The 72,089-nt window shown below is 41.6% G+C and overlaps 1 protein-coding gene across 2 annotated transcripts; it reads left to right on the forward strand.

Moving 5' to 3' along the window:
• The first annotated feature begins 11,401 nt into the window (after window positions 1–11,401).
• Window positions 11,402–36,213, forward strand: LOC307004310 (uncharacterized protein). 2 transcript variants are annotated; one of them, XM_079623434.1, is made up of 3 exons: window positions 11,402–11,466; window positions 12,113–12,347; window positions 33,565–36,213. In XM_079623434.1, exons 2-3 carry the CDS (start codon window positions 12,176–12,178, stop codon window positions 34,911–34,913), a joined length of 1,521 nt encoding a protein of 506 aa, XP_079479560.1. In that variant the 5' UTR covers window positions 11,402–11,466; window positions 12,113–12,175; the 3' UTR covers window positions 34,914–36,213. The 2 variants fall into 2 exon arrangements, with proteins under 2 accessions (XP_079479560.1, XP_079479561.1); XM_079623435.1 differs by lacking the exons at window positions 11,402–11,466; window positions 12,113–12,347 and adding an exon at window positions 26,604–26,643 and having other exon boundaries at window positions 33,565–36,207.
• Window positions 36,214–72,089: the final 35,876 nt, after the last annotated feature.

Here is a 72,089-nt window from a genome sequence, read left to right on the forward strand (position 1 = left end):
ACATTTTCACCCTGACTGTGAGGAACACTGTTGATGTGATTAGCTCCCTTAGGATGCTACTTATTGGGGAATGATGCTTCCAGCCTCTCTTCTCAGACTCTCTGTGAGTCCCTGGTGATTATGCACTATATGAGCCCTTTGGGACTTTGGTGTTGGATCCCAGTACGCACAGCGTTTTACACTATGTTCCCCGTAGCATAGGATATTACGCAGTATGAGAGAACCTCTCGTAAGAGAACGTACTCGGTTACTAACGTAACCTCGGTTCTCTCTAGAAGAGGGAATGAGTACTGCGTATCTTTGCCGTGCCTGCAACACGCTCTGGTTCGCTTCGGCGATGAAAAACCAGATTATATCAGCCCATCGAGCTGTATTTATAGGCCTAGGCCACGCCCATTTCGGCAGGACGATGGGCCTCTCTCGATAGGCTGCTGCAGTTGCCGCAGGACAGCCAATAGGCACGCGAGCCGTCTTGCCTATGTCTGCATGCTGCCGCAACGCGTTTTACATTAATTCAAAATTAAGGATAATTTTTGGCTTTAATATCTTGTGGAACAGAGGTTTTCCCCTGTTGTACTGTTTACTGTTGTAAATACACTGTTGTACACCACCAACAGTGTATTTACACAACAGTAATGTGTAATAACATAACATTATTTAATATTTGAATCACAGCTTAGGCTATAGGCTAGTGTTTTGACATCGACAGCCCAAGTGCATTTTACCTCAAACTTGCGACTAGTTAACTTTCTAAAAGTTAATCGCTTCTCGGGTCGATATTAACACACTGACAAAATTATATTCAGAATTTAAAAGATTATACCACTTTTTAATGCGTGATTGTCTAAAGGTGTTCACGAGATACCAACCTTTTGCGAACTTGCTTTCAACGTTGATCACTCATTCTCATGGAGACGCGGCGTGCACGGAGGGGGAGGGGTGTGTGTATTTGTGTGTGTGGGCCTGCGCATGCGTGCATGTGAGTGACAGAGAGACTATTCACCTGGGTTTTTCCCGTCTTAGAATTTAGAGAACAAATGCTTAATTGCATAAAAAAATTAAATCTCAGACAACTTGCAATGGTGTTTTTCTTAGTTATTATGTAATATGGAATACATCACATATCATATATACACTGGGAACATTTAAGAGTGATATTGATTGAATATTTATGTCGGCCTTAAAAAATGACACAAATAATGCTTAATTTCACCTTAAAAGTTGGTATTTTGCATATATATATACATAAAAAAAGGTGGTGAGCCTCCATTATATCTTTGCTCTGACCCTTGACTATCGATCTAGAAACTTAATTTCCTCATCTTGATTGCCTACTTACAAAAAAACTAGGGGAAAATGGTCCAACGACTGAGCAAGATAGGCAATTTGGCGGCCATTTTGATATGCAAATTAGAAGGTAAAAAACTTGAAATATGTAAGGTAGGCCGGTTCCCAACTTGTACCCATAAATGCTCCTCACTTCTTATAGAAGGCCATTTTTCTGAAATCCGTCTAGTCTACCAGGGGTGCACAACTTTTTTTTTGGTCTGGTTCTCAAAGTAGCATCTGGAGATGCTGCTTGATACTAACATTTTACGCAGCACACGTATCCTACAAGCTGTCGTCAAGATCTTTCCCTGATCTGCCAACTGACATCGAACTGCAATTCCTAAATGAGTTAAACATGGGAAGAACTTTACACTCTGACATGTCGCAAAAACTAGTCAGCACATTGCTTCTGAAATGATAAAGACAACGGTGGCAAGGGTCCTTGAGAGTGAAACAAAGTTTTCCAATCTGATGAATCCACAATTTTCAGCACAAAATCTGTGCTGATCATCTATATTAGAGCAAGCTTTAGCCCAATTTATACTTCTGCGTCGAGTGCGCACAGTAGGTTAGAATTTGACGCGCACCTCCTCAAAATCACAAAAACTACACGTCACAACGACGCGGACCGCAAGATCTGTGATTGGTCGGTTTGGTAGCATCGCAATTCCTCTAACGCATTTCCGGCGTTTTCTTCTGCGCCGCCGGCCATTTTTAAATTCAGAAGTTCAGTGAAAAACATGGCGAACATGGACCAAGTGACCGAGCGATTGATTGAAGAGGTGCGGAAATACAGGCATCTGTATGACTCCTCTTTAGCCATACAATACAATACAATACAATACAATACAAAGACCCCCAGATGCCAGCGAATTCGTGGAGAGAGATTTCCTCAAACGTTGGTATGGAGGTAGAGGAATGTATGAAGAGATGGAAGAACTCCAAGGAAAAATACGTTCGCCTCAAGGAGCGAGGATCCAGGCGGGAAAAAAGTCCCGGTGTTTTATTTCTTTCTGTCTTGGCTGCAGAGGAAATTTATCAAGTATGGAAAACTGTTCTGAAGAACGTTTTGTTTGTTTTGCTTCAGATGTGCCTCTGTCATGATTGGAAGTAAAAGTATTGTTGCAGCAAAAATTGTTCATCTGTTCTTGAAAGAGAAAAAAGAGAAGCAAGAGAAAGAGAAGAGAGATGGCGCCGGGAACCAAGTGAGAAAGAGGAAAGGAGAGAGAGGGAGACAACAGAAAGGGAGGAAAGATTAATTTCCCTCCTTGAAATTCTAGCAAAAAAAATATTATAAGACAAAAGCATCTTATGATCATTTGCACAATTGGGTTTATGTAAAGAACAAACATTTTAAAATATAATTTAAATATATATATAGTTTGTTACAACAATACATTTGAATAAAGCTTTGTTTCAAGTGTTGTTGACTTGTATGTATTTATTGTGATGGTTAGTTTTATTCATTTGATTGCTCATTTATGTTCATGTTTCCTATTGTTGTCAGTAAAATATAATTATTTCATTAATTAATTGCTTGACAGAAAATTTATATATTCACATCGGCTGCATTTGTCTAGTGTGTATTCATGAATAGCTATGTCATATGACAATACACTTAAATTTTAAAAGTTTGCTTGTTTAACGACAATAGATAATTTTCGTTAAGAAAATATGTAATTAAGTATTGGTCAGCATTTATCAGTGCATAAGTGTTGGGGCGAGTTAGCAATGCAAGTCATTCTGGGGTAATGTTCATTTTTAAGAATTAGTATATACATATTTAGAGAATGAAATGAATAGTCTTCTCCTAAGGCAAGATATTGGAGAAGCTGCCCGTCTCCTTTGTGCAGACTGTTCAGACATTGCAAACATTTTGATGATGTTGAAGAAAACTGTATGGTTGTCGAGTTACTGATGAAATCAGGGGTTAGTGCACCTGCCGCTCAAAACTAGTTTTTTGCCCTTTTGATAACGTTGTAGGTCACATGATAACGTCAACATGGCGGATGATGTCCAGATCGCATGTATACTTAAAAAGATACTTCACCAATTAGCATTAAGCTTTGTAGAAACCGGTAGTATTTTCGAATGACCGTGTAGTATTTTCAAAAATCGTCATTTTGCGTCATCGGAGGCTTTCCTGGCCAGAGGCTAAAAACTACAGCTTGTAGTAGGAACTAGTTCCTCATGTTTTCAACCCGCTCATAGTGGGTGGGATCTCACTCACAGAATGTAAAAATAGTGTCAGCCATCTTTTTTTTTAAGCTAAGCTAACAGGCTCTTGCTCTGTGGAAAACACACCTTCCAGTCCCCCTTCTTAAAAAGAGGTACCACCACCCCCGTGGTCCCGCCATCCCAGAGGTACTGTCCCCGACCGCCACGCGATGCTGCAGAAACGTATCCTCTTTGACCATACGTCCTCTTTTTCCCGGACATGTCCGGCCAGGATTGCCGGACATGTCTTCCTCCCAAACGCCAAGCAGGTCTCACTCCTCCGCTGCAGCAGCTGCTCCGGCCGCCTCCCGCTCCCCCACCATCAGCAACTGCGGCCCGCACAGGCAGCCATGAGCTTTGGACCCACACACCAGACCTTGAGATCATTCCTGCTTTCCACAGTCGCCATTCACTACGCATACATTATTAAATTTTTTGACACTGACACATACGTACCAGCTTTGAAGGTCATGCATTCTGCTTCACACGGAGATGAAAACACAGGAATTTTCTTAGCAATGGTAAAAAGCACATCAACCGATCACTTGTATAACGTTCATGTAAACACTACATTCAGATTGAAACAAAAGGTGTGCATGTAAACATAATGAATGGCGACTGCAGAAACCAAAAGCCGAACCCCGGACATCCCGAAATCCGGCGCGCGAATCTGATGCTCGTGGCCACCCGCACGAGCCGCAATACAGCGAGGAACAGCTGCGGACGATGGAGGAGCAAGATGCGGCTGGAGCAGCCGCTGCAGCAGAGGAGCGAGACCCGCCCGGCGGTCAGGAGGAAGAGCCCGGGCACACTCGTAACGAATTTAGGATAAAACAGCATATTTTCAGTTTCGAGTCAACTAGTAGCCTATTCAATTCTTCCGATACTGGCCTCTTTAACCGGTAGGCGTGGCCTCGTAGGGCAGCGAGCCAGTGCATTCTGGGAGTTGTTGTCTTTCATCCACATGAGCCAAAAATTAATTTTCTGGCTTTTCTCAGTCTAGAAGGCACCAACTTCTAAAATAATTTCAAATTTCTACTACATACATTACCCAATTTAAATACACATTCATCTTTCCAGCGGTGAAGTATCCCTTTAACATGATCAGGTTATATAGTACCAATATATTGCTTTTAGCGCTCGTTAAGTAAGTACTCATTGAAATTAAGTTCAATAACAGATAATACAGACTTCACAAGCGGTTTCGGACGCAGCCAGTGTCTGAACATAGGGAGAATTCTTGGCAATAAATAATAGCCGGCGTGCTGGAAGCTGTTTCGTGCGAGGGGGGCTGGGGGGGGGGGGGGGGGGCATAGGGTTAGAAGGCTTGGAAAATATGTTATGTCATTATGTTTTTTAAGACATGATTTTGACCTTTTAATTGAGCTTTGTTTTGTAGAAAGTCTCTTTTTAAAAGATTTTTGTTTTGTATAAATAGCAAGGCTATCTTAAAGGTTGGGTAGGTCAGAATTGTCTAAAAAAACTTTTATTCAAATTTGTTTAAACTGTCTTTATATACCTATACATAATTAAATTGCAAGTACTCTGAAATAGAGAGTATAAAAAACTGAGTGACTCTAGTGTATTTAATCTTCAATAAACAAAGCTCATTAATTCCATTCACTCCCACCTAAAAACGGGTGCGCGACTGCTAAACTCTTGTCTTTCGTTTTTTTTTTGGGAATAAAAAATAAAAAGGACATGTTTTCTAATTTTTCTACTTTCAAAATAGACCTATATTTAGGTCTATCGTTTTAAACGATTAAACGAATGATATAGCTACACGGATGGATTGTCTAAATCCATGTAGGGCCTATCATTTGTTCAGTCGTTTTTTTTTATTTAATATTGAAAGGAGAAAAAGGGTTGCTTTATAAAAAATTTTCTTCCAAAAATACGAAAAACAAGAATCCAGCTTGATTTTTATAGTATAAAAATAACCTTATAAGGTAATTTTTCGACCTCAGAACGAAAAATCAAGCTAAATTCGTTTATTATTTTGTCTACCTCAGAACGAAAAATCAAACTGAATTCTTGTTTTAAAGGAACCCCTTTTCTATTTTTTCTGCTTTCAATATAAATAAAAAACGACTGAACGAATGATACACGGATTATGCTAAAGAAAGATAGCCCATAGCTTCATATAAAACGCTAAATAGGCATTAAACTATTTTAAACTGCGACCGGAATATTATACAAATACTCGATTGTGTTTTAAAGTGAGCTTAAAGTAAAAGTGTAGTATTAATCAATAAAACATTTTTAATGTAGCTTAAAGCTAATGTTACCTGTTGCTATAATGCACCTGCTGCAGAAGCTATTCTACAATACTTTTTTAAAAAATAATTCGCATTTAAAGAAGACATATTTAGTTTCATATTTACGTTTAAATATTATAGGCTAGTGTTATTTTTTTTTTAACCAATGTTGATTATGAAAGTAAGATTGCAGCATGAAAAAGATATGATACATCATGAGATGCAATATTTCTGACTCTGGAGACATGTTGACCTACCCACATGATTTTGAGTGCTTCCTTGAGTTTCGTTTTATAAATTGTCTCTTAATATTGATCAATGTTTTACATCTATATTTGACATAAGAACATTAGTTAACATTGAACCCCACTTCATCAATCACGTAAAAGAGGCCAAGTCACGTCAAATAAAATGTTTTATTTATAATAATATTGATTTTGAGATGAGATTGAACTAATTTCATATTTAATCACTAAATAAAAAATACATGCATATTATTTAGTGATGACCTGCGTTATGTTAGCCTATATCTTCAGCCATGGTACTACGAATATGCAACAACAGCATACAGAACAGAAATAAATACCATAACGCTAAAATGCTCGGTGGCAGTAATCATTTCTAACCTTAATTTAAAAGGACTGTACACCAAACATGGCCTTGCGTTCAGGTGTGTTGCTGATAAAGCTCCGAATAAGAGATAGTATATCCAGCCTGTCCAAAATGTCAGTATGTATGTGCATTAGTGCCAGATGCGTCAACCTCTTCTGGCTTGTGGTACTTCGAGTCCAGGTTTTCAGTCGTCTGAGTGCTGAGAATGATCTTTCTGATGGAGCAGCTGACACAGGTAGACATAAACAAAGCTCAACAAATGCCTCAACTTCTTTAAATAGCTCTCTAGTTTGAGGGAGCAATGATGAAATGAATTCAGCAAATTCTTTCACTGCAGTGAACCGTCTCTCCTTCGTTAGGCCACCCAGTAGAGTTAGTTGCATTTGTAGGCGTGATCGATCAAACTTGTCCGGGAGTTGCATTTCATTTAGTCCAGACAGGTTTTGGTTTGCCGCTTCGATGAGAGTAGTTTCTCTTTGTGCAGCCACTTTCATTCCATTTTGATCAAATCGTCTTTTAAGCTCAGTTTGGATTAAGTCTACTGCTTCAAAGAACTGACGGCGCCACTGTGCTTCTCCAGATTCGCACACCAGAGCCTCTGGTTCTGAAGTGCTGCGGATGCGAGCTGGGGTTTGGCTCAATCTGGAGGGATTTGGCATTTGGCAGCTGTGTTAACCTTCTCTATCAGCTCTTTGAAAGAGTCATCCCTCCGAAGTCTCTGCATATGTTGCTGGAGGACTGTGACACACTCAAGGGCTGCGCGTGCAGTAGATGTTTCACTCTGCAGACTTCGTGCCACTGCCTCAGAAGGCTCAAAAAGCGCCTGGCTGCACACTAATCCAAAATATGTCCTTGCTTGTTTAGCTTGTGTGCACAATCCGGATATCTTAGACCGAATCTCAGCCCTAACTGACTTGTCTCGCTCCAGAGTCTGTAGGGTCTCAAGTAGTGTAGAATATGCAGAGATGACTCTTGAAATCGCAGTGCTGCGGATGCACCATCGGGTTGGGCAAAGTCCCAGAAGATTGCACACCACATCTTCAGAGCCAAAAAGAGACCTGAACAACTGCTTACGTTTAGCTGATTCTGAAATGACAACAGACATTCCCTGAACAAAATTCAAGGTGTCTGCAATGATTCTCACTTCCCTCGCTACCTCTTGCAGAACGAGGTCTAAAGCATGGTTACTGCAATGCACATATAGTGACCCTGGACACTCTGCTTTTAGTTTTGCTTGAACACCATTTATACGGCCAGACATGTTGGACCCTCCATCAAAACAATATCCTGCCAAACGTTCCAGGGGTATGTTTAAACGGATAAATATGTCTTTGATGCATGAAAACAGTGTTTCTGCAGATGAGTCACTCGCATTATAAAATCCAAGAAAGACGTTTTGTGCTCTTAAATTTGAATCCACAAACTGCAAACAACATGACAATTGCTCGTTCGCGCTGATAGCTGTTGTTCCGTCTGCTGTTAGTCCAAAGAAAGAACAGTGGCTAGTTTGAGACATGATTTCACGTTGGATAGCATGTGCAAAGATCTCGAGAATTTCATTTTGAATTGTATCGGACATCCAATTGTCTCTGCGTAACATCCATTCTCTTTCTTTCGGGAGTGCGTGTGTCCTCTCTAACATGAACTGCCAGAGGACTCCATCTCGGTGAGCGTGCCCTCTGAGTGGCAACCCTTCGCGGCCTAGAAGCTTGATTGAGCGTAAAAAAAGCTCAAGCACAGCCCTACCTGTTGCCTGGTCTCGAGCGTTGAATGGTGTCAATTTTAAGGTTTCCAAAGCACGCACTGAATCAGAGTGCAATTCGGATAACTCATGTTGAGAAAATTTGTCAGATGCTTTCTTCCAGTTACTATATCCAACCTTTACAAAGGAGCTTTGATTGTCGTTGCGGAGGCGCAGTAATCCTTTATCCGTGGCTTAAGCACAAATAAAACAAATCACTGAGTCAGATTCTCTAATGTAATGCAGCCATTTCCATTTGTCAAACCATCGACATCGAAATGATCGCTCAAACGTTTCCCCACCAAATCTCCTGCCTGGAAATTTCATTCTGGGTTGGTAGGGCTTGTCATCTGCCCTGGCAACCATCCAATCATGTGTCCCTTCCTCGGCAGAGTGAGAGTCCATGCTAACGTTAACGTCCATCACACAAACCTCGCTGCTCACGGATGTCTGAACAGAATTTGTGTCGGTGTCAGCATTTGGCGCGGATTCATCGCGGTTTCATCGTCGGTGTTGTTTAACGTTACATCCTTTATTTGAGAAGAATTCCCAATTTTACTTTTCTTTGTGTTAGTAACAACGTTACTTGAAAAAAAATCAGAAATTCGTTTCTGCTGCTGCTTATTGCTAGCCATGACCAAACGAGTGTGAGCGAGGTGACGGTGACGAAAGCACGTCACGAGGAGTAACCGTTTTTATCCACTCACTAATATTAAAATAATTAATCATTAGTTTATATCTTATCCACTGCCCATTATTTTAATCCGATATAAAACACAGTATGTTATGTCAGTCTATTTTAATTTATTTATTTTGTGTCACGTTTTTAAAAAAAAAATTCCACAGCTCCCCATCAGGGGGGCTGATGCTATAACGAGGGGGGCTGCAGCACCCCTCTTCCCGCGCTACTGAATAATAGCACTTTAATTTAATTCGAAAATATCATTCATTTCTGTAGAGCTGGGCATTTTAATAAGGATCAAATGACTGAGTTTAGCTTTGAGAATGAAACCAACCTATTTGTTCCTCAGTATCTTCTTGTTTTACTCTGAATGTTTCTTCAATCTTCAAGTCTTCATTCTCTTCTTTAATAAATGCCATCTTCATGTCACGTGGATCTCAGCTGCTTCAACCAGGAGTTTTTCTGCGAGTTTGGACATGGTCATGTTTAAAATTAGAATAATTAACAGAAAGAAAAATAAATCCAAACTAAATCTCTGTGTGCGTCTCAATCAGCAGTGCACTGGTAAGAGTCAGTCAGAGTAAAAGTTAATGGAGTTACCTGGATGACCTGATCAGCTAAAAAAAACTCAACTAGCAGTACAAATTATTAAAATAACAGAAATTATACACTGTTTAGTTACGAGTTTATAATTATTTAATGATATTACATTTAATAGATTCCACTTTAATAAAAAAAATATTTGCAGTTGGTTTGTAAAAAAAAAAAGCCATTTCACACGTTAGTGTTTTTGTTGCATTAACACTGTTTTGAACAGCATCTCTCGTCAGCGTGTGGTGAATCGAGCTCTTCGAATCACTGAATCATTTGCGAAATTTGATTCAATTGACTCGGAGTAATTAAAAGCTCCGTTTCTGCCATCATAATTTTTTTCCAATAAACCGAATTCGTGTTGACAATAAACTGATTCACTATATTGGAGCGAAATGAGACGCACCTCTTCTGTTACTCATGTGTGGATGCACTTTATACAAAAATAACGTTAATTAATGTTAGATAAACTCAAAGCAATGACTACATTTGTTCATTCAGTGCTGAATATTTTTTTTTTTTTAGATCGACTCTAAAAACTATCATTGACTGAAAGATATGTATTGATTTAAATGCTTAAAATAACAAACCTTCTTAAGCCGAATCACAACAAACAGGGGGTCGCGGCGCATACTTATGACGTCACATCGTCTCACCTAAATACAAGTCCCATTCACAATCCTATACACAGAATTTACCCTGTCAAGGAGTTACTTCTTGAGTTTCCATTTGAATTGAAAACTTATGTGAACATTGTGGTAATGCCAAATAATCTGTGACTATATAGCGCTTTTCAAAAATGTTTTGATTGGATGTTTCAATTTTTATTTCTAGGTTGTTTGAAACATGTTTACAAATTGAGCTGTATGATGTAGTTTTTTTAAATTTTTTTTGTGCAGGACAATGTTGATTCCAAAAAAATCTAAGCTAAGCCAAGTTTTGAACACTTTATAAAAGAGATTAAACAATATGGTAATACATTAGATTAAGAACAAAAAAGCAAGAAAGTAAAGGACCTATGAAGCTTTTTGTTACTTTAAATTATTGTAATTTTACTTGATTTCACTTAATTTTATTGTAATTTTTACTTATTCTATGTTATTTTCTACTTGTTGTGAGGTGTATTTTCATGTACAAATCTTTGTATATTTTTTGTTGCAATAAAAATAAATAAACAAAAAGTCCCATTCACACGCTGTAATAATCACAAACGGGCATAGAAGTTTACATGCAAAAACACACAAACAGTAAAATAATACGAAATAAATAAGGTATTCATATTTGAATCCTTGGAGAAATGCATATTTAAATATATGTCTATAATGTCTATAATGCTGTTCTGAAAGAGTTTGTACATCTGAGATGTATCATACCCTACCATGCCCTCATATACCGCCAATTTTATTAAAGATAATGAAATATAAACCAGATTTCATTGCCATTTAGAAGAAATAATTTTAACCAATTGAATTAAAGTTTTCCACCCAGACAGTCAAAAGCAATTGTTTTAAACCCACCATCAGTGTAATCCTTTACAGTCATGGCCCTTTAATAAAATACATTTAACAAAAAAAAAAAGTTGAAATTTAGTGATTGCCCTTATATTCTGTGGAGAAACTGAGATGGAATAAAATAGATATAAGTATTCAGTTTTAGTTCATAAATTAAAGAAGTAGATCTCTCTGCAATTAATTTTTTATATTAGTTTTAATATTTTTGAAATAAAATAAGTTAAATATTAAAACGTTCGTTCCAATCATTTGTAATATGAATATTCATGACTGAGAATGTCACAAATGCATTTGTATTTTTTGCGATCACCTCACACTTTCTTACATTTAGATATAATCCAGAAGCTTTTGAAATAAATCAGTGGTATTGATAGCTTTAGGGATCTGTGATTATCGTTTGAATATGTTTTCTGTATGTGAATATCTATTATTTGTATCTTGTGAACGGGACTTTTATTTTGGTGTGGCAACATGATGTCATAAGACTGCCCCACGGTCCTGCATCTGTGATTCGGCTGAAGAAAGGTTTGTGTTTAGAATCATTTGAAGTGTATAAATACAACCAATTTGTACATTTTTATAGAGACCTTTGAAATTAAATAATGAACAGTTTGTATCCATCCACACACGAGTAATTGATAAAGTGCGTCTCATTGTGCTCCATATTGTGAAGCAGGTCATCGTAAAAACCCTGTTTGGTCACTGGCAAGTAATGATAGATACACTGAGGTTTTCTAAACAAATCAGATTCAGTTGAATCAAACGCTTCTCAAAATGATTCACAGTTTGTAAGCGCTCGAATCACAGCAGACAGTACAATAGTGAAAATGCAATAAGAACAACAACAAAAACACAAACGTATGAAATAACTTCTACAAATCAACTGTCTGTTTTCATGAAAGTGTTATCTACAAATCAACACATACAATCGTAAATCATAAATGCCCAAGTAAATTTTAATTATCTGTATAATCTGTGTTTTGTTTTTTTGTAAATTAAAGTGCTAGTTTTGAGGGTTTTTTGGCTAATCCAAGCATTTAAATTCATTGACTCTGACAGACTCTTACCAGTGCGCTAAACTACTGAACTAGAGCTGATTGAGACGCACAGTTTTAGTGTGGATTTATTTTTCTTTCTGTTTGGCTAAACATTCTCATTTTATTCATGACAGATTGCCTAACACAGAGAAAAACTCCTGGTGAAGTAACAGATCCATGTGACACACTATTATAAGATGGCGTTTATTAAAGAGGAGAGTGAAGAAATGAGGATTCAAGAAGTATTCAGTGTAAAACAAGAAGATACTGTGGAACAAACAAAAATGGCGTTTATTAAAGACGAGAGTGAGGAAATGAAGATGGAAGAAACATTCAGTGTGAAACAAGAAGATACTGAGGAACAAACAGGTTGGTTTCATTCTCGAAGTCTTTCTTCAGTCATTCTGCATCATGCATCTCATTATCTGTATTTACTACACGCAACTTGTGACAAAATGCATGACGTCACCAATTAAATTCGGAAAAATAATATCCAAAATAATCCAAAATATCCAAAATAAAAGAAAAATTAAACCCAATATACTTCTGAATTAAAACCAATGAAAATCATTCATTTATATCATTAAATTATGCAACACTATCTAATAAATACATTTATTTAGCAAAAAGCAAACCGTGAAATGTGAGTGATCAACTTTACATTTGTTGTCTATAATTGTCATCCTCAAAATCACTTTATAAAATCAGGATTTGTAAACATTACTTTCTTTTCAGGCATACTGATTAAATATTTACTCATTGAAATGCTAACTTTTAAAAGGAATTAATAGCCTACTGAAAAACACTTTCTCCTTTTATGTTTGTCACCTTTTTGTGTGATGGACATGAAAGCTAACAATATAAAAAATGTAAATAACTGTTCTGCATAGCAGATGGCATATCTGAGATCTGTTCTGCTGGGTCAGGCTGTGGGTTATAGTCCTGCATGGGACCGTTTTCTAAATCCCGCTAATGCTTAGTTTCTGACCATTGATTGTTTGTGTTTCACTCCTACCCGCTTCCCACAATGTGGGTCATTCTTGGTATTCTTTGCCTTTTGGACATCATCAAAAATAGAAAATCATCTATCTTTCTATTTTTAAGATAACTTCTTGTGTAAACATGATGATAGAGAGATGTAATACATCACAAAAGGCAGGGGAATGACCCAGATATTGATGCAACAAAATATTCTGGGGGCCATGATATTTTTGTGAAAATGATCAAAAACATTGGCGGTGGCTTGCAACTTTTCTTTTTCTTCTTTTTTTTTTTAAGGCTGGCAGGGAAAGAGTTAATGGCTAATTCCAGCGTTATGGACGTGACATTTGCAATCGAAACTTGAAATATAAATTCTCAGAAAATGCCTTTAATACTAATATATTGTTTTTATATCCAGACATTATACAAATATCAGTCTACACACGCGTTTTAGATTTTAGATGTGGGAAATAAACATGCGTTACGAACGTGACCAAAAAAGTTTTAGATAGCAGTTAAAACATTAAAACACAGCATGCCACAGGAAAAGTGTTCGCATCGCATCCACTACAAATATTTATATTTATTGAATATACACTTTTTTGTAACTTCTCAGTAATTTAAGTGTTTTACTCCATTAATGAGAGTGTCATATTTAATCTAGCCTAAATGTTTATATCAGAAGTAAAACAGTTTAAATCATTCTTTTATTATTGTGAACATGCGCACTGTATTAAAGATGAACTGAACTGGAATTTGAGTAAAGGTGATAACAGATGTATTTTATTTATTCTCATTGGTACAATTATTAAAATGGCAGAATGGGGGTTGGGATTCATATTGTATTGCCCCCTGGCTGTAGTAATGAATTGTATAGGGCAAAGGCAGCTGGGGTTACGATACATTTTCATATACTAACTCTTATTCCTACATATAATATTTATGTTCATCTATAATAGTCCTACTGCATAACTATATTCCTTTAGGCAATATCAGTTCAAATGTTTTTTTCTATATGCTTAGTAAAGTTACCTTTCAATTATTTGATATCCAATAAAATGGTGATATTTACATGTACATGACGCGTCTGACATCAAATGTTTTATTTAGCTACAAGTTCAACGCATACTCGAATCCTTTATATTCGGCTGAGGGGAAAAGATCCCTGATGTAGTTCACTGCACAGGATGGGATCGGAATCCTATTCCTCCTTCCCAAATGCCCCCTCGCCCCAAAGAGTGAACTGCCGGTACACTGTTAACCTAAACAGTCTGAGAAAAGGATATAACAAGTTAGGCTAGCCCAGTCGCCAATTCGTAAATTACACTGTTACATACCTGCTACTTATGGGGCGCTCCAGCGTCTCAGCTCGGACATCCCTTAGAGATAGCATAGCCACCTCCAACACGTCTCTCTCACCGCACAGCATCCGAAATGAACGGTGCATGTGGAGCCTGAAACTGATCGTCCTCCATGTGGTGGTCAGATACTACTGGGCTGTCCCTTACAGGCTCAAATGCGTAACCCATGCCATTAAAATGACTCACTTTCGTGTGTATGTAGGACCTGCAGCTGTTGCCTATATACTGTTAGGGGGGTAACAGTTATAAGACCCGAGACCAGATATGATGAAAAGAAGACCAGGAGTCGTGAGGTTCAATCAAAAAGATAAAAATTTACTGAAGAATAGTTTGCAGTTTCATCGGTAGAGCGAGCGTCAAAGTCTCACGAGGAGGTCGCAAGCCAACTCTACCTTACACAAAATCATACACCAATTATACCATTTTGCAAGGGCAAGCATAGCATCATCATACATCTGATTGGCTGAGAGAACATAAAACCATAAACAATTTAACACATGTGAGCAGATAAAAGGTGCCTATCGCCATTAGTCAGGATAGCTGTCGCCAATCCTTAGATTTAGGTCAGAGTTGACCTAACTGTTAGAGGAGAGCGCCGATGAGGATGAGCGTTGTGTCCCAAATGCCTACGTAGAAAGTCAAACACACACACACAGAACACCACCAAATAACATTGCCAAGGCCGAAGAGTGCTTGAGCTTCGTATTATCAGTTAACCAAAACATAGCTCCTCAGGAAGAAAGGCAGAGAAATGGCATTGCTCTCTAGAGAAAATATATAATTTCACAAGCACAAAAGAATATAGCAATGATTATGTGATAATGCATATACTTGATTATTGATTATTATAAAAGTAATGTAAGCATTCAAAAGGATATGGAATGAAATATATATATATAACTGACTGAAGAGACAAGGGATTTTGACCAACCCTTCAGTCCCCTGTTTTAGACCTATGTGGGGCCCAATACCGCCACGTCTGGTCTAACAAGTGAGGTCACTACGGAAGGTGGAGTGGTGACAAATGCTTCCCTGGCGGGTCACAAAAGTCTCTTCGCCTCTTTACGGACATGCTGGAAACTAAAAATTCCAGTCCCCATTCCGAGGCTCTCCCACCTTCCACTCACAACAGGGCATCAATGTTGTTATTTCTCAGTTTATCGCTCAGGCGGTTTGTCAGCTTGATCAGTCTGCTTTCCTCCTCGGCAGGATTCAGCTTACTGCAAGCAGACCTGCAAATATATGAGAAGAAGAAACGAACACACATACATACACAAAAACAAAGAAGAGCCAACCCACGCCTCCACTTCTATCCCACCAACCTTTTTGCATATTGAGGGTATTACAGGGATAATTTGGGGAGTGACCAAGCCAAAAGGTCACTGTCTCATTTCCGTCCAAGCGATAGCAGCGATCATTAACGTTCTGATACATGGTTGGAATTAAATTTAGACCCTCAGTTGAATTTAGGCATGGGTATTGAACCCATGATGGACGGTTATAAATCTCCTCACAATCCCAGTGAGTGGAGAACGCATGAAGTCTACCGGTCCAAATTGAAATCTGAATCCACATCAGGAATGATAAGGCTATTATAATCAAAGCCACAAACGAGAGAGGGAGTACCAATCGAATGATGGCCCGCCTCCCTTTCCTAAAGAATTAGCAGCTTATCGTCGGATTCCGCCATCTGTAATGGTAAAACATTGTTACAGAATTTTTACACTATCACACATATAAATGACAGATCTTTTAGAGATAGTTTGTTATTATGATGTGGTGATTTGGTTGGAACCTTTATCGAGTGGTTTCACCTGTGACCAATGTCTCCAGACAGTACCTAGAACCCCTCTGTCAAGTAAAACAGATGTATTAGTTGTCAAGAGCACCTGGAAAGGTCCATCAAATTTTGGACCTAGAGGAGAAACAATCTCTCCTTGCAACATTACACTGTCACCTATTTCAGGCAAGGCCGGCATGTCTTTTTGCTCAACATTATCTCTCTCTGCTTGTCGGACACTGACACTAACTCGTGTATCGCGTAAACAGTTATCCAAAGCCTTCAGATAATTTTGTAAAACATCTTTCAATGGCCCGGACGGTCCCTCATGTTGCAGGGGAGCATCCCAAGGCAGTCGCATGTAACGACCTGTCATTATTTCAAAAGGACTGATCTGAGTAGTTTTGTTAGGGCTGGCTCTCATACTTAAAAGAATCATTGGAACAGCTGCGTGCCACCCTTTCCCCCACTCCAACAATCTCTTTCTCAATGACGTTTTGAGTGTTCTGTTTGTACGTTCAATGGAGCCGCTAGACTGAGGCCTAAACGGGATGTGGAAGTGTTGCTTCACTCCCATCAGTTTCATGACATTTTTCATTACCTTTCCCGTGAAATGTGTACCCTGATCTGAATCAATTTGTAAGGGTAAGCCCCATCTTGGGAAAATTTCATTCAACATTACTTTTGCGGTTGCGTCTGCGGTGCAGTTTCTCAGTGGAAATGCCTCCACCCATCTGGAGAAAAGATCAACAATCATTAGAATGTATGTGAACCCTCCACTAGGGGGCAATGGACCTATGAAATCAATTTGGAGGTGTGTCCACGGACCCTGAGGTCGAGGGGCATGTCCTAAGGGAATTTTCAGCTTTGAGGAAGAATTAACCTTAAGGCATACTAAACATCTCTTACAGAAATCATAGCAAGAAGCCCTCAGCTTTGACCACCACCAGGTTTTTGAAATCATTGCATGTAATTTCTCAGGCCCTGCATGTGCCAACCCATGATACAAGGACATAAGTTCAGTTCGAGCAGAAACAGGGCAAACAAAGCGTCCATTAAATTTCCAAAGTCCTTCAGAATTTTTCTGTGCTCCTAACTTTGTCCACTGTTCTATCTCTTCAGTGTCATCCTCTGCATAAAGTTCAAAAATGTCTCTGGAAGTTTCATTCTCCTGAAGGGAAAGAGTCATCACACTCACACATGATTCAGTCAGTTTTGCAGCCTCTCTGGCAGCAGCGTCTGCAGCGTGGTTCCCTTTGGCTTCCGGGGAGCTGTCAGTAGTGTGCCCGGTGACTTTGATGACTGCTCCTTCTGCGGGAAGATCACAGGCATTCATAAGTTCTTGTACCTGCTGTTGATGTGAGATAGGAAGTCCTGCAGTAGTCAGAAATCCCCTGCGCCTCCATACGGGGCCGAAGCGTGTTCCCTGCTCATGAAAGCTGGAGCCGTCCACGAACAAGTTCATAGCATTAGACAGGGGTTCAGATTGAAGAGGGCTTTGGCTGTCCGCCTCGATCAGTCGGGCACAGTTGTGTGCAGTTCCTTCTTCTGGAAGCAAGGAGGCAGGATTGATAGCAGTTTTCAATGTCAATTTGTATGTCCACATTTTTACTCAAGAGAGTGGTCTCCCATTTGGCTCGTCGTTGATTAGAGATGGAGCCTAAACGGGTATTTGTTAACAGTTTCAAAATCTGGTGTCTGGTGTGCAGTATCACCTTTTGATGTGTCACAATGTCACTGCCCACTCTGCACAGTCACATATCAACAGGCACGGATGTTGCCCTGCCATTGAAACAGAAATAGGAGCAGAATAATATCCTACCATCCCATACGAGTTCCTTTTGAAAATAACCTTTTGACCCAGAGCAGCGGAGTAAGACCGGGTCCCCACCCATGTCCATAGGTGGAAAGGCCTGCTGGCATCGGCATGTCGTAATGCTGGGGAGGAAGCAAGAGTTTCTTTGATACTCACGAAAGCCTCCTCCATCTCCTCAGTCCAGTCGATCAAATCCGATCCAGGTCTTCCTCCTTTCAGTGCCTCTGTGAGTGGTTTAGAGAGTTTAGTCTATTCAGAAACATACTGGCGGCAGTAATTCAAAAGACCCATCACTTGCCTTAAACCAGTGACAGTGTTTGGCTTTGGAAGTTCAATAATAGCTTTAACTCGTTCGGGGGGGATGCGTCGGCCACGCACCCCCACAATCTGTCCCAGATAAGTCACTTCAGGTAATGCTAGCTGTGCTTTCTTCAAGTTCACTTTGACTCCCCCGTTTTGGAGGGCCTTCAAAACAGTCTGAATAGTTTCAGCTCCCTCTCGTGCTTCATTTCTCAAAGGGTATTGTCTTTTGGCTTCATGCAAGGGACCTGGAATGCTCAGAGGCTGAATCTGTGCCAGACCTCAATCATATTTGTCTTTTGCCCATACATTTGGGAATTTAGAAATTATAAACTTCAGCGATACTCACAGAATCAGCCACTGCACATCTCTCCTCATGGTGGGGGCCAGTCTGAGATAAGCGAATTGTTTCATTGCAGCCAAGCACTAGCTTATTTTTAGAAAGCAAAACATCAGCTTCAAGGTTTTTCAAAATGTAAACACCAATAATTGTCCCTACAGTGTTTTCTCCTACCCAAAATTCAGTCTAATATACATTTTCAGAGTTAGAAATGGTTAGAGGGACAGAAACAGATTTGTGATACACCTGTTTGCCATTTAGACCTTCTATATACAAAGTTTCAGAAGTGATTTCAAGATCGATTGGTTACAACAGCCACATTCAACAGTCCGCGCACCTCAGTATAGGGTCCATCATACTGGTTCTCAGTCTGACCGGCTAAAGCTGCCGCCTGAACAGTCTGAGAAGAGATGGTGGGGGCGGAGGGAGCACGAGAGACCGTCTCACATTTCGCAGCTCTCTCAGCCTGATCACACACTGCCTTTAGACCTTCACTCAAACTGCACAGATCAGATCCTATCTCTCGTCCGATCATTTTTGTCATCCTATCACGTTGAGCAATCAAGCTGGACCACCCATTAATCATGTTAGGGATTTTTTTTTTTTTTTTTTTTTTCAGGAGTTATTGGTATACCACCCATCTTACAAATCCATGAATAGGGCAAACACGGATAAAAATTTGACTTTATCAGCTTTTTTTTTTTTTTTTTTGCAGCCAGTCTAACTGCTGTGTGATTTTCCAATCAGAATCAAACCCCTGACTGACCATTTTCTTAATGAGCTGTGCGTATTTTTTTGATTTGAGCTCGTCAGAGCAGAGCTGTTTACAGCGTTCGCTCTCTTCCATTTGGTCAGGACTTTTTTCTTTATCAGTCATTCTTATTGGTCACAGATGAAAAACCACCACAGAAAAAGATTTAGCAGCCACAACAATAAATTTGGCGGAAAAATACGTTTAGCAACAATAGTGAGACTTCTACACAATGAAACTGCAAATTATGTTTCGCTTCCCAAGTCACATAAAACTGGTCTATGCCAATTTGGGTCAGACTATATATATATTTATATGTTTGGGACCGTTCCTGATGCATCCCTGGCAAACAACCCTATATTTTACTATTTTAATTTTATTTTATTGATTTAACTAACATCTTGTTCCCTATCTGCCTGAATCACTAACTTCGGGGATCCCCTATCTGAGATGGAAGAGATTGATCAGGTTTTGCGGTGCCACTGGACCTAATCCAGGGACGCCCTCTGCTGGGGTGGTGTACCACACCAGTATTGCCCCACTGGGCCCCCACAGAGTGCGTTTCACTTTTGCTGTTTTAAACAAAACAGCAACCCTTTATACTCTCGTAGTATAAATAATCTTCACTCGCCTCGTCGGAGTGAAGCTCTCCCGTTCCCCTTCAAAATCTCTTCCAATCAGACAGCCCTAATACTTAATAAAATCTTTCTACCTTGTTTGCTGATTTGCCAGAGATGTCACCACAGAATGGTTTCCCGCCAATCCTCCACCAAACTGTTAGGGGGGTAACAGTTATAAGACCCGAGACCAGATATGATGAAAAGAAGACCAGGAGTCGTGAGGTTCAATCAAAAAGATAAAAATTTACTGAAGAATAGTTTGCAGTTTCATCGGTAGAGCGAGCGTCAAAGTCTCACGAGGAGGTCGCAAGCCAACTCTACCTTACACAAAATCATACACCAATTATACCATTTTGCAAGGGCAAGCATAGCATCATCATACATCTGATTGGCTGAGAGAACATAAAACCATAAACAATTTAACACATGTGAGCAGATAAAAGGTGCCTATCGCCATTAGTCAGGATAGCTGTCGCCAATCCTTAGATTTAGGTCAGAGTTGACCTAACTGTTAGAGGAGAGCGCCGATGAGGATGAGCGTTGTGTCCCAAATGCCTACGTAGAAAGTCAAACACACACACACAGAACACCACCAAATAACATTGCCAAGGCCGAAGAGTGCTTGAGCTTCGTATTATCAGTTAACCAAAACATAGCTCCTCAGGAAGAAAGGCAGAGAAATGGCATTGCTCTCTAGAGAAAATATATAATTTCACAAGCACAAAAGAATATAGCAATGATTATGTGATAATGCATATACTTGATTATTGATTATTATAAAAGTAATGTAAGCATTCAAAAGGATATGGAATGAAATATATATATATAACTGACTGAAGAGACAAGGGATTTTGACCAACCCTTCAGTCCCCTGTTTTAGACCTATGTGGGGCCCAATACCGCCACGTCTGGTCTAACAAGTGAGGTCACTACGGAAGGTGGAGTGGTGACAAATGCTTCCCTGGCGGGTCACAAAAGTCTCTTCGCCTCTTTACGGACATGCTGGAAACTAAAAATTCCAGTCCCCATTCCGAGGCTCTCCCACCTTCCACTCACAACAGGGCATCAATGTTGTTATTTCTCAGTTTATCGCTCAGGCGGTTTGTCAGCTTGATCAGTCTGCTTTCCTCCTCGGCAGGATTCAGCTTACTGCAAGCAGACCTGCAAATATATGAGAAGAAGAAACGAACACACATACATACACAAAAACAAAGAAGAGCCAACCCACGCCTCCACTTCTATCCCACCAACCTTTTTGCATATTGAGGGTATTACAGGGATAATTTGGGGAGTGACCAAGCCAAAAGGTCACTGTCTCATTTCCGTCCAAGCGATAGCAGCGATCATTAACGTTCTGATACATGGTTGGAATTAAATTTAGACCCTCAGTTGAATTTAGGCATGGGTATTGAACCCATGATGGACGGTTATAAATCTCCTCACAATCCCAGTGAGTGGAGAACGCATGAAGTCTACCGGTCCAAATTGAAATCTGAATCCACATCAGGAATGATAAGGCTATTATAATCAAAGCCACAAACGAGAGAGGGAGTACCAATCGAATGATGGCCCGCCTCCCTTTCCTAAAGAATTAGCAGCTTATCGTCGGATTCCGCCATCTGTAATGGTAAAACATTGTTACAGAATTTTTACACTATCACACATATAAATGACAGATCTTTTAGAGATAGTTTGTTATTATGATGTGGTGATTTGGTTGGAACCTTTATCGAGTGGTTTCACCTGTGACCAATGTCTCCAGACAGTACCTAGAACCCCTCTGTCAAGTAAAACAGATGTATTAGTTGTCAAGAGCACCTGGAAAGGTCCATCAAATTTTGGACCTAGAGGAGAAACAATCTCTCCTTGCAACATTACACTGTCACCTATTTCAGGCAAGGCCGGCATGTCTTTTTGCTCAACATTATCTCTCTCTGCTTGTCGGACACTGACACTAACTCGTGTATCGCGTAAACAGTTATCCAAAGCCTTCAGATAATTTTGTAAAACATCTTTCAATGGCCCGGACGGTCCCTCATGTTGCAGGGGAGCATCCCAAGGCAGTCGCATGTAACGACCTGTCATTATTTCAAAAGGACTGATCTGAGTAGTTTTGTTAGGGCTGGCTCTCATACTTAAAAGAATCATTGGAACAGCTGCGTGCCACCCTTTCCCCCACTCCAACAATCTCTTTCTCAATGACGTTTTGAGTGTTCTGTTTGTACGTTCAATGGAGCCGCTAGACTGAGGCCTAAACGGGATGTGGAAGTGTTGCTTCACTCCCATCAGTTTCATGACATTTTTCATTACCTTTCCCGTGAAATGTGTACCCTGATCTGAATCAATTTGTAAGGGTAAGCCCCATCTTGGGAAAATTTCATTCAACATTACTTTTGCGGTTGCGTCTGCGGTGCAGTTTCTCAGTGGAAATGCCTCCACCCATCTGGAGAAAAGATCAACAATCATTAGAATGTATGTGAACCCTCCACTAGGGGGCAATGGACCTATGAAATCAATTTGGAGGTGTGTCCACGGACCCTGAGGTCGAGGGGCATGTCCTAAGGGAATTTTCAGCTTTGAGGAAGAATTAACCTTAAGGCATACTAAACATCTCTTACAGAAATCATAGCAAGAAGCCCTCAGCTTTGACCACCACCAGGTTTTTGAAATCATTGCATGTAATTTCTCAGGCCCTGCATGTGCCAACCCATGATACAAGGACATAAGTTCAGTTCGAGCAGAAACAGGGCAAACAAAGCGTCCATTAAATTTCCAAAGTCCTTCAGAATTTTTCTGTGCTCCTAACTTTGTCCACTGTTCTATCTCTTCAGTGTCATCCTCTGCATAAAGTTCAAAAATGTCTCTGGAAGTTTCATTCTCCTGAAGGGAAAGAGTCATCACACTCACACATGATTCAGTCAGTTTTGCAGCCTCTCTGGCAGCAGCGTCTGCAGCGTGGTTCCCTTTGGCTTCCGGGGAGCTGTCAGTAGTGTGCCCGGTGACTTTGATGACTGCTCCTTCTGCGGGAAGATCACAGGCATTCATAAGTTCTTGTACCTGCTGTTGATGTGAGATAGGAAGTCCTGCAGTAGTCAGAAATCCCCTGCGCCTCCATACGGGGCCGAAGCGTGTTCCCTGCTCATGAAAGCTGGAGCCGTCCACGAACAAGTTCATAGCATTAGACAGGGGTTCAGATTGAAGAGGGCTTTGGCTGTCCGCCTCGATCAGTCGGGCACAGTTGTGTGCAGTTCCTTCTTCTGGAAGCAAGGAGGCAGGATTGATAGCAGTTTTCAATGTCAATTTGTATGTCCACATTTTTACTCAAGAGAGTGGTCTCCCATTTGGCTCGTCGTTGATTAGAGATGGAGCCTAAACGGGTATTTGTTAACAGTTTCAAAATCTGGTGTCTGGTGTGCAGTATCACCTTTTGATGTGTCACAATGTCACTGCCCACTCTGCACAGTCACATATCAACAGGCACGGATGTTGCCCTGCCATTGAAACAGAAATAGGAGCAGAATAATATCCTACCATCCCATACGAGTTCCTTTTGAAAATAACCTTTTGACCCAGAGCAGCGGAGTAAGACCGGGTCCCCACCCATGTCCATAGGTGGAAAGGCCTGCTGGCATCGGCATGTCGTAATGCTGGGGAGGAAGCAAGAGTTTCTTTGATACTCACGAAAGCCTCCTCCATCTCCTCAGTCCAGTCGATCAAATCCGATCCAGGTCTTCCTCCTTTCAGTGCCTCTGTGAGTGGTTTAGAGAGTTTAGTCTATTCAGAAACATACTGGCGGCAGTAATTCAAAAGACCCATCACTTGCCTTAAACCAGTGACAGTGTTTGGCTTTGGAAGTTCAATAATAGCTTTAACTCGTTCGGGGGGGATGCGTCGGCCACGCACCCCCACAATCTGTCCCAGATAAGTCACTTCAGGTAATGCTAGCTGTGCTTTCTTCAAGTTCACTTTGACTCCCCCGTTTTGGAGGGCCTTCAAAACAGTCTGAATAGTTTCAGCTCCCTCTCGTGCTTCATTTCTCAAAGGGTATTGTCTTTTGGCTTCATGCAAGGGACCTGGAATGCTCAGAGGCTGAATCTGTGCCAGACCTCAATCATATTTGTCTTTTGCCCATACATTTGGGAATTTAGAAATTATAAACTTCAGCGATACTCACAGAATCAGCCACTGCACATCTCTCCTCATGGTGGGGGCCAGTCTGAGATAAGCGAATTGTTTCATTGCAGCCAAGCACTAGCTTATTTTTAGAAAGCAAAACATCAGCTTCAAGGTTTTTCAAAATGTAAACACCAATAATTGTCCCTACAGTGTTTTCTCCTACCCAAAATTCAGTCTAATATACATTTTCAGAGTTAGAAATGGTTAGAGGGACAGAAACAGATTTGTGATACACCTGTTTGCCATTTAGACCTTCTATATACAAAGTTTCAGAAGTGATTTCAAGATCGATTGGTTACAACAGCCACATTCAACAGTCCGCGCACCTCAGTATAGGGTCCATCATACTGGTTCTCAGTCTGACCGGCTAAAGCTGCCGCCTGAACAGTCTGAGAAGAGATGGTGGGGGCGGAGGGAGCACGAGAGACCGTCTCACATTTCGCAGCTCTCTCAGCCTGATCACACACTGCCTTTAGACCTTCACTCAAACTGCACAGATCAGATCCTATCTCTCGTCCGATCATTTTTGTCATCCTATCACGTTGAGCAATCAAGCTGGACCACCCATTAATCATGTTAGGGATTTTTTTTTTTTTTTTTTTTTTCAGGAGTTATTGGTATACCACCCATCTTACAAATCCATGAATAGGGCAAACACGGATAAAAATTTGACTTTATCAGCTTTTTTTTTTTTTTTTTTGCAGCCAGTCTAACTGCTGTGTGATTTTCCAATCAGAATCAAACCCCTGACTGACCATTTTCTTAATGAGCTGTGCGTATTTTTTTGATTTGAGCTCGTCAGAGCAGAGCTGTTTACAGCGTTCGCTCTCTTCCATTTGGTCAGGACTTTTTTCTTTATCAGTCATTCTTATTGGTCACAGATGAAAAACCACCACAGAAAAAGATTTAGCAGCCACAACAATAAATTTGGCGGAAAAATACGTTTAGCAACAATAGTGAGACTTCTACACAATGAAACTGCAAATTATGTTTCGCTTCCCAAGTCACATAAAACTGGTCTATGCCAATTTGGGTCAGACTATATATATATTTATATGTTTGGGACCGTTCCTGATGCATCCCTGGCAAACAACCCTATATTTTACTATTTTAATTTTATTTTATTGATTTAACTAACATCTTGTTCCCTATCTGCCTGAATCACTAACTTCGGGGATCCCCTATCTGAGATGGAAGAGATTGATCAGGTTTTGCGGTGCCACTGGACCTAATCCAGGGACGCCCTCTGCTGGGGTGGTGTACCACACCAGTATTGCCCCACTGGGCCCCCACAGAGTGCGTTTCACTTTTGCTGTTTTAAACAAAACAGCAACCCTTTATACTCTCGTAGTATAAATAATCTTCACTCGCCTCGTCGGAGTGAAGCTCTCCCGTTCCCCTTCAAAATCTCTTCCAATCAGACAGCCCTAATACTTAATAAAATCTTTCTACCTTGTTTGCTGATTTGCCAGAGATGTCACCACAGAATGGTTTCCCGCCAATCCTCCACCAAACTGTTAGGGGGGTAACAGTTATAAGACCCGAGACCAGATATGATGAAAAGAAGACCAGGAGTCGTGAGGTTCAATCAAAAAGATAAAAATTTACTGAAGAATAGTTTGCAGTTTCATCGGTAGAGCGAGCGTCAAAGTCTCACGAGGAGGTCGCAAGCCAACTCTACCTTACACAAAATCATACACCAATTATACCATTTTGCAAGGGCAAGCATAGCATCATCATACATCTGATTGGCTGAGAGAACATAAAACCATAAACAATTTAACACATGTGAGCAGATAAAAGGTGCCTATCGCCATTAGTCAGGATAGCTGTCGCCAATCCTTAGATTTAGGTCAGAGTTGACCTAACTGTTAGAGGAGAGCGCCGATGAGGATGAGCGTTGTGTCCCAAATGCCTACGTAGAAAGTCAAACACACACACACAGAACACCACCAAATAACATTGCCAAGGCCGAAGAGTGCTTGAGCTTCGTATTATCAGTTAACCAAAACATAGCTCCTCAGGAAGAAAGGCAGAGAAATGGCATTGCTCTCTAGAGAAAATATATAATTTCACAAGCACAAAAGAATATAGCAATGATTATGTGATAATGCATATACTTGATTATTGATTATTATAAAAGTAATGTAAGCATTCAAAAGGATATGGAATGAAATATATATATATAACTGACTGAAGAGACAAGGGATTTTGACCAACCCTTCAATACCTTCGTAGGTCCTACTATGCCAGTGACGTCATCGAAATTGCCAGCGATCTTATACTAACAAACGCAATTTTTGTGTTGCTTAAATAAAAAGCTATATTGATATTTTTAATAAAAAAATTTAGTGTTTACTTTTAATTGTCATAAACAACACGTTATCAACTTTGATTTGTTCAGTTCATCTTTAATGATTAGGACTCATAATGGTTTACAACGGTTTTCCTTCATCTGCCGTCAGATATATGCTTACACAGTCAGTTTTACTAAACGGCCTTTAAGAAGGGATGAATATTTGCTGCAAGTGATAGGCTTGGTGAGTGAAATTATATGTGTATTGTCTTTCTGTATATGTATAATTTTCTTTTAAGTTTTCTGTCTAAAAGTGACCAAAAAGACATTTAACTCCAGCTCACCATCGGTGTCAGCAAACTGCTCCGTCTCCAAAACATTTGTACACATGGGTCAGAGTTTGCGTGCAGGTGTGCAAATTTTCCCTTCAAGTTTGTTTTGATAAATCACAACTTATGCGTCGGAAGTAGCGTACGCCTCTTTCAGGGCCTGTTTTGTGCGTACGCAACGGTTATAAATGAGGCCCCAGCTTTTCAGCTGTCAGTTCATCTTGCCAATCAGTTTTTTGAGGATTTCACAGATAGCAAAGTATAAATATGAATCCTCTATTTTAATTATTAATTATATATTTAAAGGTCTAGATAGCATAAATCGGAAATGTACAAGTTTGAGAATAGCCTTGAAGTTAAGCTAAAAGGAGAAGCATTCATACGTTAACTTAAGATCTCTTTGACCTTTAATTCTTGGAAATTATGTATGTTCATTTTATAATATTGCACTCAAACTGAATAGTTTACTAGAAAAGGCTACTAATTATAATACAATTCACATTCATGATTTATTGCAGGACTTTGAGGAAACTACTTCAAAAACTCCTAAAGCTGAAGTACAAAGTGAAGAAGTTTGCCTCACTGGATGCAGATTTTCAGACAGGCAGTTACACTGAGGTTTGGGCAGATATAAGCTTCTACATTTACATTTATTAATTTAGCAGATGCTTTTATCCAAAGCGACTTACAAATGAGAATAATTAGAAGCAGTTAAACTAACAATAGGACAACAATATGCAAGTGCCATGACCCCACCCAGTTTAATATAACACTGAACTTTTTTATGAAGATAAAGTGTTAGTATTAATGGATCAAGTCTTGCCGAAAAAGATGCGTCTTTCTTGATTTTGTTTCTTGAAAATAGTCACGGATTCAGCAGCTCTGGTTGAGTTGGGCAGATCATTCCACCAGCAGGGAACAGACCAGGAAAAGGTTAGAGAAATATATTTTGTTCCTCTTTGAGATGGCACCACAAGACGGCGTTCACTTGCAGAGCGCAAGTTTCTGGAAGGCACGCAAGTCTTTAGTAATGAGTTTAGGTAAAAGGGAGCAGAGCCAGTGGTTATTCTGTAGGCAAAAGTCAGTGACTTGAATTTGTTGCGAGCGGCAACTGGCTACCATTGCAATTTAGTGAGGAGAGGAGTGACGTGTGCTCTTTTCGGCTCGTTAAGTCTTCTGAAAGGCGCTATATAAAATAAACATATTATTATTATTAAAGACCACTCTAGCTGCAGCAATTTGGATCCGTTGCAGAGGTTTGACAGTGCAAGCTGGAATACCAGCCAGGAGAGCATTACAATAGTCCAGTCTGGATAGAACAAGTGCTTGGACAAGGAGTTGTGTAGCATGCTCTGATAGGAAGGGCCTGATCCTCCTCATGTTGTATACGGCAAATCTGCAGGACAGGGCAGTTCTAGCAATGTGGTCTGTAAAGTTCAATTGATCATCAATCACAAAACTCCTAGGTTCCTAGCTGACCTTGATGGAGTTATGGATGACGAACCTAGCTGAATGGAGAAGTTGTGGTGTAGTGTTGGGTTGGCCGGGACCACAAGCAACTCTGTCTTCGCAAGGTTTAGTTAAAGGTGATGGTCCTTCATCCAGCCAGAAATGTCTGTCAGGCAGGCTGAGATGCTAGCAGCTACCGTCGGATCATCAGGCTGGAATGAGAGGTAGAGTTGTGTGTCATCAGCATAGCAGTGATAGGAAAAGCCATGTTTCTGAATCACAGATCCTAGTGATGTCATGTAGATGGAGAAGAGAAGTTGTCCAAGCACTGAGCCCTGAGGCACCCCAGTAGCTAGATGTTGGGTCTTAATCCTTGTTTATACTCAACGCATTCCGCACAAGCGCGAAGGTCCGCGCGGCAAAAAATACGTCATTGCGGTGTGGGCGGTCGTGCGTATTTGTATTTATAGTTCGCTGTGAAATAAAAACAAAAAATTCATAAGTGTCTTCACAAATAAACAAAATCACTGCAGTACACTGATGGTGACAGACAGTGATTAACCTCATTCTTTTGTCTCTATACACATAGAGACATTTGCATTGATGGGCGACCATAAAAGCCTCAAATTTTGTGAATAGGAACACATTTGCATTAAGCACCCAGTTTGCACTTGTCTAAAGTAACTACATTTACAAAATAAGCCTACAATAGCAGAAGTAAGCCCTGCTGGTGAAATTAAGGTTTAAACACTCTTCAATAAGGCTTCAGTTGTTTAACTAGTTTACATGCAGTGAAAGTACAATATTCTGTATAAAAAAAAGTATAAAATTCCCGCAAACTACTTCTTCACTGCTGATTCCTGGTGGTTTAGAGGAGAATTACTCAGAGTCGCCCCCTGTCGTTTCACAGAATAGCACATCGGCGAGCGCGTGAAGTATAAACGCCTAGTCCGTTTGGGGAGGTGCGCGTGCAGTCAGCAGAGACTCACGCTCGTACGGACGCGTTGAGTATAAACAAGGCTTTAGACACCTTACCCCTCCACGACACCCTACGACCTACCTGAAAGGTAAGACTTGAACCATTGTAGTGCGGTTCCTGAGATTCCCTTCGTCTTAAGGATTGACAGAAGGATCTGGTTGTTAACTGTTTCAAAGGCAGCAGACAGATCCAGCAGGATGAGAACTGAGGATTCTGAAGCTGCTTTTGCCAGTCTCAGAGTTTCAATTAACGAGAGCAGGGAAGTCTCAGTTGAGTGTACACTTTTGAAACCAGACTGGTTGTTGTCCAGGAGATTGTTCTGTGTAAGAAAGGAAGAGATCTGGTTGAAAATAACTCATTCAAGGGTTTTCGCGACGAATGGAAGAAGGGATAGCGGTCTGTAATTTTCCAGAAATGTTGGATTTAGAGTGGGTTTCTAAAGGTTACCCAAGCCTGCTTAAATGCTGTGGGAAATGTACCAGTGTGAAGAGAGGTGTTTATGATGTGCGTGAGTGCGGGTACAACTGAGGAAGAAATGGCTTGAAGTAGATTAGTGGGAATAGGATCAAACGTACAGTTAGTAGGGCGATTGGAAAGGAGGAGTTTGGAGATTTCTGCCTCTGAAAGCAGAGAGAAGGAGGGTAGAATGTATGTGTTAGCTGGTAAAATGTGTGTGTTCTATCCAGATAAAATGCAATGTAATGCGATGGAACAAACAAGATGCAGGCAGGATGTTGAGGGCTGATGACAGTGACGAGGATGATGATGAGAGGGATGCTACTTATGTTGGTACCTATACCTACCGCCATCGGTGTGTGAATGTATCTGTATGATGACCTCGGCAAGCAACAGGAAGTCTGTAAAACAACATTAACAACTTTGGGCTATCATCCAAAAAATGATAGACTGATCATTGGAAATACAATCTCCTAACAGAACAAAGAGGAAGGCACACTCCCATCAATAAAAGTGGCATGGCTCCAATATTTGAACACATTGAATAATTTAATCCCATTTCCAGACATTACAGACGTGTACACATAGATGGTACCTGCCGAGTTATGTCAGCATTCAGTTGATGTTCAAGGATTACGAGGAATAAAAGTCCCTCAAATGTTCCTATTAGAGATGCACCGATTGATCGGCTGGTTTCACGTGATCGGCCATAACCGGCGACCGGCCGGTCAGTCTGACATGCCAATTTTTAGGCCGGGCAAATGCACTCGGTCCCATTATATATATATATAGGATTTTTATTTCTGTGCCCCTGAGAGTACGGTCCCACATATGGGATTTAGAATGTTCAGTGACGTCAGTTTCAAAGTTTCAAACAGCTTTCGCGCGTTGGCTGGCGCTGAGCCAGAGGCGTAGATATATGACAACTATGCAGTGTTTTCAACCTCATGTTTATTTTAGGTTTCAGACATTTAAATACACATAAGAACGAGTAAAACAATACATTTGGAGTTTGAAAAATACACACTGATGTCTGTGGAAGCAGCAATAACAATCTATTCAAATATAATTTGCTGACGTGTGTTATTTATTCATATCAGACAAACATAGTGGAAGTAACTATAAAGTTTACTCTATTTTTCTTACAGTTCACCAGCCACATTCTTGCATGTATTTCGGGAGAAACTGATGAATTCACGTGCTGTAAATCCGACTGACAGGACAACATGGCTCCCATCTCACGTAGATCAAGATTATTTATAAAGGTTTTTAAATGACCAAAGACACTCACTTACACATATTTGAGAATCGGAATATCAGATAGTTGATGACACGGTAAGCAAGTTTGTGAATATTTTGACTAAAAAAGGAAAAACTACATAAAAGCGACAAACTACATAAAAGCGACATATGTCATACAGTGTTATTGTGGCGGCGGTGTATCGCGTGACTTGTTTCCATGGAAACATTAAAGGGAACGTTTTAAAATAACTCGCCTTGAAAAAACTCACCCTGGGGGGTCAATTAGAATATTTTAAACTTGCGTGAAAGGTAAATAAAATAAATATTTGTGTGTGCTGTAAAGTGGTTAGAAAAAATTTAATCGGAATTGGCTAAAATCAGTATCGGCAGGTCAAACTAAATGAAAATTCGGAATCGGCCTAGAAAACTGTAATCGGTGCATCTCTAGTTCCTATGAAACGTATATGTAGGCCGTGAAGGAGAGAAATATTAGCTTCACTAAGCTGGCTGAAGAGGAGAGTGAAAATAGCTTTAGGCAAGATGTCAACCTTAGAGCAGAGCATTAGAATGAAACCAGTATTCAGGAATGTCACCCATGTCAAAAGTGGGAGGAGCACAAGAGGAGAGCAGAGAGAGGAAGGCATCACAACAGGTTCAATGAAGACAGGAAAGAGCTTGATGACCTCTCAATCCGCAGTGTTGACCTCCAGAAAGTACACTGCAGTCATTACCAAACGCATCTCTGCCTTCCATGAAACCTTCGCTAGTGTGGGGAAAAAGCCATCTTCCAAGAAGAATATCATTTTAGTAATATGGCACGAAGGCATTGCTGGATGGAAGGCAGCAAGTGCTTTTGTCACAGCACTTAATGAGCCCCAACCCATTTACTGGGTTGACAATTGCACTACACAGAACAAGAACTGGTGCCTCCTTACAACTTTAGTCACTGTGGTAAATTAGGGTATAAACTTAAAGTACTTTGAACCAGGGCACAGCTTCATTAGCGCAGACAGTTTCCACAATGGGGTGGAAAAAGAGATGAGGAAGCAGCCTGGAGGTGCTGTCCTGGATTGAGGATTTTAACTATTTTGAATGTTTAACTACTGTTTTTAAAGCAACCCTGGTCTACTTTTGAAATAAAACAAGCAAAACACTCTTTGTGGAGCATTACGATAAGACAACTCTTAATCTTAAGGCTTACTACTGAGCAATTTTAACATTCACAACATGCAAAGATCAATAAGACTATTAAAGTAATTAAAAACAATCAACATGTAGTAAGAAAGTTGGATGAACATTTACTTTGTAGATACAGCACATTGCTTTTGCAATAGTGTTTTAGTTGTTAAAAGTTATCCAAAGACAGAGTGCGATATCTGCATTTTGAGGGTCAAAGGTCACATGGATGGATGAAACCCAGCACAGGCAAGCAGCCATCCGGTCCTGCAGCCACATGGCGCTGGTCACAGACCCGCCTGTCAGACTGGGGGTACAAAGCGGCGAGGGATGGGGGGTGGGCGGGGTGATTGCATATCTGTATATGTAAGAGTTTGTGTATATGTAGGCCTGGAGAGTGACCACGCCTGGCATCATAATCTAGGTGCCTCAGTCCGCAGGATTGTCATAGCGATACACAGCAAGAGCTGTGCAACAAACTGAAGCTCCTCTTCTATTATATAGAAATCCTCTGACATTTCTCTTCAAAATTGCTAATTCGCAACCATGGGTTTGTTTTGCGTTTTCCTCTGAGCTTCCACGTTTGTCATTACGTTGTGCGTCGGGTCAGGGGTTAGTCTTCCACCGTAAAACGATGTGTACGGCCATCTGGCGGGAGCTAGTGATTACAGTTAGTTTATAAAGTTTTAAATATCTGTATTTTCTTACGCAAACGCATGGCTTCACTTCAGAAGACCTTTATTAGTGGATCACTAAAAGTGGAGCACTTTTATCATGGATAAATGCACTTTTTTTGGGCTTGAAATTTTCTCCAGCCATTCACTGCCATTATAAAGCTTGGAAGACCCAGGACATTTTTTAATATTACTCCGATTGTATTCATCTGAAAGAAGAATGTCATATACACCTAGGATGACTTGAGGTTGAGTAAATCATGGGCTAATTGTCCTTTTTGGGTGATCTGTCCCTTTCAAGACATACATCATTCTTATGAAAATAGCTGAGATAGCTTAAAGAACACAGATATATTATCGGTATCATGTGTTTGTCTTCATGTTTCATCAGTCAAAACATCTCTATTTGCATGTTATTATATCCATATAAGGCATTTCCTGAAACTTCGTAAGTCTAATACTTCTATGAATTTCACTTGTGGACTTTCTGCGTGATGTATGAATTAGTATGCACTGGGCTTCCAGTATGAATGGAACAGATATGACATGAGTGTTTAGCGCTCCATATCCCTATCGTCTCCCTATTTTGGGTAAAAATAGAAAAATAATACTAAAGTACTTTGTAACGTAGTTACTTGAGTAGTTTTTACGCCAACTACTTATTTTCTCTTACTTGAGTCATATTATTTTTAAGAACTTCTACTTGTACTCAAGTAAAAGTATTGCTACTCACGTAATAATTTACTTAAGTAAAAAAATGTAGCATTCTTTCCATGTTGTATTTGATGTTCTGCATGTCTAAATGTTTTCTCTATGCAGTTAAATTGGTGTTAACTTGTTTTTTTTTCTTTTCACTCTAGACCTGATGACACTGAAAGAGGAGAGTCAAGAACTAAATGAAATGGAGAACAATCAGGATGAGAAATGTCATGATTTCACGATTGGAGAAAAATATTTTAGTGACTCACAGACTCATAAAACAGAAAATAGAGACCTTGAACTCGAGAGAGTTCGAGTTCACACTGGAGAGAGACCGTTCATATGCTCTCAGTGTGGAAAAAGTTTTAAACAGAAACAAGAACTTAATACCCACATGAGAATTCACACTGGAGAGAAGCCATTCATATGTCCTCAGTGTGGAAAGTGTTTTGCACACAAAAAAGTATGTAATGCCCACATGAGAATTCACACGGGAGAGAAGCCGTTCACATGTCCTCAGTGTGGAAAAAGTTTTAGATTTAAAAACAACCTTAATACCCACATGAGAATCCACACGGGAGAGAAGCCGTTCATATGTCCTCAGTGTGGAAAAAGTTTTAAACAAAAACAAGAACGTAATACCCACATGAGAGTTCACACTAGAGAGAAGCCGTTCATATGTCCTCGGTGTGGAAAAAGTTTTAGAAATACAAACAACCTTAATACCCACATTAGAATCCACACTGGAGAGAAGCCGTTCATATGCTCTCAGTGTGGAAAGAGTTTTAAACAGAAACAAGAACTTAATACCCACATGAGAATTCACACTGGAGAGAGTCCTTATACCTGCAAACTGTGTGGGAAGAGTTTCTCACTAAAAGGGAATCTTAATAACCACATGATAATTCACACTGGAGAGAAGCCGTTCACATGTCCTCAGTGTGGAAAAAGTTTTACACAGAAAAACAAGCTTGATACCCACATGAGAATTCACACTGGAGAGGGTCCCTATAACTGCAAACAGTGTGGAAAGATTTTCTCACGAAAAGATGGTTTTAAGACTCACATGACAGTTCACACTGGAGAGAGACCATTCATATGCTCTCAGTGTGGAAAGAGTTTTAAACAGAAACAAGAACTTAATACCCACATGAGAATTCACACTGGAGAGAAGCCATTCATATGTCCTCAGTGTGGAAAGTGTTTTGCACACAAAAAAGTATGTAATGCCCACATGAGAATTCACACGGGAGAGAAGCCGTTCACATGTTCTCAGTGTGGAAAAAGTTTTAGATTTAAAAACAACCTTAATACCCACATGAAAATTCACACTGGAGAGAAGCCGTTCATATGTCCTCAGTGTGGAAAAAGTTTTAAACAGAAACAAGAACTTAATACCCATATGAGAGTTCATACTAGAGAGAAGCCATTCATATGTCCTCAGTGTGGAAAAAGTTTTAAACAGAAAAACAACCTTGATGCTCACATGACAATTCACAGGAGACTATAACTGTGTGGAGAGAGTCCTTATAACTGCAAATAATGTGGGAAGATTTTCTCACGAAATGGTTTTAAGACTCACATGACAATTCACACTGGAGAGAAGCCGTTCATATGTCAGTGTGGAAAGAGTTTCGGACATAAAGATACACCACATGAAGATTCACTCCAGAGATAAGAGTTTTATAAAACTTCACACCGGAGAGAAGCCTATCATGTGCCCTCACTGTGGAAAGAGTTTTGCAAAGAAAGGAAACCTTCAGACTCCCATGATAATTCACACTGGAGAGAAGCCTTACAAGTGTCTTCAGTGTGAAAAGCATTTCACATATCACACAGACCTGAAACGGCATTTGCAAACTCATTCTGAAAAGAGATTGTCGGTTTCCTCCGTGTGAAGTTTAGAAAAAGGAACCATTTCAAAAATAATCTGCGCATTCACTCTGGAGAAAGACATCACACTTACACACATATGAAAAGTCATGTAAATTTGAGACCCTGTTTGTGTTCTTTGTTAAAGCGTATCCTTACAAAAAAGTTAATATAAGTGAACTGTTACTAAAAATATGAACGAATACTTTACTTTTTATGTACTTTTCAGAAATATACCTAAAATTACGCTTAAATATACTTGATATATACTGTCAGTTTGGCCTATATTTAAACTTACATTGTTTGAAAATATTGATTTATAAAAAAACATATATCTTCCTAATTCTGAGTATGTGAATTTTTATGTTGTCCACTAGTAGAGTACATGGGAATTTACTTCAAATCAACTCTTTCCCTGCCATTGACGGAATTTTCTGGCATTCTGTGTTTTCACTGTTATATGGTAGGGGGCGCTATTACACATCCTCTGAAAGAGTACAGAGCCTCTAGATCAAAACAGGCGAAGAAGAAACAAGTGTTTCTTCAAGAAGAAAAATGCAATATCACAATTTTTGATGGTGGATAATTAAAATGTCTCCATGATCTGCTTTTGAAGAAATAACTTACCGGTAGTATCGTGCATTCTATCAGTTGCAGTTCTGGTGCCTCTGTCTCAACAAAAACTGTACAACGCAAAATATTTACATCAAATGTTAATGCAGAGGTATAGGAGGTATAGGCTATTCACAAAAGTTCATTATTTGCATGTGCTAGCCTTGCCGGTTAAACATGTCATTCACGTGCTGATGCGCTGTTCTAAACACATACACCCGAAGCGCACAGGCACTAAAAGCCTGTCTAACAGCGCCTGGTCACAGGACTAAGTTATCTTTCGAGTCTTATTGCGCTAATACACACATGGTACACACGGGGGATGTAAAAAAAAAAAAAAAAAACTTGCATCACAATTATAAGTGTATTGTGATTGTCAAAACAGTTGGTGATTAAACAGAATTTTATTAAGTTTAGTGATAACACAATGTTTACATGGTACACTGACTGTATGCTACTGTTTTTATTATTGCTTGACGCAAATTTCACAATTTCAATTCAATTCTTGTGATTTGATTCTGATCTTGATTCAATATCAATTCCTTTGGATAAATATTAGGTACAGTAGATACGTTAATGTGTTATGTTAAATTTTGTGCTTGTGCAGCCGCGGTCTTGTTCATTTGCTGTTGTTTGTGTAGCTCTATGGCAAATGCGCTGAGCGCGTTTGGAACTACGGGGGCCCAGAGCGATCGTCGGATGTTAAAGAGAAAACGTGGTGTCGCGGCACCTCCCCACATTTGTACGTTGATGGGCATTCCAAGTTTACTGCTATGGGCGTGGTTTTGAGCCAGCGGCCAGTCTTGAACAAAGGACCCGCGAGAGACTTACCCCCATCCCCATGTGCTCTACTTCTATTGGACAGTCGCGTCGTGTTCAACAAATTAATTTGCATAAAGATGGGCACTGCGGAGCTTTAATGGAGTAGGACGTAAGTTTGGAAGTTCCTGCCGATTTCGGTTAATATTGTAATTCTTTTGCGCTTTTTTGTCACATATTTAGCATAGTTTTACTCCGCATTATTTTTTTAGCTAGAAAGTCTATCCTCCGGGCTGCGTAAGATGGCTGGAAAGAATTCTAAAACTCGCAAAACTATTCAGACACAACTGCGGCCTGGTCCTCAAAACCGCGACCACATCCTCGAGTGGGTCATCTGTTGCTTCAGAGGCCGAGGTCGCCTCGACACATGCTAACCTTGATATTGCTGCACTCAAGCTCGAGTTGTTGGCCTCGGTGAGGAAAGATATTGCTGATATTTTTAAAAAGGAACTCCAGGATACACTCAGGGATGCTTTGCCTACTATTAAGCTAGACTTGCAAGGGGTGAAGTCACAGTTGGCGAATGATAAAGCTGCTACCGATGCTACCATGTCCAAGCTAAAAGGTACGGTCGGAGAGATGGAGCACGCACTCGCCGAGTGCTCCGATGACATCGCCGAGATGAAGACTACTATCGAGCGCCTCACAGCTAACGTAGCCAACCTGGAAAATAAATGTGAAGACTTGGGAGTCCAGATCACGGCGTAACAACATTAGGATAGTGGGAGTACCGGAGGGTCCTGACACCTGTACCACTACTGCTGTAGCCGCCTTACTGAAGGAAGCGTTCAATCTGGAGAAGGAGGCGCTTTTGGACCGGTCCCTCCGGACCCTCCAATCCAAACCCAAGCCTGGTGATCGTCCACGAGTCATTGTGTGCAGATTTCATTATTACAGTGACTGTGTTGACATTTTGCGCCGCGCTAGAGAGCTCCAACAGATTAAAGTCAGAGGCGTGACCGTCTCAGTCTTCCCTGACCACACTGCCAAAATAGCTCGGGCTCGGGCTGCATTCAACGAGGTCCGACGCCAGCTTCGTGGTATTGACGGTGCTCGATATGGTCTGTTTCATCCAGCGCGACTTCGCATCACATGCAACAGTGTTGAGAAGGACTTTGTTTCTGCGGAGGAAGCCAGCGACTTTGGTTCCTGGGTGAGCACCAATAGCTTTTCGGATCTGTGTTCTATTATTCCTTAGAGGTTGTGGATTCACTTAATTATCTATTTGTTCAGTATTAGGTGGTTTTCTAGCTTGCTGCACCTGCTATTTTTCCTTAATCTTACTGGATATAGTTAACAAGACTAAACCATATTTTGTATTTTTGTACTTCAGATCTGATCAGCACTACCTCATTGCATCTATTTACACAGGACTGAGGGCCTACTGTTAATTGCTAATTTGTATTTTCACGTGCTTTACTGTATTCATGCGCATATGGTTAAATAATGTTGAGATCGGCGGGAGGTCTTTTCTCTCTTTTTCTCTCTTACTTTTGTTTGTTTCTGCATGGTCTCTGGGTTGTTCAACACTATTGTGGACAACTTTTGGTTATTGTGGGAAACACTGCTGTCTCCTTTGTGTCATCAATTGTTTCTATCAGGTCAGGTCGTGCTGTACAGACTTTGTCAATGTCAGTCAAACAACATTCTCCTCCTGTTTACAATAATCATAAATGGCTCTATGGATAATTTGATATTGACTCAGCCAATATGTCACTTTGTTGTTGCCGTCAAATCTATAATATCTTCTTTTATTTCAATCCACGATGGACTGCGATCTACAACTCCACAATTCCAATTTACATAAATACTTAAAGGGACAATAAGTATCTTTTTAGGTATTTTATTATCTAAAATCAATATTTTTATTCATAAATATGTCCTCAATGGTGTACAAATACCTCGGCCAATTATCTGACTTATCCTTATAAATGAAGAATTTATTATCTTTATATACATGGGACGGGTAGGTCCACGGAGGCTTCCATGTAGTTCCGCCATCTTGCAAAACTATAATAGCAGAGAGGGACAAAAAGTACTAAGCCAACGCGTTTCCACAACGCGTTTTCGTTCAGAGCCAGCCAGTCACGTGACGTGACTGAAACCAGCAGAAACGCAGGTGCAGAGCAGCGAGAGGCGCTTGAAACTGCACCGGCAAGTTTAAAAGTCTGGATTGCATTGTTATTATGGACCATACATATGCCACGCCACAGGAGAAGAAAACATCGTCGCCAAAAATAGAACGTAAAAGGAAACGTGACCGTAGATTAGATTACAGAAAACAAGAGTTAATGTAGCTAATGTGGCTAATTTTATATAGCTCGCCTTTTTCAAAAACAATCCATTAGCTCAAGTTATGAATATTTTGCTACATGCATAGAACTGTACAGACAATGAAAATTCATTGCTATTGCTAGACATAAATTGTACAAACCTCGGTCGCTTCTCTTCTCTGCCTTTGTAAACTTTCAATTCTATCAAGATCGTCTCTCGTAGCTGCCGGGCATCTTTGTCGTCGTGGTATTGACTCTCGCTCTCCTCTTCCTCGTCGTCCACCTCCTCGCCTAGATCCCACTGATCCACTGCCTCTCTGTCCTCTCCCTCTACCTCTTCCTCTCCCTATTGTTGAATCATCTGGGGTCTCATTTATAAAACTGTGCGTAGGATCCCTACTAAAAGTTTACGTGCGTCTAAAAGCCAAAAATGGCGTACGCCAAAAAATATTCCGATTTATAAAACCGTGCGTACGCACACCTGTAAGCAATGTTCCCTTTATAAATCACAGATCACCCGCAGATGTGCGTACGTGAACCAGCCTCATATCCCGCCCTGTACACGCCCATTTTTAACCATAAATAGTCAATGCAAATCACCTCATGATTTCTGATCGGCATGTAAATGAGAGTGGAATCCCATATATAGGCCTACCTGGGAAACCCATCAATTAATTAATCAATCCAAGAAAGTGAAAACGTGTAGGCCTATTTCTGTTACTTTGAATAATGGCGACCGTTGAGAAAAGAGGAAAAAAACGTAATTTCTCAGACACGGAGATTGAAACACTTGTAGGGGAGGTGGAGGCTCGGAAAACTGTGTTATTTGGTGGCCACAGCAGTGGGGTCACTAATAAAAAGAAGCAGTGCGAGTGGCAAAGTATTGCTTCTGCCGTCAATTGTGTCAGTGGGACAGAACGGACAGTTCCGGAATTAAAGAAAAAATGGTCCGACCTAAAGGTATACTCATTTTTTACCAACATATTACATTTGTGTTTTATTAGGTTAAATACCTATATACATATCAATATTGATTTTCAAAAAAAATGATTTACATGTGCTTACAGTAAGCAAAATATGTGAAATAAAGATTCTCATTCATTCAAGGTGGAGGCAAAGAGAAAACTGTCCTCCCACCGCCAGAGCGTGGCTGCAACTGGTGGGGGCCCAAGTACAGCTGATCTCACATCAGTGGACAGCAAAATCGCGGCTATAATTGGGGAGGTCAGCGTGTGTGGTATTGTGTCGGAAAAGGAGGGAGACACTGACGTGACTGAAACCACAGAGGAGCAAGGTTAAACAGATTTTTAATCATTAACGCTGTACATTTGAGTGTGTGGGGTGATAAATGGATAAATGTTGCCAATTGTTTGTCCTCCAGTCCTTCCGGAGTCTGAAGCTGTGGGTGAACAGGAGGTTCAGGGTGAGGGGTTCTCAGATGCAGATGCACAGCGTCCGGCTCAAAGCAGCTCCCCTTCTGCGTCTGGCACGTCCAAAAGTGGTCGGGTACTCACTGACGCAGTCCTGCAGTTACAGCAAGAGACAATAAACTCTGTCAACAGGGTTGCAGATGAGCTACGGCAGATGAGAGAAGTGATGCAAGAAATTGCACAATCATTAAAAGATGCAGTTAAAACATGAACCTTGAGTGTTGTCTTTCTTTACAAACGGCGCATGACATCCTCACGGATTCTTGCACCTCGTTGATATCCCTCTTGTCGGCCAGGGGGCTGTGGCTCGGGGTCGTAATGCTGGGGTAGAGGGAGATCAGGAGGAGGGAGGGGAATACCGTTCCTCAGTGCTATATTGTGCAAAACACCACACGCCCTGACAATCTTGCCCACTTTTGCTGGATGGTATAAAAGTCTGCCACCCGAGGCATCCAGGACACGCCATCTGCATTTCAGGATGCCGATGGCACGCTCCACAACCACACGGGCACGAGAGTGGACCTCGTTATAATGAGTTTCCTCTGCGCTCTGGGGGGTTTAAAAATGGGGTGAGGAGCCAGCTTCTCAGGGGGTAGCCACTGTCGCTTGCAGGATATAATTATAGCCTATTAAAAACAAAATTGTTATGGTTTCTACTTTTTAATATTGTTAAACTCACCAAGAAGCCAGCCATCACGTACTGCGCCTGCATTTAGTCTGTTCCCTACACTGCTGTGTGTCAAGATAAAGGAATCATGTGTTGAACCAGGCCAGCGTGCCACAATGTTTGTGAGGGTCATGTTAGAGTCACATATGATTTGCACATTAATAGAATGCACATGCTTTCTATTAACATAAGCAAATTCATTTTCAGATGGTGCCCTTATAGCAACATGAGTGCAGTCAATTGCGCCGATTACATTTGGGAAACCAGACATTGCTGCAAATTGCATTTTAATTTCGGCCTGTTCTCGCACAGTGTAGGGGAACCTGATGTATCGACTAACCATATTGAGTATACCATTCAAAACGACAGATATTATGGCACTCAGGGACGGCTGTGATATACCAGACCTAGGGTGAGATGATAGATTCCAATATAATTAATTCATATACAAAAAGCTCTTAGAGACAAATTTGAGGATTACTTATAGTTTTTAGTTAAATATAAACTTATAGTTTTATATAAATAATTTACCTGTCTGCCAATTCCCGCTGGAAACATCCGGTTGCCAAGAACCCCAGAGTGGTGAGGACTTGTATTTGGACTGGGATGGCATGGTTCCGGCGTGTTGCCCTCTCTAATACTGGACCCAATTCGCCACATAGATCCAAGAGCACAGCTCTAGGGAATCTAAATCGGCTTATTAGCCAGTTATCATCATGGGCCAGGAAATCATCATGGTCCCTGAAAACTCTTTCTCTTCTTATTCTGCCATTGGCGTAATCCTCCAACAGTGCCAGCAGTGCCATCATGAAGCATTACATACCCGGGTCACCGGAGGATTTATATGTTTCTAGCAAATAGACTGATCGTTAACACCTTGACAAAAATCACATAATTAATTTGTGGGCGAAAATTTAAGACGAAAATGTTATAGTGAACACATGCTTCTTGGCGGTTTTGTAATGAACACCGTAATAGTTAGGACAGATGATGAGTAGCGATTGTGCTTCATGACTATATTTGCAGACTTTGACGTTTTATGATATATGTACATTAAGGAAAATATTTCCTTTTTACACTGTGTTCTGCAGTTCTCTAATAAAAGGGTATTTCGTGCTATTCTGTATCACATAGTCGCGCCATGTCCTCCTGCGCTCCCGTTGTGGACAATGTGACTGTAAGGCAGCGCTGATTATTATTAATATTTTTTATAGCCTAAATAATTTTTGGAATTACGTTTGGATTTTACTAGATGTATATAGTCTAAAACAATGGGCACAAATAACACTGTTGGATTTAATCTTCATGATAATGTGGATATAACGTATGAAATGGAGTGAAAATTAAATCTCATTAATTCTTATAATCGTTCTTCTCACATTTCTTTTCTACAACCTAACTTCAGTTCACGACCTCACCATCTGTGTCGCCAATTCCCTTTGTCTCCAGAATGTGCGTACGCACGGCTCAAATTTTGCTTAAAGGTGCGCACATTCTCCCGTCAAGTTAGTTTTTTATAGCTGACGTTTCCAGCCCCGTTTTGTGCGTACGCACGCTTTATAAATGAGACCCCTGATGATGATATCAACAATGAACATAATTCAGAAAATATTACGAATAAAGAAGGCATAACTACTAATTACAATATTTCATGTTTTTCACAGTCAGTAATTCATACTGTAACATTCGTTTGTTTGTTGTCATGTTGCAGTTTGTTTGAAATAACACACCTGTTCACCTGAAGGAAAACTCGACGAAGTGCTATTAGAAGACATCCTGTCAAAGCTTTTTGGTACATATCGCCTACCGTAGATGCAATGCGCATTTGAAAAAGTGAGGCGCTGGAGAGCAAAATTAGTTTGAATGCAAAATACAAATTCACCACTAGATAGGAGTAATTCTTACATAATGTCCCTTTAAACTGATCCAGAAAGTAATTCAAATCCACATCATAAATGACAAAAGTTATTACTACCAGACAGAGCTTGATTGCCAATCAACTTAAAGCTCGTCCCATGTTCTCTATCATCTTTTCATCAGATTCACTCAGCATTTGCCTTCTTTAAAACTTGTAATTTGCCTTAACCCATCTGTAATGATAAAACTCTCCAGAGGTTAAAGACACAATATACACACTATTCAGGCGGAATATTAGTACCCCCAAACTAACACATACAAGACATAAAGGGCTGTCACCATCACACACACTCATGCTAGACACACATATGTTAACCGCTCATTTCCAATGTTTGCTTTTTTATATTAACTCTAAATATTTAAGTTTTAAATAAGATTTAAACTTCACATTTTCCTGTAGCTTTTAAATAATTTTACATGGCCTCTTAAACCGTTTCAAATTCTGTCTGTTCATTATTCATTTGTCTTTAGAAAAGTCAGCTGGGTTATTTTGGTTCATTATCATTATTTTGTTTAAGCTTGCCTTACCAGGCCTGATAACAGAAAGACAGACAGAGTACCATCCCTTCCTCCACTCAGCAGTCTCTCTCACTATACACAACAGCCTCCTAAGACTGAAACTTAGTTAATCATAGTCTAGAACCCTTAATAGTTCACAAATGTTAATATACAAATGTTTAACTCAAATTAGAACCATTACAACAATCTAAAATGCATTATCCTATGAGCATTCCTAAGATTATCTTTAGTTTGAATACTTGTATAAATTCTCAATTCACCTGTCTTCATCTTTAGCCATCACCATGTCTAATGACCTTCAGGAGTTAAAACCATCTTATAGACATATTAGTTCGAAATACAACACTTCTATAATTTTCCTTGCCCGTAAGGCAACCAACATCATGTTCCTGATATAAATTAATACGTTTTGTTACTGTCTCCCCAACAAATAATGACAATCACTTCATGGTCTCAGCTGGCTCTTGAAAGCACATTCTCATTAGCTCTTTATCTATAATTTCCATCAGGTTGTTGTCCCCTGGCATAGTTGCAGACACTTGTCACAATTGGAAACAAGCCATACAATGAATGCGGTTTCTCGTGAGTGGTATAGAGGAACTCATATTTTCTGGGTCAGACTGCCGTAACTCCTCACAGCGCATCTCACCTCTCAATGCTCTGCTGACCCCGGTGGCCTCCAGAAATCAGCGCTCAACTCTCATACCTTTCTCACATATAACACCTCCATCCGGAGATGCCCAGTGTTTGCTTCGTGACCCCCTGCGTTGGGCTTAGGAAAGGCACATTCAAGAGTCACCTCATCTGGACTGCCTAATAGTGTTAAGGGAGACAGATTAATAACAAACAGTATTTAATCACTCAAATCTGTTAGACCTGTCCGAATCAACAAAATCTCAGTGAACTTTATTCACATCCGTCTATTCAGTGTACATCTATAGCCATGGTCATCGGTCCTGTGTCATGGTGGAGGCTAAGATCAGACAAAGACGTTACTGGTCCTAAAATAACAAGTAAAAAAAATGTCACTTCTGTCATTTAAGGTCTACATTATTATTTTAAAGACTTCTTTAAAGTCATTCAGTTTTACAATCTAAAATATTTAAGTACAAATTGCCCTCTGAATGGCAATGATTTCCTTTAACGTGATTTCTTTTAACATCTCTGTGTCTATAATTTTCAACTGAAACACTGTGCTTTTCTATAAATAGCTTATCATAACAGGCTAAGATAACAGCCTTCTTACATTGAATGAGAGAGAGACTCTGAGGCCTTCAGGACTGGTACACTGTTTCTCATACTAAACATTCTCAACTTTATCTACTTTATCTTTTAACTCTAGCCCAGCTTAAGGCACCTTTGCCAGAAATTACATACGTTTTTCAATGTAAAAATAATTTTACTTGTCTTTTGCCCATACATCAGGGAATTTAGACATTACAAATTTCAACTCAGATTGAGTCTGTCACACTGGCAGTTTCAGCCAAATCCAATTTTTTTTCAAGCTGTTTGTTTAATCAGATTCCTTTCTACACATTTTTACATTTAGCAACTGTTAACCCAGTGCTACTGCTTCTGGTTATTTGATCTTAAATACAAATAGTTATTCTAGTTCTCAACAACTTTTCAAATTTCATCTAAATTTTAGATGTCAGGTTCTCTATTACCATAGTTACCTTTTTTTTCTTTTTTTTGCGTTTCATTAAAAGACAATCACCCTTTTAGTTACCAGTATTTTTTTAAATATTTTGCTTATCTGTAATTTTACATCTACTGGTACTTTAGTTCTTTTCCTTTTAAAATGATTTCCTTTTGACTTAAATCTTTCAACTTTCTTTTAACTTTCAATCTTCTTACGACTTCCATCTATCGACTTTCTTTTCTCTTCTCATTTACTTGCACATTCTTTTCACTTTCCTTAGCACTGCGTTCACATTCTTAGTTCTTTCTCAGACGAAAACTTTAATATCGTCATTCAAATACTGTTCTACTTTCAAACCCACATTAATACACGTCACTTTCACATTACTACTTTCTTTTACACCTTTCTGAGTGGGCATTTACAGTTACTGCTAAATGACCCTGCTGACCACAATTAAAACACTCTCTGTCACCTTGCCCATAGTTTGATCACTGTGAGCTTTCAAACAGCTCCAACTTACTGCACACCCTTAAAGCAGTGTGTTCCCAATCAGGAATGCAAACAGAGCTGATAAGCAGTTATCTGTATTCTTTTACAGTCCACCAGTGGCGGATTCAATCACAAAAGCCAAATCATAATCTTCATCATTATCATTTGCAGAATATTCATTTTCATAAGCTGCACAGAAATGCATAAATTGTTTCTAAGCGGGCTTCACAAAGTTTCTGTTTAACTTTAGTCACACTTGTCCAGGGAAAATTATCCCCGACCCAGAATTTCCTTTATAAAACAGACAATGTATTTTTCCTTCAATGGTTTAATATCAACAAAATATCCAACATTTTACATTATTGAATTCCAAAATCTGTCTTTACATCTCTCTAATTCGGTATTATCATCAACAACTCTGACTAAAAGAAACAAGTACACATTAACATCCGTAAGCCGGCTAAATAAGCCAGCACTGTTGCTGTACTCCCAGCAAAGCTGGAGTTTTTAGGTTTAAAACACAATGGTTGTCAAACTAAAGCTAAACATCATTTCAATCATTATTTTACCACTAAAATATAGAAGTGTTCCCCATTATCCTTAATGCAACATTCATTATCTTTATATCATGTTAATCCATTTCAACTTACTTTGACTTTAACTTGGTGATCATAAATAGTTCCATAAATTCTATTTTATTTTCATAACATACATTTCTCTACTCTATCTCTTCTCAAAACGGTTTGACACAACAACCTTTTTGTTTCTCACTGCCCTGTTCAACTGATTCCCGCACCACCATTAATCTTGTGGCGCTCAATGTCATACATTTTTGCCCTTCATTTTATCTAATTTGACAGAAAACCAGTGTACCAAATTCCGCAAGCTTGCTTTGAGACATCCCCATACTGGCTGCTCTTCTGTTCTCTGTGGATTTCTCTTCGCACGTTTTCCTGATCTGTCAGACGTCTCCAACAGACCCGATTTTTTTCTTTTAACCCAAAATCGGTCGGGTTGCACTATTAGTGCCCTCCTAATTATGGTTTACCAAAAAAATCTGTTATGATTGTTTTGGTTCCCCCTAATTAGCATCAGCACCCAAAATAACTTGCCACGTGGTGGAGCAATTCATTTCAGGTAACCTATCTGCTTGAAATTTCTTGATCTGTCATAGATCTCAATTAATCCCAGATTATTTTCCTTCGTATCTTGAAATTTCTTCATCTATATATAGATCTCAATTAATCCCAGATTACGTACCACAGAAACAGCCCTCAGCCAATGTGGTTCAATTTCACTCTTCCCCCAATTGAACCGAATTTAAATGACCCTTACCAGAGACGTTGTTTCATGCCACTTACAGGTTCTTTAGATTCCAGTGGTCGATTCTCCCGGCCCTGATAGTGGTCGGCCCCTCTCTCTCAAGTTTACGAGGTAGAGCTGGAACTTACTCAGTCCAGGTGGCCAAACACCGTCCGATCTCAGGTCCAGGAGGCACGTCCAAGGAATCCCACTATTCTGACACCAAATTGTTGTGGCAATAATTCATTAAACAAACATCACTGCGTAAGAGACACTCAAAGTCGAATTATAAAAAGAGAAGTATTTATTCTTGCAAGAATAGGAGCAGTCTAATACACAGTTGTTGTGCAGAAGAGTGACACACCCCCAGACAGTCTGAACCACCTTTTTATCCTAGTTCTTCCAAGGTCTTCTTCCCCCAGAGCCTTCCTCCCAGTAGTTTTCCATAGACAAAGGAACCATATCTAGTTTACGTCACTAGTTGGCCCACTAAGCCCCCCCTGCACCAAATGGCCTTCTGACATCTAGGTCAGAGGTCCTTGTTCGTCTGTTTTCTGGAGTGTCTCCCCCTTCTGCCTCCCCAGGTACATAAACACATAAATCTGAGAGCAGTTCCCTGTTCTCACACCATACTGCAAATGGCAAAAACACATGGCATTCCTTTGCAATCTACTAAGAGTCAATGAAAATTAAAACAAGTCAATGAAACATAAAATCTTGCCATAACATGTACATTTTAGGGTTGGTGATTTCACTAACCCGGAGGAATGTTGTGTAGTCCCTACCAGCCGTTTGTTGTAGTCCTTTTCTTTAAAAGCAAATATCTTCCTTTGCTTTGAACTTTGAGCGTTGTAACTTTGCAGATGTTGTTTATGCTCAAACAGCAACATTACACACTAACTAAAGTTAAAAAAGTGAAATCATACTTTACCACCCCTTTAAGGAAAATGTGACATTACTGTGAAACAAAACATAAATGTGACTAGAATTGCCATCCTAGTTCCCATTCAGTCGGTCAACTCGGTACAACACATTACTATGGGATATCGCGCTCTAGCACCATCTGCTGAAGACACCTTTATTCACGCCTGAAAGGCAAATGACGCATGACGACGTGGGCGGGGCTACCTGTCCACAGCATACAAATGCAGTCGAATGCGTCATTCCCCTTTGTTCTTCAGCTCTTCACCGTGCTGCTAGAACGCCATCACGCCACAGTTTCGTAGGACAAACACCCACGGTGGTGAGTCCTGTCGAAACGTAAACAGAGAAAAGTGTGTAAAGCATTAACTTTAGCATTGCTAACAAAAAGCTGATACATCTTTTTCTCGTAGAAAAATGGCTAAAAATAAGAATTCACGCCCATGTCCAATGACATGTGGCTACTTGTTATCCGAAAAAGATACTCACGAGCACTGTCCGGTGTGTTTGGGGATTGTCCACGCCAAGCTGGCTCTCTCCAACCCCGCAGCATGTGTACACTGCCGGCAGCTTCGTCGTTCTACACTTGAGCGGCGTGTAGCATTTGTTGAGCGAGTGCTCGAGGGTACAGCGGACAGGCACGGTCCGCTTCTGTCCTCTGGTGCTGTTTCCGATTCGGCACTAGCCGTCTTTGAAGAAGCCACAGGGACTTGGGGCGACCGTATGGAAGCCGGGGAAGTCATGGATGATTTTGACAATGTGCCCGGGGTAGCCCCGGGGTTTAATCAGGAACTGGAGTGTCGAGAGGAGGACTCTGTCTCGCTTGAAGCGGGCGAGGAATTCTTTGATGATAACTTCCAACTGGGGCAGGTCGCGTCTTCCCCCTCACCTTCTGGGGCGACTGGAGGAAGTGAGCTCATGGAGGAGCCTTTCATTGAACTATATCGGAGGGCAGCGGCAAAGCTGTCGGTGGAATGGCCAGCCCCTCCCCCGGTTCAGAAAAACTTGCGCTTCGGTGGGTTCTATTTGTCGCAGGTACAAACAGTGGTAAGGACGCATCTGCCGCTTTACCCCGACTGTTTGGCGGAGCTTACAGCTTCATGGTCAAAACCCATGTCTCCTCTTTCTTCGGTGCCAGGGATGGGTAAGTTCACCGACCTTGACGGAGCACAAGAAGCAGGGTTAATGTCAGCCCCTCCAATGGAGCATTCGCTTGCGACATACCTGGCTCCAATGCAAAACAGCGGTATCGCAGGCATCCCCATGCTTCCGTCAGGACCGTGTAGGTTCTCGTACAGGCAACTTAGCAGGATTTATGGTGATCAGGCCGGCACAGCTAGAGCCTTGAGTACTATGTCCTTGCTACAAACTTATCAGGCTATTTGCTTGGGGGAACTCAGCGAGGCCATATCAGAGGGAAGACCGGTTGACGAGCTCATGGGGGAGGTGCAATCCACGGCTGACTACATACTACGTACAACACGTTGTGCGTTAGTGTCCTTGGGTCATGCGATGGCCAGTACAGTGGTGGCTCAGCGTCACCTATGGTTGACTCTGGCGAACTTGCCGGAACGTGATCGGAATGCGTTCCTCGGCGCACCGATCTCCACGACGGGTCTATTTGGAGAGGGTCTCGACGCGTTTCAAGCGCGTTTTGAAAACTCTAAGAAACAGGTGGAATCGCTCAGGGGTTCAATGCCTAGAAGGTATAATAGACCAACACAGTCAGCGGCACAGCCGAGTTTTAGGGCGTCTTCTCGACCACCACCAGCTAAGAGGCCCGCTGCAGCTACAGCGCCTAGGGCCAATGCTTGGGAGGCTGGGCGAGCGCACGCACATCCCAAACAGCAGGTAGGGTCGGGAAAGAGGGGCCCGCCCCCAGAAAAAGGGAAATTTTTCTCCGCAGGAAGGAGGGGACGGCCAAATTCCTAGCTCACAATCGAGGGAGGATCATCGGCCCGGAGGCAGCCGCCTTCTTCTCTCAGTAAAGAAGAAACCCTGCAAAAGAGCGGGTTCACCTTTAAGTTCAATTTCAATAAAGAAAAGTTGTGTTCAGCATACAAAGCCTCATGTGTTGATTTGTCAAAACAATCATACGATGCCTCATGTATTGATTTGTCAGAACAATCAAAATGTTTTAGAATCACCAGAAATGAACCATGTATTGTCAAAAGGGGTAAATGCAGAGATATGTCATATCCAGCAATGCTCAGTAAGAGAAGTGGGGGTTTCCCCAATCATGCCGGGGATCCTCGCTGTCAACCTGTACCGGTGGCGCGCATGCGCACCAACACCATGGGTTCTTCGCACGATTCAGTGCGGCTACCGGCTGCAGTTCCTCTCACGCCCCCCCCCCCCCCACCCCCCGTTTCGGCGGGGTAATTACGACGTCAGTATCGGGGGAGGTTTCCCCAGTATTAAGAGAGGAAATGGTTTTACAGTCGTTACTTCCTCCTCCCAAAGAAAAATGGGGGCTTGCGCCCGATTCTGGATTTACGGCAGTTAAACAAGCACCTCCGACGTTACAAGTTCAAAATGCTGACAGTACGTCATCTGCTATCCTCCCTGCGTCCCCGGGAATGGTACACATCGGTGGATTTGACCGATGCATACTTTCATGTCACAATTCACCCGGATCACAGAAAATTTCTGAGGTTCTCCTTCGAGGGGATTGCATACGAGTTTCTGGTCCTGCCGTTCGGGTTATCCCTAGCGCCCCGCACATTCACGAAGTGTGCAGAAGCGGCACTGACTCCGCTGCGTCATCAAGGCATGAGGGTATTCGCCTATCTGGACGATCTACTCCTGGCCACGGACAACAGGGAACAAGCAGTTTCGCAAACACAAGCCCTTGTGTCCCTTCTACGAGCTCTGGGATTTTTGATAAATCTCAAGAAGAGCTCCCTGGTTCCATATCAGCGGATTTCATATCTCGGTTTAGAGATAGATTCGGTAAAGAACACAGCTATGCTGTCACTTCAAAGAGCCAAAAAATTTCGCAGCTGCCTGGGTCTTTTTCGATTGGGAAGGCGAGTACGTTTTCATACAGTGTTGAGGCTGCTGGGGTTGATGGCCTCAATAATAGCAGTCGTTCGGCAGGGTCTCCTCTTTATGCGGGCATTCCAGAGGTGGGCGCTGAGCTCTGGTCTGAATGTCACGCGGCATTTGAACAGACAAGTGACGAATAACATAAGACGATAACGTGCGTTCGGGCTCTCGTTCCCTGGGGATCCCCGGGTCTGTTGACAGAGGGGATTCCCCTAGGCAGAGTCACATCACGGATAGTAGTGACGACAGATGCGTCACTACATGGATGGGGAGCTCTATGTCAGGGGAACTCCGTAAAAGGGGAATGGTCGTCAGCACTGAAGGAGCGTCATATAAATTACTTGGAGTTGCAGGCAGTTTTTTTGGCACTGAAACACTTTGTGCAGCGTCTACGCGACAAACATGTGTTAGTCAGAACAGACAAACACGACAGTAATGTCATACATAAACAGACAAGGGGGCACCCGCTCTCTTCCATTGCTGCAACTGACTCAGGCACTCCTAATATGGGCCAGCGAACACTTGGCGTCGCTCAGAGCAGTGCATGTGCCGGGCCGCCTGAATGGCGGAGCAGACCTGCTATCCAGGGGAGGACCCCAGGTCAGGGAATGGCGTTTGCACCCGAGAATAGTGGCACAGATTTGGGATCGTTTCGGCAGGGCCAAGGTCGATCTGTTTGCGTCCAGGGAAAACACACACTGTCCGCTGTTCTTTTCGATAGCAGACAGCAGCGCCCCGCTGGGGGTAGACGCGCTGTCTCATTCATGGCCCAAAACTCTACTGTACGCGTTTCCGCCGGTAGACCTGATACAGCCCACTCTGGACAGAGTACGCCAGGAGGGTCTGTCACTAATTTTAGTGGCCCCGTGCTGGCCAACGAAAACGTGGTACACAGGCATCATGACGCTGCTGTCAGGGACACCGTGGTGTCTTCCCCAATGCAGGGACCTGCTGTCCCAAGCAGGAGGTCAGATTCTACATCCGCGACCGGAATTGTGGCATCTATGGGCCTACCCACTGAGAGGGACAATCTAATAGCAGCAGGTCTCCCAATCAATGTTGTGGCCACGATACAGAGTGCTAGGGCACCTTCAACGAGGGGACTTTACGCGTTGAAATGGCGCATATTTGAACAGTGGTGCGGACAAAAGTCAATATCGCCATGTCAATGCCCGATTGCAGGAATATTGACTTTTCTCCAGGAATTATTCGAGGAAGGTCGCTCACATTCCACTCTGAAAGTGTACTTAGCTGCCATTTCGGCCTGTCACGAGGGCATTAATGGGGCCGCGCCGAGCGCGCACCCACTGGCCGTTCGGTTCCTTAAAGGAGCGAGACGGCTGAAACCCGTCACAAAGTCGATGGTACCATCATGGGATTTGACTGTGGTGTTGGAGGCTATGTGTGGACCCCCATTTGAGCCCTTAGAATCATTGGATCTAAAAATGCTGTCTTACAAAACAGCCCTGTTGCTGGCGCTGGCATCGGCAAAGCGCGTTGGTGATCTCCATGCGCTGTCAGTACATCCCTCATGCATTCAGTTTGCACTGGATGGGTCTAAGGTAGTGTTGCGTCCAAACGCGGCGTATACACCTAAAGTCATGTCAGGGGCGTATAGTGCGCTCTCCTTCGAGCTGCCAGCTCTGTCAAATCTATCGATTGATTCAGAGGAGGACGAGAGACTCCCAGCTTTATGTCCTGTGCGAGTTTTGCGCTGGTATATTGAACAAACGCAGGCTGTGCGTTCATCCGACCAACTTTTTGTGTGTTTTGCCAACCCTAAACAGCGTCTTTCACATTGGATCGTGGAGGCAATTTCAATTGCATACAAAAGTAAAGGGTTAGCTCTGCCGACCGGAGTGTGGGCGCATTCTACTAGAGGCATGGCAACGTCATGGGCGTTGTTTAGAGGGGTGTCAGTAGATGAGATTTGTGCGGCAGCCAGTTGGGCATCCGCGCACACATTTGTTAGTTTTTACCGACTAGATGTTACTGCCTTAACGGTGGCTCGATCCGTGCTTACGGCAGGGGCTTTTGACCAAGGGACGTCACTCTCTTGACAAAGAGATCATGTGGCGGTGCTGGTCCCTTACGTTTAGTTCAGCGACTTGGCGGGGCGTGAATAGAGGTCCCATAGTAATGTGTTGTACCGAGTTGACCGACTGAATGGGAACGTTGAGTTATGCATATAACTACTGTTCCCAGAAGGAGGGAAACGAGGTACAACACCTCTGGGCCCCGCACAGTCGGGGTCCCGGTGAAGAGCTGGACTGAACAAAGGGGAATGACGCATTCGACTGCATTTGTATGCTGTGGACAGGTAGCCCCGCCCACGTCGTCATGCGTCATTTGCCTTTCAGGCGTGAATAAAGGTGTCTTCAGCAGATGGAGCTAGAGCGCGATATCCCATAGTAATGTGTTGTACCTCGTTTCCCTCCTTCTGGGAACAGTAGTTATATGCATAACTCAACGTTTTGAGTGACTATGGAAGGAGTTATTCACCAAATAATAAAATTGCTCCGCCTTCATGATTAATTAGTATTTTGACTGAAAGTATTTTTGTACAAAGGGGGCGTTTTGCCCCAGCGGTGAAAATAACTCCCCACAGTAGATGCATTCTGTATCATCTTCTTCTTCTTCTTCACCTCAGCTGCGCTTTTTTTAACTTTTTTTTTGTGCCTTTGTTTCGTGCAGCTATCTTGTCCTCCAACATTTTTTTATATGGCGAGGAGATAAGTACAGCTGAAGATTCACATGCCCTCTTTCGTGGACTCTAATTTTTTATTCTTGGCCTAGGGGACAACTTCTAGAATTGATGAGGGTGACTGACTAAAAAATACATTAGAATACAGAAACCCACTGGGGCCTGTCAAAAGAACACACACACATACAAACACACGTATATATGTATTTAGTGATGAATAAGATCATGACGATGATGATGACAATGACTGTTAGCTCTTTATAAATACATCGTTTTTTCTTTCCATGTTCAGCTGGCCAGGTTGTGGTTGGGAGTGAGTGCTAGTGTTGGGGACCACGGATGATCCACCGGGGCCTGTCAAGAGAACACACACACACACACACACACACACACACACACACACACACACACACACACACACACACACACACACACATAATCTAGTGATGATAATGACAATGACAGTAGCCTAACAGTAATATAAGTTGTAATACAAATTAAATTACCAGCTGAGGAGTGCATCCAATGGTGTCACAAAAATGTCTCAGCCACTGGAGAAACAGTGTACTGTCCATCCACCCTGAGTCAGTCACTCCACCAATCGATCCTGCTGGGCACCATACATCAGGCGCTCATTCATTCGTTTTCTTGGAAACATGAACAGTGGTGGTACAAACTGCCCAGCGGCGTTCATGGAACAGGCAGCAGTGACAGTAAAGCCTCTTTCCGCGCTTGTGACTCTTGCCACCTGCCTCTTCCCCTTTGTACCAACAATTTTGTTTGGCTTCTGTACATTCTGGACACCCACCTCATCCATATTCCACAGACGAGTTGGGTCAACGTTGTCGCCAAGCCTATGGAGTTCATCCTCATAAATACGGAAGAACAGGTCCACCTTCGGTCTGTTGAACCCCACCATCCTAGATATATCGTCGCCTGTGGAATCCTAACAGACAGGGTTCCTTGTCTCTTTAGAAAATTAGAGAACCAGTCTTTCCCTGCCATCTTGGGCTCTGAATTAAAACAATGGTTCAAGCCTAACCTCTCTGCCAGGTCATAGGCCAGCCTCCTTACCAGAGCATGTGAGTGGAGCGGGAGCGGGCGGATTTTGGACAGTGCGGCATTTTTAAAAGGACGGAGCGTCGCCCTATTTCCCACTCCAATTTCGCTCTGCTCACACCACGAGTCCAACACGATCTCATGAAAGTGCGTATCTATACCACAAATGTTATTTCTCGTACTATTTATATGGCAAAAATTGTCAAATGCACGCAAAAACTATTTTTGTCGTATAAATGGCACGATAAATAACATTTGTGGTATAGATACGCACATTCATGAGATCGGGCTGACGAGTCTGAATCATGCTCAGTCAAGCCTGACCCAGAATCATCGCATGAGTCTGAAGCCTCAGACATTGTCCAAACTTGTGTTCTTGAAGGTGAACTCAAAATAACTGTTTTTTTAGTTTTTTTTTTGACAACATAAGCCAATTTAAATTGTAACCCTCTGCGCAAAAGTTCAGTTATTAGGACAAGAATTTTGTACTAATAGTTAATTCACTTTTAAAACTTTGATGTAGGCCTATAGCCGGTATATTTTTATTTATATAGGCTAATTAGGCCCATCGATTTGTTTAATTTTACAGCAGTTTTTTGTACAATTGATATAAGCCCATTTAAATTTTAATCGTGCGCGCTGCGCAAAAGTTCAGATATCAAAATGTTGGCCTAATAGTTCATTTACTTTTAAAACGTTTATGTATATTTTTTGTTTTGTTTATATACTTTTTATTTATATTATTAGGCCCATTTATTCGTTTCATTTTACAGCAGTTTGTGTGTACAATGGATATAAGCCAGTTTAATCGTGTAATCGTCCAATCGTGTGTGTTGTGCAAAAGTTCAGTTATCAAAATTCTGGCCTAATAGTTAATTTTACTTTTATATATATTTTATTTATATTTTTGTTTATATCATTTTTATTTATATTATTAGGCCCATTTATTCATTAAATTTTAAAGGATTCTTTTTTTTGTAGGGTATATTCCTTCTTACATAGGCTAGGCCTAATTTGTAATTTAAAATAAAACATTTCTATTTGGAAAATAATGTTGTTGGTCTTTAGTTCTTTGTGAGGTAAGGCTGTGGTCTAAGCTAAAAGTGAAATACATGCAGATTTTTTTCCTCTTTTGGAGCGAGCGGTTTGAGTGGAGCACGAAGCAAACTGCGTTGAGCGCTGAGCGATAATGAGCGAATCGGCCTGATGTGGCTTTGAGGCATCCAGGCATACATGGGTCTTTTGATTCTGGCTGGGGTCTACAGATCCCGAAATGAATCCACCAACAGTTTATGGGAGGCAGACCCAGGTCGGGCAATTTTCCGTGCCACAATGTCACAACAGACATTTTACGTGTTGTCACGGGTGATTCGTTTTGACAACTGAGATACGAGACCTCAACGCCGTGAAAACGACAAGCTTGCTCCAATTCGAAAGCTTTGGGACAAGTGGGTGGAGAGACTGCCACTCATCTACAACCCAGGTCCAGCAGTCACAGTAGATTACCGCTTAGTTGCTTTCAGGGGTCGATGTCCATTTAAACAATATATCCCAGCAAACCTTCCAAATATGGGATAAAGCTTTGGACAGCGTGTGACTCCCAAAACATCTACGCATGGAATATGCAGGTCTATACAGGGAACCAGGGCAATAGAGTTGTCCTTGAAATGACAGAAGGTCTGCAAGGACATACAGTGGTATGTGATCATTTTTTTCACTTCCTATAATCTCGGCAAAGAGCTACTGAAAAAAAAAACATGGTTGGGACAATCAGAAGATACAAGACTGAGCTTCCTCCTGCACTAGTGACCAACAAGAACAGGGATCATTTTTCAACCAAGTTTGTCTTCACCGACACACATGCACTTGTGTCATACTGCCCGGAGAAAAAGAAAATGTCCTACTGATGACAACTCTGCACAAAGATGCCCTTGTGAGTACCAGGGAGGAAAAGAAACCAGAAGTCATCCTGTACTACAACAAAAACAAAGGGGGAGTTGACACCCTTGATAAGGTACTGTATACTATTGTTTTAATTTACACTGTTTACTATTTTTGTTCATTACCTATTTGTTTTATATTGTGTTATATATTGGGCGGCAGTGGCTCAGTGGTTCATGTAGGTTGTCTACAAACTGAAAGGTTGGTGGTTTGATCCCCGGTTCCACTGGAGCAAGTGTCGAGGTGTCCATGAGCAAGACACCTAACCCCAGCTGCTCCCGACGAGCTGAGTGGCGCCTTGCACGGCTGACACCGCCGTCGGTGTATGAATGTATGAGTGAATGGGTGAATGAGAGGCAAATTGTAAAGCGCTTTGGTGGCCATGGGTCTATGAAAGCGCTATATAAATGCAGTCCATTTACCATTTACGTCCCTGCGTGGTGGTGCATGCCTGTGTGTCTCTCTCTCTCCCTCTCTCTCTTTCTCTGACACATTCTCAGGTTCACTCCACCTCCAGTCTGCTAGAGGGCTATTATTCGCTACCATTGTGTGACGTCACCACCTCCGCAGCCAATCGAGCTTCCCGCCAGTGGTTAAAGGGACGCTGAAAGAACGCGGGGAGGCAACTTGTTTTCTGCCGCTCTGCTTTGTTGTTGTTTTGCTTGCCTGTTATTCTTTTTCTGTTGCCATCTCGTTTTTGAATATTATTATGATACTTTCCCTTTGCGTTCAGTTTTCCCCTTTTGAGAAGTGTTTTGAGAAGCTTTTGAGAAGTGTTTTGAGAAGCTTTTGAGAAGTGGAAAGAGGACAGTTACATGTCACGTGACTTACATAATACAAACCCGTAGGTAACTCGATGTATATATACCCCAGGTAAGGATGTGAATGCCACCTCCTGTATGTTTTGTTTGTTAGTTAGAGTACTTTAGTTAGGGCACTTGGCACTGAAGATTTGTTGTCTTTTCTTTTCTTTTGTTTACTAGTTAGATTAGAGGTTCAATAATAAGTTAGAATGAGTTTTGTTTTGTTCTTTTCATTTCTTTGGCTTTACTAGCTAAGTCCCCTTTTTTATCTCGGGTTATTTATTTATCTAATATGTTTTGATCTGTAGAGTTTTTGTTTACTTTTCATTACCTATATTCACTATTATTATTATTATTATTACCATTATTCATCGTTTTGGATAATTGTTTCATTTCTGTATAATAAATTATCTTTCTTTCGCATTTATTCGTATCGTTTTGTCTCTTGCCACCCCTAATCACAATGCCTTTTTATCACAACCTCAATGTTACCTCTTCTGACCTTGCAGTTCATAAGAGTTCGTAACATTTAATGGGGGCTTGTCCGGGATCGTTCAATCACAAAAAAATTTTTGTGATAATTTGGGTGTGTGTTAGTGGCAACTGACGTTACGTTATTTTTTGCGACGTACTCATGTGGAGTGGTATTGTTGTGCTCGTTTGCTGGTTGTACATTATGGAAGTGTTTAGCTTGCAGACGTTTATTGCCAGTCCGTCTTTAGAGCAGATTAATTTAAAAGTGATCTAAAGAGTAGACTGATACAGCGTTTAAGAGAGATGAATGTTCTTCCTATGTCAAATACTGTGGATGTTGACGAGGCGGGTGGAAATATCGTTGTTGGTGACGGTGCAGTGGCACATCTCAGCCTTGTGGATGATGAGGATAGGCGGAGCGGTAGAGCTGATGCTGAGGCGGAGGTGATGGCCGATGCTAAGGCCGGCTTGCCACCGTTTGATCCATTCTCTCCAAGTTCTGTTGATTCCAGAGACGGCGCGCGACTGAAAGTCCGCCTAGCCCGTTTGCAATATGAGGCACAGGAGAAATCCCAAGCTCATCAGGCTGAGCAAACTCTGCGGCTGGAGGTACGCAGGCTCGAAATTGAGGCTGAGACTCAGGTGAGGCTGCGACAGCTCGATCTTGAAGCAATGAAGGTTGCTGCCGGTTCAGCTGCGCAGTCGAATCCAGGTCAGCTCTCTGATACTCCTCCGCTCTCTGATCCATCCCAGGTTACATTTGACTGAAATGTAACTTGGCAAAATGTGAGTTTGGTCGAGCGACTGTCACTTATCTTGGTAAAGAGGTTGGACAAGGCCAGGTATGACAGGTAGAGGCTAAAGTCACAGTTATTGCGGAATTTCCAGCCCCTACCACTCGTCGAGAGTTACGAAGGTACTTGGGTATGGCTGGGTATTAGGGATGGCGAAAACTAAAACAATTCTTGACCGACCACCGAGCCTCATTAGCCGGTTGAAACCGGTTAACCGATTAGTTTAAAATATGCTACGCTATTTGAAATAACAGCCATTTCGAGCCGCGCCTGCAATTTCACAACTCTGTCACATCTCTCCGCCGCTCTGCCTCCCGCTCACTCACACACACACACACACACACACACACACGGCGCCGGCGCCGCCCTTCCACTCACGTCACTTTTTTAAAATCCCCAACAGCGGGAAACATGAGTCCCGCAAACGCGGCGCCGAGGAGCTTGTATGTAATCGGCGGACAAATGGCTACTTAGTTTCGAAATGGTTTGGGCACAAGGTGATCGCGTTGGAAATAAAGGCGTTTGTCTAGCATTAGAAGCTCATTTGAAACATTGCCGCGGCTCATTTCAGAAAATGACAGCTCCGAACCGAAGAGACGCCGCTTTAGTTTGAGGTAGTGCTAACAATAATAAAGAAAGATGATGATCATCATCACCTTATCTGTTACCACTGAAATGTATTTGTAATGTATTTTCATATTTAAGCGCTGTATCACACAAGTTGCAACTTACGTTATCTGTGTCGTTCTGTTTGGTGAAATGGTCCCACACACTACTATTTTCTGCACGCTTCCTCCTGTCGTCTGCCCTGGCTCTAACCTCGAGTGTGTTAGCCTGTAGCCTTTACTTTCTGCAAACCTTGTGAGCGCGCGAACCCAAACGCTGTGACCTCGCGCCGAATGTTTTTATTGGTTTATTAAGTACAAACGGGCGAGTTATGAAAGATTGAGTGTGAGGGATTTGTTCACTTCACACAAAAAGATATTGGAATGAGATGCTAACTGTAGTAGCGTTTAGTCCACTGTCTATAATAGACTAATTTAGAGATCACTTTTTTTTTTTTTTTTAACCGACTGCCGAAAACTTTGATCGGTTAACGTTGATACGGTCAACCATCGGTCAAACGGTCATCGGTTAACATCCCTACTGGGTATTACCGCAGTTTCTGTAAAAATTTCTCAACGGTTGTTAATCCTCTCACTGCGTTGCTCAGCCCGTCTAAACCTTTTGAATGGTCTGTGGAGTGTCAGTATGCTTTTGACTGTGTGAAGACTCTTTTATGTAATGCACCTGTTCTTGTTGCACCTGACTGTAAACACACGTTTAAGCTTGAGGTCGATGCAAGTGCCGTTGGTGCTGGAGCTGTTCTTCTTCAAGAAGATGAAAATGGTATAGATCATCCTGTTAGTTATTATTCTCGTAAGTTTATTACTCTACGATCGAGAAAGAAGCACTTGCTCTCTTGCTTGCCCTACAACACTTTGAAGTTTATCTAGGTTCTAGTAATCTTCCCGTCGTAGTGTTTACAGACCACAATCCTCTTATCATACATTTTAGTATCATACATCCTAATATCATAATTATTGTGTGTGTGTGTGTGTGCGTGCGTGTGTGTGTCTTTAAGGTTACTAGCACATATTCCTGCAAGAGAAAAACACTACGATGGCCCATTGTGTTGTTTTTTTAACATCATTCGCCGCGTTTCCACTGTTACTTCTGACTTCTCGACTGAACATATCTGTAGCCTACTGGGAGTCGAGAGAGTGCTAAAGCTCCTCAGGTCGTATTTTTGGTTGCATATATTTGTAGAAATTAGCGTTCTTTCTAAATGTGATGTAAATATGTCCTGTAACTACCAAATAAACAGAAACAGACGCGACTGAAGAAGTAGCTAAGTGTGTCCTCTTTCTTTCGGGAAATAGACTTAACGGTCATTTATTTCTGTGTGACTAATGTGCAATTTTGACATAAATTAATTCATTATGATCAATTTATCACTTTTTATTGTAAACCTGTGGTAAAAAATGCTTGGGTTTTAAATATTCAAGTAAACAACAAAAATGCCAGCAAACGGTAACTTTTATTGTGTTTTTTTCACGAGGTCACATCTACATAAAATGAATACAATAAAGGTTATGCGTATTTGGCGTGCTGTCCGGGGGAGGGCTCCGAACCCAGAGTAGTCCCCCCCGGTTGTGGTAAAAGTAGATGGAACGAGAAGTGAGGAGATGGGGTGGAGTTTATTAGGATGCTAATAAACTGTCAATGAACAGAGGTAGGTCTGCAGTGTATTTATACCTTGTCATTGAGTTGATTACTGATTGATCTCCACTTGTGCTAATTGGGTTAATTATCTGAACCTGTACGAACTTTGTTAATAAAACATAATTTTGCGATCACGCTGTTTCCAGTGATTTCTCTCTGATTAGTTTTCTGATAAAACTTGCATTTTTTTGTGAAATTATGTTTCTCCAGAGAGCCATTTAAAAAAATTACATATCCTATAGCCTAAGAGGCTTTACTCCCTGTAAAGCAACCCTTGTAAAGCCTCTGTTTAGGCTATTGAGGATATGTAATTTTGCCAAAAGAACTTTATTTAATTTTAAATCAGCCTACTGCAGTGTGATATGTTACCATATCATCATGCTTAACACTGAGAATTTGAATAATCAGCTGGATCCAGGCCGTATCCAGACCAGATAAAGGACCTGCACCTAGACACGACTACAACGCATGATTGTAGTCAAGTCAAGTCAAATAGCACTTAATAGTCAATTTCTATAGCACAGAGTTGCACCAAAGTGCTGTACGGTAAGAAAATGTGCAAATAAAAAATAAAGAATAAAAAGAAACAGATACAGTAGGGGTGGGCGATATGAGCTAAAATTCATATCACGATATTTTTCACTGTTCAGACGATATCGATATTATATTGCGATATGAGAAAAAGAAAAAAAATTGGAATCACATTTTAGTACACCTTAAAATACAGGCAAAATATGTATTTTAACCTTGTATACCTAGAAAAAGGTGAGAGATTTCATTGCAAATAGACCTGAACAATCTTTTTTTATTGTGCCATTGTTTTTATTAAAACGTGCAAACGTGCAACATGAGGTAGGCCGGTATGAATTACATTAAATATTACATACATTGAAATAAAATATTTAATGGTCACAGGAGATAAAAATACGGTAATTACAAACTCAAATATGTTATAACACTAATATTTTCAAACAAATCTTTTGAACCCTTAGCTAGTACTAACAACTTTCTTTAAGTTTTTTTTTTTTCATTGTGCAATTGTTTCTTTTCAAACTGTGCAAACATGCAACACAAGCTAGGCCTGGCTAGGCCTAAATTAAATATTATGTAAAATTAAATAAAATACTGTATTTAAAGTACATATGAGATAAAGAAAATTACTACATGAAAAATAAGGTCATTAATACAAACTTAATTATCAAACTTCAAGCCTCAGCCATCAAGTATCAATTGGAACTTCACATCGCATCAACTCTTCTTCACAAGTTTCGTGCCAGGAACACCAGCCTGTTGACCATTTCTGGCTTCAGTGCCGCCCTGCTACATGTGACGACATTGCCCCCAGTGCTGAATGCCCTTTCAGAGGGTGAACTTGTGGCAGGGATGCATAAGTATTTCTTTGCCAGACAACTCACATTATGGTGTGTAACGTCTTGGAGATGTTGTCCGACAGAACAGCCGCTCCGATTCTGCTGGGGTGCAGGCCATCAGCACGGTAGAGCCTAGGTCGCTCCCAAAACAGATTCCAATTATTTACAAAGAGCAGTCTCTGTTCATTACACCATGACATTAACCATTCATTTAGTGCAAATAATCTACTGAACCTTTCTTGTCCTTGTTGGTACGTGGGAAGCGGTCCAGACACGACGATCTTTGCTTCAGACGATGTTCTGCGTACCGTCTCGATCAGGATAAACATAAGTGTCATTAATGTTCATGATCTGCGTCATGCTAATAAGGCTCATTCTTATGTAGACACCTTCAAATTAAGTTTTATGTTACATTTAAATTTTAAGAAATACATAAAAAAGGTGGCTTGATTTAGTCTTGAACCATGAACAATGGATTCAAGTGAACACTCACTTGCTTTGTAAAGAACCCTGATGTCATAACTTGTCCAGGTCTCCTTAGGCATCTCACAGTTCTTGATGGCCTTCAACATGGCATCGAGTTTGTAGTTAGGCCATTTACAAACCTCTCCTTCTACCCACACACCTGGCACCACCTCCACTTCATTTGTCTTAATGAAGCTCACTATGAAATACGGTGGGGGGGGGGGGATTTAAAGTTATTTTAGATGTAAAAGGGGAAAGACAACAAAACTTCCCTGTTCCCCAAATGGCATCCTGAAATAATTTAATACGCCATTCAGCCTTGTACGTTTTAAATCTGAAGACAAATTTGACTAGATAATGAAAGAATTTCTCCATCTTTACAAATTCACGGTAGATGATGTACTCCTGGTCTTTATAGACAATAATATTTTCCACCAAAGCAACAATCTGATTGATTCTAACACAATTGTCTCCTTCTGTAATTCTGACGTGCACATCATTCACTACCAGTTCTCTGAATTGTAGAACTTCCCCTTCAAACAAGTCTGGTACAGGCCCATTTCTACGCTCTATATTTACATGCATTTTTGGTCACTTAACTTCAACGCTATGTTTTTGGTTGTGAACTTCAGACACTCTACGGATCACCTGAGTTAGAGGCTGTGTGGTTTTCTGATAATTTTTTTTAAATATACACAGCTAATTTTTAAATGGAAACCCAGAGATTACATCTAAATGACCATGAATCTTTACATCATCACTAAGATTAATCAACCCATGTACAGTGCTATGCATAAGTTTAGACACCCATGCTAAAGTTGCCTAAAAAGAGGAATAAAAAATCATCTTTTGGAAATTTATCTTAATGCCTTAATTTAAAAAATGAGGAAAACTCCAACCTTTAAGGACACCAATTTTCTTTGTGAATCAATAATGTATCGTAAAAAAATAAATGTTCTTCCTTAAAATACAGGGTGCATAAGTTTGGACACCCCTATGTTAAATTCCCATAGAGGCAGGCAGATTTTTATTTTTAAAGGCCAGTTACTTCATGGATCCAGGATACTCTGCATCCTGATAAAGTTCCCTTGGCCTCTGGAATTAAAATATCCCCACCTCATCACATACCCTTCACCATACCTGGAGATTGGCATGGAGTACTTTCCATAAGATCATCTCTCAATGCAAATCAAACCAGCTGTTAGGCTAACTGAAATTAAACCATGTCAATCTCTAGGTACGGTGAAGAGTGTGTGATGAGGTGGGGATATTTTAATTCCAGAGGCCAAGGGAACTTTATCAGGATGCAGAGTATCCTGGATCCATGAAGTAACTGGCCTTTAAAAATAAAAATCTGCCTGCCTCTATGGGAATTTAACATAGGGGTGTCCAGACTTATGCACCCTGTATTTTAAGGAAGAACATTTTTTTTTTTTACGATACATTATTCATTCACAAAGAAAATTGGTGTCCTTAAAGGTTGGAGTTTTCCTCATTTTTTAAATTAAGGCATTAAAATAAATTTCCAAAAGATGATTTTTTATTCCTCTTTTTAGGCAACTTTAGCATGGGTGTCTAAACTTATGCATAGCTGTTACGAACTGCTCCGAGACGAGTTAAGATCCAAACGCAGCTTTTATTGGGCAATCCAAAGGCGTAATCCAGTGTACAGGCAAAAGGTCAAAACACAGGCAAGCAGTCCAAACAAACAAACAAACAAACAAACAAAGTAACAAAACCGGCAGGGACCAGAGGCAAGAGAGTAATCCAGGGAACAAGGCAAGAGAGTAATCCAGGGAACAGGGCAAGATATCCGAAAACCAAGAAACAAGAAACCGGGGAAAACGCTCAGAAATGCAGTTTAACACTAGACAAGACTTCGCGGTGAGTGAATGAAATAACATGGTATAAATAGACAGACTAACAGGATTATGAGACAGGTGAATGCAATCAGTGAATGAGGTACAGGTGAATGTGATCAATGATAAGTGATGATGAGTCCGGGGATTGAGTATGGGAAATGTAGTTTGTGAGTGATAGTCTTATGTGGAGTGCCCTCTGGTGGCTCTCAATGGCACTCCAGCTGGTGACCGTTACATAGCCCCCCCTCTAAGGAGCGGATTCCAGACGCTCCAAAAACTGTCCAGGAGGGAGGTGTAGCAGAGGCGGACCCGGGGGCGGGATGGAGGGCCAGGCCCGTGGAGCAGAAGAGGGCCTGGAGATTGAGGCTGGACAGACGGCCAGAGCGGAGCAGGCTGTGCAGGCGACCAGAGCGGAGCAGGCTGTGCAGGGGACCAGGGCGGAGCAGGCTGTGCAGGGGACCAGGGCGGAGCAGGCTGTGCAGGCGACCAGGGTGGAGCAGGCTGTGCAGGCGACCAGGGCGGAGCAGGCTGTGCAGGCGACCAGGGCGGAGCAGGCTGTGCAGGCGACCAGGGCGGAGCAGGCGGCCAGGGCGGAGCAGGCGGCCAGGGCGGAGCAGGCGGAGCAGGCTGTGCAGGCGGCCAGGGCGCAGCAGGACAAGCAGTAGGACCCTCGGGCAGCCACGGCGGTGAAGACCCCTCGGGCAGCCACGGCGGTGAAGACCCCTCGGGCGGCCACGGCGGTGAAGACCCTTCGGGCGGCCGGGGCAGAGACGACCCTTCGGGCGGCCGGGGCGGAGACGACCCTTCGGGCGGCCGGGGCGGAGACGACCCTTCGGGCGGCCGGGGCGGAGACGACCCTTCGGGCGGCCGGGGCGGAGACGACCCTTCGGGCGGCCGGGGCGGAGACGACCCCTCGGGAGACCACGGAACAGGGACAGACGGCGCCTCAGGAACGGGCTCCGGGGATGCGGTGGCCATCTTGTCCGAAGACACAGGCATGGAGTCGGCCATCTTGTCCGAAGACACAGGCGTGGAGTCGGCCATCTTGTCCGAAGACACAGGCGTGGATTCGGGCGTGGAGTCGGCCATCTTGTCCGAAGACACAGGCGTGGAGTCGGCCATCTTGTCCGAAGACACAGGCTCAGAAAGAGGAAGAGGAACAGATACAGGTTCAGGCACGAGCACAGATTCAGTCTCGGCGGGACGAGACTCTGGATCGGCCTCTGGCTCTGGCTCGGCGGGACGAGACTCTGGATCGGCCTCTGGCTCTGGCTCGGCAGGACTGATGTGAAGCTCTGGCTCTGGCTCGGCAGGACTGACGTGAAGCTTTGGCTCTGGCTCGGCAGGACTGACGTGAAGCTCTGGCTCTGGCTCGGCAGGACTGACGTGAAGCTCTGGCTCTGGCTCGGCAGGACTGACGTGAAGCTCTGGCTCTGGCTCGGCAGGACTGACGTGAAGCTCTGGCTCTGGCTCTGGCTCGGCAGGACTGACGTGAAGCTCTGGCTCTGGCTCGGCAGGACTGACGTGAAGCTCTGGCTCTGGCTCGGCAGGACTGACGTGAAGCGTAGGCTCGGCAGGGCTGACGTGGAGCGTAGGCTCGGCAGGGCTGACGTGGAGCGTAGGCTCGGCAGGGCTGACGTGGACACTTTCTGGATCGGCAGACGTGACGTGGACACTCTCTGGATCGGTGGTCGCGGCAAGACCAGACCCTGGGATGGTGGTCTCGGCGGAATGAGACTCTGTTCGGACGGCCCTCTTGGCCGTACGTGCTGACATCAGCGGTGGATCTGTCATGTTAGAAATAAGTCCTGGACTCCCATAGACCGATCTGGTGGCAGGCTTTATGGTTGGCGTGATGTGAAGATTCTCAGGCTGGGCAGACGTGACGTGAAGATCAGACTGAGGGGATACTGCAGGTTCACGGAGCTCCTTCTCCTCCATGCCCACAGTAAACGATGAACCGCTCAACAACAGGGCTAGGTCTACATATTGATCTAATGTCCCGTGAGGATCATGGTCGGGCATCAATGACCGGAGCGGTTCAGATAATCCTCCGCGGAAAAAGATCATTAAGCACTCGGTGCTCATTAGCGTGAGATGTGCCAGTTCAATAAAATCTGCAACGTAACCTTCGATGGACTGATTCTCCTGACGGAGACGCATGATTTGGACGTCTGGACACATGGTTGGCATGGCTGCTGGATCTCGGTGTGGCGAAGTCTTCTGTTACGAACTGCTCCGAGACGAGTTAAGATCCAAACGCAGCTTTTATTGGGCAATCCAAAGGCGTAATCCAGTGTACAGGCAAAAGGTCAAAACACAGGCAAGCAGTCCAAACAAACAAACAAACAAACAAACAAAGTAACAAAACCGGCAGGGACCAGAGGCAAGAGAGTAATCCAGGGAACAAGGCAAGAGAGTAATCCAGGGAACAGGGCAAGATATCCGAAAACCAAGAAACAAGAAACCGGGGAAAACGCTCAGAAATGCAGTTTAACACTAGACAAGACTTCGCGGTGAGTGAATGAAATAACATGGTATAAATAGACAGACTAACAGGATTATGAGACAGGTGAATGCAATCAGTGAATGAGGTACAGGTGAATGTGATCAATGATAAGTGATGATGAGTCCGGGGATTGAGTATGGGAAATGTAGTTTGTGAGTGATAGTCTTATGTGGAGTGCCCTCTGGTGGCTCTCAATGGCACTCCAGCTGGTGACCGTTACAATAGCACTGTATATTGTAGACAACAAACTCAGGACCATACAATTTACTGAAGTGCTCCACAAATGACACAAGTAACCTTTTCGCAAAACCATTCAGAGCTGAACAAAGTCAGGGGTTTGGCTAAAATCGAGATGGCAACTGACAGCAGCATGAAGTTGTTATGTATTTCCTCAGGTAACACACCCCTAAGAACAAGAGGACCGGTGTACAGAAGTAACTGCCTGAGTTCAGTTGCCTTCCACCTTAGTCTTTCTGCCAGACTCTTGTATTGTGATTCACAGAACAAATATTTTTACTTTAGAATTTTCCCACCATTGAAAACTGACCATGATGCTTTGCAGATCTACAGTAACATGCTGTATTCAGGTTCTACAGTAAGATTTGCTCATTTTACAGTAATGATGCTGTGAAAACTACAGGAATTTGTTACAGTGCATCTACTGAGGAGGATGAGGAGAAGGTGTCTGTATGTTCAAGGAGGCCTGAGGTAAGCACTGATTGCACATTATATACAGGGTTTTTCCTTCATAGAGAATTACGAGGCGGCCGCCTCCGTCAAAATTTTGGTGCTGCCTCCTTCTAATAGCCAACATGCTCAGACACCATTTTCCACCGTGACGGTTCTGTTGCGGGTTTCCGGCCTGTGTCCATTCTCAAACCGTATAGTTTGTCGATAGTGATGCGCTGATCGCGGTTATATCCTCAGGACAAGTATTAAAAAATAACATTCCAATTAATTGCGGTTGTGTTGAGTTTAATAAAGACACAGAACTCTCATCGCGGTAAAACGCAATGAACATACGTCAACTCTTTTACTTTCGTTTTCAACAACGTAATTCTCTTTTGGGAAAACTAAACATATGCCAGGGCTCGATATTAACGCTTGTGCGGGACACGTGGATTTTTTTGAAGGAACAAGTGAAAGAGAATTTTAAACAAAACAAAGCTGCGCTGTTGAGTCTCGCACAGCCTCTCGAGGAGAAATCGAAACAAATCAGCGCAGCACACAAAGAAACTCCTGCAGTATAAAAACTCTAAATGTGGAGTGTTTTTATTTATAACATATTACAGTACATATGCAGTTAAGCAACATCACACGACCAAGAGTACTGTTTTCCTGAATACCGCCACGATTGAAAATGTGACTGATTATTCAACAGTTCAACAAACAAATAGTTCAAATTAAGTCACCACTAAAAAATAGTTAAAAAAAGTATCATTCTTTTTTAAATTTCATAATCTCATATCTGGCGCAATATGGCTGTAACAAATCCTTCCCTCGCAGTTCTATTTGACTAGCCTGGTTCCACCAGACTCTCGTACATTTCATTTGTACAGAGAGTCTGGCCTCTCTCCATTGACAAGCGTTAACTTCCTTGAAGGCGGGTACTCGGTTAAAGTTTAAATCTATTGGATCATCCCAGAGCCACTCTGGATCTGCCATAGCCAATCGCTAACGTTTGGTCGTGACGTATGACGACTCAAACTAGCACACAACCTCAACGTAATCGTTCTCAGCCACTCCCTCTGTTCGCTGATTGGACCGGTAAAAAATTGATCGGAGAAAATCCAAGAATATACCACAATCCCAGACCTAGCACTGAAGGAAAATTTAAATTGAGCGGAAGTACGTAGGAGGGCGGATCCAGGCTACAATTTGACCCCCTTAGGAATGAATGGAATGCGAGAAAAGCTTCAGTACACATAGAAAACCCTATAAAAATGCTCAGAATTCTAACTAAAAATGCCAAAACTTTACCAAAAAATTATATTATAATGTCTACATGTGTTTCTGAATGCATACTGAAGAGAACTGACTGTAGGATCCATGGGAAACGGCTCATTTACTCTATATAGAGCTATAAGACCATCTAGTGGCAAGTGTCATGAAATACCATGGTATATTATTTTTCCAAAAGAGTTCGGCAAAGACACCCAATGTAAGATATTTTGAGAAGAATTGAAAGGGTTATGCATGAAATTGTGAGTTGATTTGAATTTACGCTGAAAGAATGTGAAGAATGTACTTTTATTATGAAATTATAAAAGTGAAATGAATTATTATTATTATTATTATTAGCAAGTGAAAGAATATACAACATGTACAGATCACTAATCACAAGTAAACCACCACTGTAAAGGGCCGTTCACACCAAGGACGATAACTATAAAGATAACGATAAAGATAACTATATATGCGTCCACACCAACGACCGATAACGGTGTTTTTATTCTAAGCACGCGCGCGCGCCCGTGCTGCGGTTTCAAAGTAGCGAAAATGGATGACCTGCTGCTGCTTTACGTTAAAAAAAAATATCAAAGAAAAACAGGTGCTTTTGGGTACACGATATCCTTAAAAGACGAGAGGAGTTGGGAGAATCCGTCACTCTGATTAGAGAGTTGTCGTCTTTTGAAGACAAATTTTATTCATATTTTCGAATGAATCAACAACAGTTTCAAGACATCCTGGACATCGTGAAAGAGGACATCAGCAAGAGCCAAACAAATTTCAGAAATCCGATCAGCGCCAGAGACCGTTTGGCAGTATGTCTTACGTATATAGCCTGCCCTGCCCTATAGTATATAGCCACTGACTAATTAGGAAATGCTCTCCAACAAACTTTTGGATACATTTCATAAAGAAAGATAGAAAGAAAGATGAGACAAAGGAGCAACATGTTGGCTATTACAGTAATGCTATTTGCACATATAAAGGATGATAATAATAGTATTAATAATAATAGCAGCCTTATATTAAAAGCAGTAGTAGGCTTTTAAGTTCATATAGTTTACATACACCTTTCAGAATTTGCTAAATGTTTGTAATTTTAGCAAAATAGTAAGAAATATTAAAATATAAAGTTTTTAGCACCAGTCTGATTAAACTGTTTTACATAACAGATGTTTATATATATATATATATATGTTACTCCCGCCGTTTACCTGCTTCAGAGAACCGAGACTTTGGGCATGGGGGAGCACCACGGCCCACCCTCCTACCGCGTCAGGGGACCAGGGGACTGCCACCCGACTTGGAGCTCTGTGCAGGGACCCCCACCCAGGTCCACCCTCTGCCCAACACGGAGGACCACAGCTCCGGGCAGGGACCCCCACCGTGGTCTACCCTCCGCCCGACTCAGATATATATATGTATATATAAACATCTGTTATGTAAAACAGTTTAATCAGACTGGTGACATAAAAAGCATTTTTATATACTATATTATATATTATTTTATATACTATATATATAAAAAGATATATCCACAAGACAAAATTATTGCTTGATATTCAAAAGTTGATATTGATACTTGATACCGTGTCATGCGTTATGTGGATGATAGTTTTTGTGATGTTTTTTTTTCATGAGTCTCTTGTTTGTCATGATCAGTTACTGCGATGTTCTTCAGAAAACTTCCCCAGGTCCTGCTCATTCTTTAGTTTTCCAGCCTCTTCTGTATATTTGAACTCTCCCCGCAATTACCGGTACATGGTTTTGAGATTTTTTTCACACTAATGACAATTGAGGGACCCATACAATTGCAAAGGGTGAAAACATTCACTGATGCTTTAAAAAAAAACTATAATTTTGTGGACTATATTGTGTGAAACAGTTTCACCAGAATAGTAAATAAAATGCAAAATTTATTATCCTCTTATTTTGCTAAAATTACTAATATTTTGCAGATTATTTAAGGTGTATGTAAACATTTGACCAACAACTTTAGTTCATAAATTGCCATTGTTTTTGTTTTGTTTTTTAGATTCTTAGCTACATGAGATTCATACAAAACAATATACCTAAACTATTGTCTTGGAAAATAGACTGTAGCAACTATAATCCCGGAGGTGTCCAACGAGCCCAAAAGGGCCCACGTCACTCCTCTGTTCATCTCTCTGCACTGGCTACCACTCGCTGCTCACATCAAGTTCAAGGCATTGACGCTCGCTTACAGATCGACCACAGGCTCAGCTCCCTCCTACTTTCACTCGCTCCTACGAGTCTACATCCCTACCAGAAGCCTGCGATCGGTCAATGAGCGACGGCTCGTGGTACCATCACAGAGAGCCACAAAATCACTCTCCAGAACATTCTCATTCACGGTTCCATGCTGGTGGAATGATCTCCCTACCCTCGTCCGGAATGCAGAATCCCTGACCACATTCAAAAGACAACTGAAAACTCATCTCTTCCGTGAGCACTTGACATAAAAAAAAAAATAAAAAAACTCTCCTTTACCCTCCCTTGTTTTGGCTTATGCTACTCTGAGCAATGCCAGAACTTTGTATTTTGAGCACTTCTTGCGTTATTTTTTGCCTCTTCACGATGACTCGCTTGCTGTAGTCCTCAGTTGTAAGTCGCTTTGGATAAAGGCGTCTGCTAAATGACTAAATGTAAATGTAAATGTAGGTGTGTGACACAATTTGGCAAAAACTGCAGCCTCAGTACATGCCCATACCAAATGAAGATGCTTGGACAAAAAATGCAGATGGATTTTAGGAGAGATGGCAGTTCCCAAACTGCATTGGAGCGCTGGATGGAAAGCATGTGATCATCCAGGCGCCATCAAACTCTGGATCCACCTTTTATAATTACAAAGGTGGTTTCTCTATTGTTTTTATGGTCCTGGTTGACCACAGGTATTGCTTTACTATAATAGATGTTGGTGGCCATGGCTCCAACAGTGATGGGGGCATCTTTGCTCAA

This window comes from Phoxinus phoxinus (assembly GCF_949152265.1).
Source record: "Phoxinus phoxinus genome assembly, chromosome: 9".
NCBI lineage: Eukaryota > Metazoa > Chordata > Actinopteri > Cypriniformes > Leuciscidae > Phoxinus > Phoxinus phoxinus.

Coding starts and splice junctions, on each gene's coding strand:
- LOC307004310 (XM_079623434.1), top strand. CDS start 12,176: ATGGCGTTTATTAAAGAGGAGAGTGAAGAAATGAGGATTCAAGAAGTA. Junction 12,348..33,564: donor AGATACTGAGGAACAAACAG/GTTGGTTTCATT, acceptor TTTTCACTCTAG/ACCTGATGACACTGAAAGAG.